This window comes from Tyto alba, unplaced genomic scaffold, assembly GCF_018691265.1.
Source record: "Tyto alba isolate M040663 unplaced genomic scaffold, T.alba_DEE_v4.0 Super-Scaffold_28, whole genome shotgun sequence".
Classification (NCBI taxonomy): domain Eukaryota; kingdom Metazoa; phylum Chordata; class Aves; order Strigiformes; family Tytonidae; genus Tyto; species Tyto alba.
In genome coordinates this window covers 724692-785639 of record NW_024881302.1, presented here as the reverse complement: position 1 = coordinate 785639, position 60948 = coordinate 724692, and the positions used below count along the sequence as shown (strand labels likewise).

The window sequence follows — 60948 nt, the reverse complement described above, 5'->3', positions numbered from 1 at the left end:
TGAGGCTGGGTCTCAAAACTGATCTTAGCAAGTATCTGCGCCTGGGAGAAGGCGTTTAGGCGTGCGAGCCAAACCGGCTCCCCCCGACGGAGCAACACCCCGCCGAGGCCGGCCGGGCCGTGAGCCGCCGCAGCCCCGAGGGCCCCCGCTGGCGATGCCGGGGGGGGGGGGTGGTCCTGCCCGGCCCCTGGCCGGCCCGGGCTCCCCTGGGCTCCTCTGGGCTGTTTTGCCACTACTGCGCCCCGGGTGGGTCTGGTGTCACGAGTGTCGTCGCTCCTGGGTGCTGTGCTGGGGGCGGGCGGCGGTTTGCTCCGAGCACCTCGGGGTGCTGGGGAGGGGGCTCCGGGGCAGAGCCCGCCCCGCTCCCTCGCCTCCCAAGAGCTGTCCGGGCGTGGAACCGCCTGGGGACCCCCGAGGTTCTGGGCTTTCGGTCGCTTTGCTGCCGAACGCCGCTTTCCGGGGCGTTTTCACCCTGCAGCCGCTCGCAGCCCGGCTCCCCCCCCCCGCCCCCCGGCCAGGTCCAGCAGCACAACCCCAGCTCAGCGCCCGCAGCCCCAGGGCAGGCACAGGCAAGTTCTAGAACCTCCTGGGGCGTCTGCAGGGAAGTACCTCGTGTATTGCTGATTGTTTTTTTTTTAAAAAAAAGGCAAAGCGGTTATTCAAAAATATATCTTTATTTTTTTTTCAGTTTATCAGCTATTTAAATAATTCAGTTAAAATATGTTTTATTGCACATTAAAGAACCTTTCTGGATTCTCACTGTCCTGTATAAAATAAATTTCTATAGAGAAAGGAAAATAGACTTTCTTACGTGCACACACACGCACGCACGCTCCAAACCACTCTTGCTCTCCCCAAACCCGAAGCAGCCACCCCGGTGCAGGCTCCGTTCACCCCCCACATCTACACAGCGTGCTCTAGGCGGCAAAGACGCGGCTACGGCAGGGAAAGCGGGTGCAGGATGGGGAGCAAGGGGCGGGGGGCGCGGGCGGGGGCCCTGGGGGTGTGTGTCCCCCCCCAGCCCTGTGTCTTGCAGGGTGTTTGTTGGCGCGGCACTGGGGAGCGGGGGTGGCAGCAAGGCGGGCGACGTACCGGCATCACCCCCCCGGGCAGCGGCTGCAGGAGGGAAGTTCTTGCCCCGGGCTGAGCAGGGGGAGGGCGACCAGCTCCCTTGGAAGCTTCTGGGAAATCGCGTGTGGCCAAAGCCACGTGCTGCTTAACGAGCTCCTCGGGGTTACGGTTAAGGGCCGGCATGAGCGATGGGAAATGCAACAAGCTTGCAGAGTATGCAGTTCTGGATTGTGATCCGAATTAGATTTGGTGCCCTTTTCAGAGGATTCTTTTGGGATGACTTGGGTTCTCCTGCTCAAGCTGTGTAATAACTTGCTCTACAAGCACAGCTATGGCCTATCCGAACCTTTCATCTCAGAATATTCTAAGAGCTCCTCAGGCCACCTTTGGAATCGGGTGCCTCATCAAAATTCAACTCGAGAGCTTTCCTTTCATCCATGTCGTGTTCTTCCCAAACCTCCGTCGTGCCCCTTCCTACAAATGTCATGCTGCATTCCTGGAAGCCCTGGGTTTTTTCCCACAAATCAAGCCACACAGCAGAGAGCAATTAGTGTCAATACTCAATGTGGCATCAGTCTTCTGCTGTGGAGTAATTCCTGCCCACATACGACGGGGTGTGTGCGGCCGGTTGCTAATGCATGCCTCTGTCTGGCAAGACACCCCAGCTCAGCGCCACATCCTGCTCCAGCCATCTCCTGCGATGATTAACTTGAGAATCGATGTTGCTTGAAGTCCCTAATGTCTCTGAGCCCTTGGCTTTTGTGTCTGAGCTTTGCTCAGAGAAGCTTCGACTGCAAGTTGGATCCCTGAATAAGGGTCTGACCCGACAGCCCTTCAGTGCTCGGCTGGATGCGTGCCCTTCACCCCGGGCACGTGGGTCCAGCACCCGCGGCCTCCTTCGGCGCCTGGGTGGGCGGGTGAAGGAGGGTCAGTGCTGCCCAACCTCCAGCGTATCGGGCAGCTGCTCCGTGAACGCGGTCTCCAGCCGCAAAGTGCTGTAATTGGGGGGGGGAGTCCTGGGCAAGGGGCTGTCCTGGGGCAGCGGCAGGCGGAGGGCGGTGTTGAAGGTGGGCAGGTCCTCGTCGGTGCAGACGGGGTTGGCGTGGCCCTGCGCCTCCAGGCTGCCGGCCTGGGGCGGCTTCCCCGGCCCGGCCCTTTCCCGGTCCTTCCACCATTTCTTCGCCTTCTGCCACTGGCGCCGCATCACGATGGAGAGCGAATCGATGAGGAAGACCTCGACGATCTCGATGACGCAAACGACCGAGCAGCTCATCCAAAGGCCCAGCTGGCCCCCGAAGTTGGAGAGAAGAATGACGAGCTGGAGTAGCAGAGAGCACGAGGGTTCTCAGCCCCTGCGGCGCCAGGCTGGGGCGCGCGGGGCTTGCTGAGCCCTTCCCCTGCTGCCCGCGAGGCCCTCCCCTGCTCGGCTCCAGCAGGAGCTCAGCAGGCGAAAAGCGGCCTGGGGTGAAGGAGCTGCGAAGCGCGGGACGGGGCAGCCCGGGGTGCGTCGTCCCGGGCCAGCTCCCTGCCCCTGCCTGCTCGGCCCAGCTCCCCGGCCCACTGAAAACTTCCAGCCCGCGTGGGAGGAAGCGCCGCGCCTCCCCGGGGCTGAGCAGGGAGCTGCCGCGCTCGCTTACCGTGTTGGCAGGGTTCTCCGAAATGAATCTCTCGTTCAGGTCTTTGTAAAACACCATGAGGTTTGCGAGGTCCGTCCTGAGAGGCAAAACAGGAGGCAGGCTGAGGGTTTAGTAAAACAATAACATGAAACGTACTGAAAAACTATGCAAATAACCAGTTGGACCAGTAGGGCTGGGCTGCTCTAAGGGAGCTTTTTCCCCAATTGCCATCATTAGGGCTGCTGAGATTATATCTGATCTTGAGGTGCAAGCTAGAAACGCAGACATGGAAACTTACTTGTTCAGCTTCTTGTTGAGTTTTTGCCCTTTGTCCCAAGAGAGAACTCGAAGCATCCAGTCCTGGAAAAAAAAAGACAGAAAATACTGCTGTAGCTGTGTGTGCTTGTGTAGAAACCCCCCGGAAAGGGAGCCCATGCTCCACACCACCTCGGACCAGCACGGGTGCCAGAACTGGATGTCTGTGACTGGTCAGCTGTCCCCAGGGGGATGTCCCACCCACGAGCTACATGTGAGTTTAATGGTTAACTCCTGGAGGGGCAGCCCTGACCTGGACACTACAGACTGAGCCTCTGGGAGGATCGTCATTGAAGTGCTAACGAATCCCCCAGGGACCCCCTGCTTCAGCGCTGAACCTCTGGGTTTGTTTAATGCCTCACGTCACCACCGTGCTGGTGTCACCGTGCTGGTGTCACCGTGCTGGTGTCACCGTGCTGTGCAATTAGGGACTGACCTCTGACACAGTGGATGGCCACTGGGCGATGCTGGTGGTGAGCGCCCACTCCTTGAAGCTGGAGAGAGAGGCAGGCTGTCAATTGTGAGCTTGAACTCCCACGCACACGCAGCACTTTACCTCTGGTCGTGGGCAGGACTTACCTGCAGGCGTCTTTGCAGATTTGCTGGCAGCCTAGCTGCTCCTTCACAAACTTCTCGTGCAGTCTGTAGTAGCAGTACACTGCAAGAAGGGAGCAGGATGTGTGTATAAAGCCAGAAAGAAACACAATGATCTTTTGCTACCTGTGCTGGAGTGGGGCTTCCGGAGTGTAGGTGGCCTTTGTGGCCATCACCTGCATGGTGGGAATAAAAAGGTTTACCCTATAAATGTTGCAAAATACTCTGAGAAGTGGCTGTCCCTTGCTATAGGCATGAACAATTGCCTCACCCAGTCAAGTCCTCCACTTGACACTTCTGTGGTGCGCTGGAATCACGAGTAATTAGGACAGCTGTGAGAAACAAGTCAATCTAAACGAGAGAGGCAGTTTTAGGCTCTGTGGTATGGGGTCTTACGTGGGCATTCGCCTCTTCCCAGCGTGGAGTGGCTGGGGGGTGCTGGGTGCAGGCAGGGCTGTGCTGCCTGCGGAGGGACGTGGCTGGCAGCGGGCGGCTGAGGCACGAGCAGGGCGGGAGGTGTTGGAGTACTTACTCCAGTTGGGGTTTTTCTTGTAGTTGCAGTACTCTGCCCCAGCTGGTAAGGGCTGCGCGTACTGGGCACAGCCACACGAGTCCACCATGGCCTTCTGAAAGCAGGAGTGCAGGCAAATCTGGGGGAGATAAACCAAGAGCTGGTGTTTAAGAAGCAGAGGCTGCTGCAGCTCTGCAGCGCCAAGGTCCAGGCTCGCATGCACCTGAAAACATCCTGTGTATGGCAGTAGCGGTAAGATGGGAACCCCCTGTTCCTGGGCCTTCAGGGTCTGCTGCTAGCGAGTACAAATATAGGCAGAAAGTGCCGTGGAGGGTTTAGGCTCTAGTGCAAGAAGTAAGAATATAATCCTCTCTGAGGGAGGGCTTCTGTGAATGCCCCACTTCCCCTGTAGCCATCAAAAGCTTCAGGGTTGCACTCGCTCTTCCCACAGCCAAGGAGAAGGTTTTCGGTCTGCCATGGCGCAAGGTCCACGAATCAACAACTCGGTGTGGGAATGACTCACTGGTGAAACTGTTCACAGCTTTGACCAAATTGTCGTGGTGCGTATTTGGAGACCTGAAGTCGTAAGCATTAGCAGGGCAGTAGAGTCACTGTTTTCTGCTAAAACACCTAATCAGTTGGAACGAGCAGGAACTCAACTTCTCTTTTTGAAATCCCGGTTGCCGAGCCTTTTGGTCCCAGACCCAGCCCTCCTAAGCACCGAGTTTCAGTGAGGTACTGTTATTAAAAACCTGAGATAATGTCTGCGTGATCCTACCTGGCAATACATCACAGCAGATTTCAGGTATAATGCCCCATAAAATAAAAATCCAGCCTAGGCACAGGCTTTGCAGTAGGCAGCAGCTGATATAATTACAAGTCTTCGAGTGGAGAGTGCCAGAACAACTGACACTCTCCAAGAGGACCCAATTACAGAAACCATGCAAAATTAGTGGAAACTTACTCTGTAAACAAACATCCTGCTATCTGGATACTGATTAGATGGTATCTGTTATTCCTGGAGTCCTAAAGGTCACAATTTCTGGCTTCAAGGGTTACTAAGCTGCAACATTTACTTGGCCAATATTTTCCAGTCTCACATTGCTTGAAAATTGCCTAATGAGCTAATGTTCTCTCTTTATCTAACAGGGTGCCTAAGGGAACTTCAAACATCAACCACTTAGGAATAAAAGTTGGATTTTAAAAAGTGCAGTAGGATTTTACATCAGTGGTTAAAAGCAGTGACCCTACCTGTGGACTGTTCACCATCTCAGGTCCTGAACTACGGAAAATTGTAAAGCTTTTTATGAAGGTAGTTTTCAAGTGACTGGTAAAACCAAATGTAACAGATTTACCTGGAGGGAGTAGCTCTTGTTATAGAGGTTTTCTACTGGTATGTCATCACCAGTCTCCGTACAGTCACTGTAGGGTTTGCTCAGCTTGCGAGACCGAGTCTGAGAACCAGAAAAGAACAAATCTCGTTATGTGGAGTTCACAGAGAAAACGAAGGATTTACTGGCAGTTCATAACAATTCTGAAACTGCAAGTGATGGGGCAGGTTTAAACAGCATGTTTACCTTTTGCCATCTCAAATGATTTGTCAATCACTTGTCAAAACAGGAGGTTTTTGTTTGTAATATCCATTTCCCAAAACACCGCTCTGGCTGGATTATCTGCTGTCTTGAAAACCTCGGCAGGAATGCCGAGATGGTATAATCATAACAGTGAAGAGTTTTCAAAGCAGAGTAATTCATACACATCTCATCGCAAAGTCCTAGAGGCTACGCATCGTTTATCCTGGATGTGTGTTTGTGTTTTGAGGGAAGAGGGTTTGTTGGTTGGTTAGGTTTTTTTTTTTTTTATTTTGTTTTCTGTGAAGACCCACACCTTACTGAGCTGTTGTTGCACTGACTGCTCCTGTTCTGTGGGTAGAACAGCACTTCAGGCTCTGCTAGTGTTCAACAGCACCTCTCTAAAATCCCTCTCAATCAAATGTTTGTATCTCCTTCAGGACTTGTTCCAGGCACTGCTCTGACCCTTCCTCTCTGATGAACGCTAATGCCTTTTCCTGTTCTGCAATCTCCGCTCAGAGCAAAGAGCTCTGAAATGCCAAGTGCTGTGCCTGCAAGGTCTGCTGGAATCAGGGCTGGGAGCCCGCAAATTCTCAAGACCTGCATCAGGCTAGGTTGTTTGCTTCCCGCCGACTGCCTTACCTCGCTCAGCCCTGAACTCCATCTTTCTGCAGTACTTACCCGCTTCAGAACACACAGAGTGGCCTGAAACCACACGAACTGCCGCCATTTAAGGATCCATTCACCTACCTTTCTCTACAGAGTTTAAAATTAGGTGCTGGCCTTACAAAAGATCAATTTACTAAGAAACTGAGAAACACCTGCTTGCCTTTAAAGCACTGACTCTAGATCTACAGGTTACTGAGGTCAAACCTGATAGTGAGTGTTAGCATTTTTGTCTGCAGCACTAGAAGGCTATGGGCATGTAGGCTGCAAGTCAGCTTTTTTCGAAAGATGCTCAAATCTCTCTTTGGAGGAACGCAGAGATATGTGATTTCAATATTAGGGATAGATAACTTCTGAAAACTGAATTAAATCAGCTTTTAACATGCTTTTATCTTCTGCAGACAATCTAATGCCAGGACACCTGCCTCAGTCTGCTGCTCTATCATTTAGCAGAGGATAGATCCTTTGTATAGAATTTTTTTGTTGCGGCTTGTACTCCTACAAAAGCTTACTTGTTCATTCAGGTACTGAAATAATTTCCAAACTAAATATTTAACTAAAGCACTGAACCTCCTACCAAGCAATGTCTTGTTTGCATTCCAAACATCTTGGAATATTTTCCGAGGGGGGGGGGGTGGGAGCCCTAGTACAGAGCAGAAATACATGAGCGATAACCTAGACACTGTCGTTTGCATCTGGAAAGGGGCGACTGCCAGGCGCGAGCCTGCAGCATCCCCCTCCGTGTACCTGGATGTGGGTACCAGGACTGATCCAGCACCTCGGTGGTGCAGCCCTGTCCTGACAACCGCGACTCCTGCAGTCTTCCTTCACTGGCAGTACGGTGCCAGCAGCCTTTGTTTTGAGTCCAGAAATTGTGTCCAGCTTCTATTTTGGCTGTTACATTAGGATGCGATCAGATCACTTCCTCATGCCGAATCTTTTAAGCATAGCCACATAGATATGTTCAATCTTGTTTTTTATAGTATATGCAACAGTCCAAATCTGCTGTGCCAGGAAAACGTTACCTTAAATATCAAGACTCTGCTTGCAGTGACTTTCTCCAGTACAGTGTAATAGTTATAAAGGAAAGAGACTTTGCCTCTTTTACACCATTCTGGTTCCAATACCTCCTATTCACTTTTTGCTTGGTAGGTAGCATTTATCCCCGCTGGTTAGACCAAGAAGTTGCTGCCAGTCTTCCAGACAGCTGGAAGATAGTTAACTATTTGCACCTTTTAAAAACATCGGCCTGTTTTTAATGTCCTTTCTAATGCGTGGACTATCTAGATCTGGCCCACCCAGCCAGGACAGATAAGCAGGCGGGCTGATGCATTTGACCCAGCCATCAGAGAAGAAAAGGCAGAACTAAAATGCTCACTTAACAGCCCATCCAGATGAAAGGGGAAAGTCTGGCTTGCCTGATGGCACTGCTTTCACTTCTCTACCCTGGAAAGAAGCCCCTTGGTTCAAACACCTCTTCTGCACTACACTAATTGGGGAAATTTGGAGCTGCAGCCCTCCCTGCCCTTGCTGACAGCACCACAAGACGCTTCACTAGGCTGGTAGAGTCACTGTGGGGTTTTTTTACAGCTGGGATAGCAAGAAACCCAACAAAACGAGATGCAAGATGCTTTGCTAAGTTGGCAAAGGCAGAGTCACTGCCCACGAGTATTTTTTTACAGCTGGGATAGCAAGAAACCCAAGAGAGCCAGCAGAACGAGACTTACACCCACGAAGCAGTTCAGTGCGTCGCACTGCAGTTGTCTCTACGGGCCTGACCCTAACGTGGGTTACCCACAACACGAGCTCGTTCTCTTCCGCCCCTGGAACCTGCGTGGGATGCAAACTCGTCTGCTTATTGCTAAAGCGAAACGAGGCACTTGACAACACACTTCTTTGGTTGTGGATTTTGCTGTGAAAACAAACAAAAAAAATCCCCTGGAAAGCCAAGGGGTCGGAGAAAAGGGAGAACAAACAAAGTCCCAGTAGCTGCTCGGTTTATAAAGACCTGATTTTCCAACAGCCCCTGCGCCAGGGAAAACTCTGTTCAGAAAAGTGCTATCACAGGATTTTCCTCGGGGCACTTCAGCTGCTCAAGGGTGGGGTGTTAGACGTGTTCCAGCTGCTGGCTACATTCAAACACCATATGGGTTCCTATTTACACCTGTTTCAAGGAAATGGTGCCCTGCACCTGGAAACAAGATCGCTGTCACTCACAAAGTGCATCCCTATGGAGGTGGCCGCTGCGGTCTCGATTTCTGTGCCGATGTCTTCAATGAAGGGATATTCGTTTTGGTCATGGACAATGATCTTGGCTCCGGTAGACGTCACCAGGAAGGGGTTGTAGTCTGCTTCATCAATATACAGCACAACCTGCAGTCCTGAAGAACAGAGACAAGGCAGGAGCAGTTATACCAGAAGCCAGAGCCATTTTTTCTGGTCAGGGAGGGCAGCACTGTTTATTTAATATTATCTGGCCTTAAGTAGAACCGTAACAACCAAGCAAAGCCTTTGCAGGACTCGACTGAGTCACTTGCAGCAAGCAACGTCCGTCCCTCCGCGGCCCCGGGTACAGCAAACAAATAATGTCTCTCTCTGTAGAACGCGGCTGAAACTTACTTTAAAAAGTGACAGAACTGGGAAGCAGTAATTTCAGATGGAAAACATTAGTGATGCAATGATATTATCTTTGTATTCTCTGGCAACAGTTTGCACTAGTTCAAACAAGCATTTCCCCAATCAGCTTGCACATCTAGAGCCAACACATCAATCACTCTCCAGTAGGATCCAGTTCGCTGAACCGCTCGTTATCTAATAGTCCCTCTGCAAACCCCGCGCCTTACCGTACTCGCTGCCGCCGGTGGAGGTGCTCAGGATCGTCCCGTTTTCTCCACTGTTGAAGGTATAGCAATTGCCATGCAGGGGGTGATGGAAACGAGTGAAGTGCCTGAAAGAAATCAAACACTGTTACGTTGCTCTCTGCAGTTTTAACTGTCTGTGGGAGAAAATCAGCAGATTTGGGCTTTTTGTTTTGACAGAGACCTAGCAGGATCTGATGTTTCTGGTTTGTTTGTTTGGGTTTTTTTTTGGCAAGCAATTTATTTTGCTGAAAAGCGTGGGTCGTCTTCTTAATATCCTGAAACTACATGGAAATATGATCTAGTTTAATAGCATCAGGAAATTAAAAGTTTAGGAGATTTTCACATGGGAATGGGGGCTGAGAGGTGGGGGAAGTGGATTTACAGAACTAGCAGGAAGGCGGCGGTGGAGGGGACAGACTCCTCTTTCGTTTGACAGCCAAGAGTCTAGAGGAACGCCAATCTTAATTTTTCAGCAAAGATGTCATAGCCACCGTCATGCAGGGGAGGCTGAGGACACACCCTCGTGATTCAAGCACATTCATGTCTTCCCTGTGAACATCCCCTCCCACTCAAGCAAATGTCTTCATTTCAAGAAAAGACATTACGTGTTTGCACGATTGCAGACACAAGCAGAACGCCTTCAGGAATGAGAGTTACAGCACAGCTTGCTCCGTGCATGGCAGTGGGGAAATGGCTAAACCCGGGTACAAGTGCAACCTCATCCCCACAGCTGGGCAGGGGAACTCTGCCGCTACCCCCAGCTCGGGGGGATGAGTCTCCCAGGACACGCAAGAATTGCCCCGCCACAGTCGTAAGCAGGTAGATTTGATTCTGCCCCAAAATGTGGGCTTATCTGAAATGCTGACAGCAGAACACTAAGACAATTAAAGAGCACAACTACGTTCATGAAGACGCAAATGTTCGCTTTCGTTTGAAAATGCAAATGGTTCCCGCTGGAATTTGGCAAATACCAAATATTCAATTCCTATGTATTATGTACTTGGAAATAAGCTGTTAAGCTGGCAGGTACTTTCTGTGCACTGACCTTTTGTCACAAGATAGGCCATCAAAGAAACATGTCAGTAGAAGGTCATCAGCAGAATAACTCAATTTTTCTTTAGTCTCCAGGGGAATTTGTGCCATGATGTTCATGTAATGCAGCTTGTACCATTCTTGGATAGCATTAACACCAGAACTGAATGTATAAAGTGCGCACTCACTGCTGTTGTTTGCATCACACTGATAATTACAAAGGAGAAAAAGCATTTCAGATGAAATGAAATTATGTATTCTACAGGGTATGCGTAATACTGTTTCTCTTCCACAGTAATAACCATGTAGGAAGTTATAGTAGCACAAAGGGGACAGAGAGTCATCAAAGACCCTTCGTTTGGGGCTGAGCGATACGATCAAATGTTTCGGGCCCAAAGGAAAGGGTCACAGAAGGCTCTAAGTCTCTCTGGGCAGACTTCAGGAAGGTATTTCTCTTCCAGAGAGCTGGAGGTGAACCTGCAGGCAGCCATGGGGGCACGGGCAAAAGTGCAGATGGAGTGTTATTCACTATAAAGCCACCTAAGCAGTCAACACAACTGGCCGGAGGGATACCAACCCAAAATGGCCCTTCATTGCCCCACAAGGAACTTGTGACACTCACCAGCTGAAAGCCAATGATATCATTCGAATCCCCAGAGTTCACTATGGACGAATCCTTGTGAAAGACACTGCCCTCTATTTTTCTCTTCTGGCCACTGCGAAGGTCAGTCGCTGTCTTAGTGAAGTCCTCAAACTTCAGCAGAGGGATCTGTTGGAAGAAGTCGCTCCCTGTGCTGTTCCACTCACCCACCGACCGGCGCACCTTGGACTTGCCCTCTGAAAATCCGTAGAAAGTCTCCAAAGCTTTTTTTGTCTCTTTGTCCAATTCAGATAAATAGTCTTTCATGGAACTGTACCTGCATTGGAGACAAGGTGACAGAAGTGACATCCCATCTCACCTCACCGCCCAGCTGCAGCGTTTTGCCCGCTGCACTGCAAATCTCATTGCTCAGGACAGAATTCTTTGTCACAGGCATCAGTCTCTCTTACTACCACATCAATTCACATTGGTGTGGGCAGACACAGCTGTGCCCTCAGAGAGATCTCAGAGCAAGGACCGCAAGGGGAGAAGCAGACTGAACTGCAGAGAAAGCCCTCACAGGCTCCCAAGCTCCCTGAAGGTTGTGTTAGCAAGCCTGAGGAGGCAGAGCGTGTGGAAATAAGATTTCTGCATCTGTGCCAAGAGACACGGGAGAGCTGGATCGCCTGCAGGGACCGGGGTGGATAGCTGGCAGCAGAACAGACATCAATGTAAAGTGTAATTTGGCAGCAGAAAAAGTATCGCTGATTGATAAAGTCAAAGCATCCTATAAGGAAAAAAAAAAAAAAAAAAAAGAGGCAACAGAGGGAGCGACAGATGGTCCCTTTCCACTCTTCAGGAGCCGGAGTTGTTTGTAATCCTGGAACTTTGGTCTTGGGAAGAAGGGAATTTGAAGAGGACCACGGAGCCGAGCAGGGCCTGTCCGGAGCAGAAAGCTAAAACCGACGGAGTCAAGCTCCGCGGGCGGCAAGTGAAGGGGGAGCTCGCAATCCGCAGATGTCTGAAGAGCATCGGCACAGGGGCGGCCACCGAAGCCGAAGCGCCGCGGGGGGAAGCCCGCGGGGGGAAAGCCGTGCCGGGGAGCCGGGCAAGGGGCGCGGTGCCGGGCCGGCGAGCTCGGCGGGAGCCCCGGCAGCCGGGGACCACGCTCTGCGCCCCGCGCCTTACTTGTAGGGGTTGATGTTGCAGATGGTGACGGCGGGGAAGGGCAGCTTCTGGAACTGGACGGTGACGGAGACCGAGGCGCTGTAGTAGTTCATGAGGAGCTCGGCGCACTGCCAGAGGATGAGCCCGACGGCGCTGAGGGTCAGCAGGATCCAGAGGAAGCGGCGCAGGCGGCCCCGGGACACCACGATGCGGCGGCAGCCGTGGGTGTTGGTGTTGAGGCAGTACCAGCGCATCAGCTCGCTCAGCGTCGGCGCCTGCGGGCCCTTCACCGGCAGCGTCCTCTTGATGCGGGCCGTGATCTTCCTCCCGGGGGCCGTGGCGGCACCTGCGGGGAGACGGGCGGCGGCGAGGTGAACCGGCGCATCCCCCCTCGCGCTCCCCACCACCACCACCACCACCACCACCATCCTCCTCCTCCTCATCCTCCTCCTCCTCATCATCATCCTCATCATCATCATCAAGCCGCGCGGCGGGTGTCTGAGCGAAAAACCACCCTTTTCCAGGGGAAGCGGCGCCCCGCCTCACCTCGGCCGCCCTCCGGGGCCATGCTGCGCTCCCGGCGCCGCCGCCGCTGCCGATGGCCCGGCGGAGCGGCCGCCCCGGTACCTACCCCCGCCGCCCCGCCCCGCCCCGCCCCGCGGCGGGGACACCCACGCCCCCGTTGTCCCCCGCGGGGGGCGGGGTCCCGGTGCCGGCCGCCCCTTTCCCGCCGCGCCAGTAACAAAGATGGCGGCGGCGGCGGCGGCAGCGCCCCGCCCCGCCCGGCGGGGAGGCGGGGCGGCGCCGGTCACGCGGCGGCGCGCCGCCCCGCCCCGCCCGCTGCGATGGCGGCGCCGCGCGGCGGCTGCGGCCCGGCGGGCGGGAGGCGGCGGCCGGCGGGTTGAGGGGGGTGGCGGCGGTGGGGGGGGGGGGGGATGCGCGCTGCGCCGCCATGTCGCGGGCGAGCGGCTCCGCGCCGGCCGGCTGCGCCAAGGAGAAGCGCTCCTTCAGCAAGCGGCTCTTCCGCGGGCGGGCGGCGGGCGGCGGCGCGGGGTCGGCCCCGGCTCCCCCCGCTCCCCCCGCCGCCGCCCCGGCCCCGGCCCCGGCCCCGGCCCCGGCCGGGCGGTCGCTCGGCGGGTTCATGAGCCGCGTGTTGAAGACCCTCTCCACCCTCTCGCACTACAGCAGCGAGCCCGAGCCCCGCGGCCCGCACGCCCCGCGCCTGCCCCCGCCGCAGGCGGCCGGCGGCCTGGGCAGCTGCTTCCCGCCGGGCCCGCCGCGCAGCCCCGAGCCCCCGCCGCGGCCCGCCGGCGGCCCCGAGGCCGTGCCCGGCGTGGCGGGGCTGCGCAACCACGGCAACACCTGCTTCATGAACGCCATCCTGCAGTGCCTCAGCAACACCGAGCTCTTCGCCGAGTTCCTGGCGCTGGAGCAGTTCCGCGGCGGGCAGCCCCCCGCCGCCGACCGCCCGCCGCCCGGCCCCGGCGAGGTCACCGAGCAGCTGGCGCAGCTGGTGCGGGCGCTCTGGACGCTGGAGTACACCCCGCAGCACAGCCGCGACTTCAAGGTGAGCGGGGCGGCGGGGGCGGCCGCCGCGGCTCCCCGGGGCGGGAAGGCCGAGGGAGCGGCCCGGAGCCGGCCCCCCCCCCCCCCCCCCCCCCCCCCCCCCGGTGCCTCTGCCCCCCGGCGAGGGCTCCGGGGGGTCGGCGGGACCGGCCTGCCCGGGCTGCGCCGGCGGTGACCCCAGGAAACGCGTGGCGTGCAAAAGAAAAGGTGTGACACCAGAGAGCGCGTGGTGTGCACCAGAAAAGGTGTGACACCAGAGAGCGCGTGGTGTGCACCAGAAAAGGCGTGACACCAGAGAGCGCGTGGTGTGCACCAGAAAAGGTGTGACACCAGAGAGCGCGTGGTGTGCACCAGAAAAGGTGTGACACCAGAAAGCATGTGGTGTGCACCAGAAAAGGCGTGACACCAGAAAGCATGTGGTGTGCACCAGAAAAGGTGTGACACCAGAGAGCGCGTGGCATGTCCCAGAAAAGGTGTGACACCAGAGAGCGTGTGGCATGTCCCAGAAAAGGTGTGACACCAGAGAGCGTGTGGTGTGCACCAGAAAAGGTGTGACACCAGAGAGCGTGTGGCGTGCACCAGAAAAGGTGTGACACCAGAAAGCATGTGGTGTGCACCAGAAAAGGTGTGACACCAGAGAGCGCGTGGCGTGCACCAGAAAAGGTGTGACACCAGAAAGCATGTGGTGTGCACCAGAAAAGGTGTGACACCAGAGAGCGCGTGGTGTGCACCAGAAAAGGTGTGACACCAGAGAGCGCGTGGTGTGCACCAGAAAAGGCGTGACACCAGAGAGCGCGTGGTGTGCACCAGAAAAGGTGTGACACCAGAGAGCGCGTGGTGTGCACCAGAAAAGGTGTGACACCAGAGAGCGCGTGGTGTGCACCAGAAAAGGCGTGACACCAGAGAGCGCGTGGCGTGCCCTAGAAAAGGTGTGACACCAGAGAGCGTGTGGTGTGCACCAGAAAAGGTGTGACACCAGAGAGCGCGTGGTGTGCACCAGAAAAGGTGTGACACCAGAGAGCGCGTGGTGTGCACCAGAAAAGGCGTGACACCAGAGAGCGCGTGGCGTGCCCTAGAAAAGGTGTGACACCAGCAAACGTGTGGCGTGCCCTAGAAAAGGTGTGACACCAGCAAACGTGTGGCACGGCCGGCGTGGCCTTGTCGCCCGCCCCAGCCCTCGCACGGTGTGGGCAGCTCTCCGGCCCCTCCAGTCGCTCCGGCTTCCCGGTGCCCCTCGGGAGGAGCAGACCCCCCCTGGCCCCGGGGTGAGCGCCCGCGGTCAAGGCGCTGCCGCTACGCTTGTCACCGATGGGCGTTGGAACAGAGGGCTCTGCTGCTTTTTACGGGTGAAAGCGCCCGTTTTGCTGTTTCATGCCTCCGCCGTGCTGCCGTTAGGAAAGTCGCGACGACTTGTTGCGGCGGAGCCGGGGTCCGTGAGCGTGCACGGGAGGAGGCCGCTGAGGAGCGTGCCTCGCAGTCTCCCCGAGCGCTTGGGAGTTGGGGCTGGTTTGGGGAGCGCGCTGCAGGTGTGCGAGACTGTAACCTCCTGCTCGTGCTAACTCGTGTTTCGTACCGTGGCATTCTCCCAGCTGAAGCCCTCGTGCTATGGTTCGATCTGACAGTGCCTGGTCCTCTGCCCCGCAGCGGGCAGCTCACCCCAGGAATCCCTGTAGCAGAGGGCATGGTCTTTGCACCTATGGCTTAAAAAAAGCCATGCAGTGCTTTTGGATGAAGTAAGACTCAACTGTTCTAAAAGCGCTCAGGGCCTGCCGTGCTTCTTGAAACAGTAAGAACACTGTGAAGTTTTACGGTAACAGCAGTTCACTGGCATGTAAACCTGTGCGGCCGTGTGAAAGAATCTTCCACACCGTTAAGGACCTTTGCTTTGGGGGACTCTCTCAGAGCGGGTTGGCGAAGGGGCGCACAGATGCGTGAAGGTACAGCGGGAACGCGGTTCACGCGTTCTCAGGCTCTCTGCCTTCCGTTCAGATGGGGTGCGGCAGCAGGCAGAGTCTGTGGGTACCCGTGTCCGCTCTCCCCCGGTGCCAGCGGGATGCCCGGGGGGCCCCTGAGGTGTCGGCAGCCTTTGGCACCCCGAGCGTGTCGGGCTGGCGCTCGGCCACCACCTCCTGCCTTTGCTATTCCCGCGCGCGTCCAGGTGGCTGCGTCCCCCCTCACCCGCAGCGCGTGGGGCATTCCCCGGGGAGCCCGGCGGTTTGCCTTTGGAGCAAAGGCACCTCTGGAGGGTGCCTGGTGCAGGTGGCCGCACGGGCGCTGGTGGGGACCGCCCGCCACTCCGGTGGTTTCAGAAGCGGCTGTTGATGGAGGAGCGCTTGGGAAGCCGATCCGCTCGGCTGCGGCTTTGGTGCATCCGCTCCCGGCAGCACCGTGGGGCACTCGCCTTCATCCCAATCTTTCACCGCTCTAGAGGCGTTCTGGCAGGAGAGCAAAATGTGGATTTCTCCTGAGTAATAGCAGGAATAAAAGGTTGTGAAAGCAGAATTATCTTTTGTCAGTGTAACTGATAAAAATCAAAGGGGAAAGCAGACCACTTTCTAGGCCAAGCCGTGCTGTTTATGCAGGCCTGTGGTAGCAGTGTTCAGATAAGAGTGACAGAAGGAGGAAGGGAAACAGGTCTGTAGATTAAATTAAGGCCATGATCCAAGGTTTTTGTTTTTTTTTTTTTTTTTTATAGTGGAACTTTCTTTGCTTATTTGCAGGCGTCACTGACGGTAAGCGAATGCTATTCTACTCGTTGTTGATGTAGCTGGAGCCCATCAATCTTCTGCCTACCAGGTCCCCTGGAGGTTTTTAAAAAGCATCTTGCTGTGGGGGATCTTGCCCCAGTAAGTCCTGTTCAGAGCTGCACAATGTCAACAGCCTGGGTCTTACTCGGAACAACTTTGTCATTATGTCAAGTACTCAGCTGTTTCCTTACAGGGGTCAATTACTTTTAATAGTAAATTAACGCCTCTCAGGTTAAGTAGTCTGAACCTGCTATTAAATTTAGTGTTCTTAATTGTTTTTTTTTCAGCAGGAGATCTGCACAGTTAATTTAAAGATGTAAACAACAGGCTTAGATTTGAGAAAGGTGAAGATTGGCATTTTTGTTCTGGAAATTGCTGCTTCTCCCCAGAATAAGAAAAACATCTCCCCAAGTTTGGTTTGGATAGAGGGTGGAACATTCCCTATCTTCATTGCTTTTTTATTTTTTTTTTTTTAAGGATGAAAAGCATTTTCAGGGGAGTTGCTTTCTGTTTTCACTCCAACAGTAATAGCCATTGACAGTAATACTTATTTGGTAGTCAAAGAGCTCTTTAGCCAGCGTGCTTAGACATCCATGTGTGTTGGGTTTCTTTGCTTTTTTTTCCTCTTTTGACACTAAATATAATTGGGTGAAGGCACTTCCTGATTCCTAAATCCTTACCTGCAGGTGCTAAGCGTATTTTAGGATAAAGGATAGCACTTGTTCATTCTTATATCTGTAGGCTTTTTTCTTGGGGCAGAAGAAACTTTTCTAGGAGTGTCTCTGAGTCTAGGTGGTCAGAGACCTTTGAGGGGGCAAGTTTTGAGATGCTCTTTAGCCTCCTTAGCTGCTTTTTCTTGGTAGTATTTTTTCCCTTTTTAGGTTGGTCTTCAAGAAGTAACCCATCCCACAGGTTCATGAATCATGTAGTCCTGCTGCTGAAAACAAGGAAAATGCGATTAAAACAATTGGATTGTATAAGGCGGTTTGTCTTGTAATTGCAGGGCCAAGAGAGAGCCTTGCGAGAGAGCTGATGCATGGCGAGGGGAGGTGAAGCGTTCACCCGGCCAGCAGCTAGCACAGTGTCTCTGGTCGGATCTCCTTGAAGCACAAGGATCTCTGCCAGTTCCTGCATTTTAAACCTGACGTTTCTCTCTGCCATGAGAGATTTTTTTTTTCTCTTTAATAATTCTTTCCTTCTAGCTCTGCAGCAGAGATCCGTGCGGAGCGTTCTCTAAAGCGTTTGCGGTGACGTATCCCTGGTGGAAGGGACGCCGGGGGAGGCTTGGGGAGCTCGCTCCCTGCGGCTGAGCTCGAAGTGCTGTGGAAGGGGTGTGCATCCTCAGCTGCTCCTGCTCCCGAGGGCTTGGCTGCCCCGGGCCTCGTGCCTCGCTTCCCGCGAGGGCAGCGGGGAGGCAGGTCCTCCCGAGTGCCGGGAAGCGGCTGGGCAGCAGGAAAAGGTCAGGGAGGGGGTGGAGGGACGTGGAAGCAGGGGGGTTTGGTTCCTGGGGTAGCAGCCCCGGGGCTGGGAGCAGAAGGGGGAGCCCGGACAGCCCTTCCCAGGGAGATGATACAGGAGCTCTGTGGCGGAGGTGATGGATGTTGGTTTTTTATCTCTGCTTTGGATGACTTCCCTGTTGCTCCTGTGCTCATTTGCAGTTTGTTTTAACAATCCTTTTCTTCCGATTGCTCAGTGGTTTTTATTTTCCTGCCTGAACAGAGCTGCTGCTTTCATAACAAGGGCCAATATTGCAGCTCGTGCTTCCTCTTTCCCCTTTGTGATGGTGTGACAATGGTGACAAACATCTATTGTATAAGCAGTAGCTGTGCTTCAGGCTTGTTTTTTTTTCTGGGGAGCTGTCCCATTCTGCCTGCAAAGTTCCTGGGAGTGTCAGATAGTGAGGACAGAGCGCCCTTTGTAATGGGGAATCCGTCTGTCATGCTCGGAGGTGATGATGGAGGTCTTGAGGGTTTTTATTTAAACTAATTGGGCCTGAAAAAATGTATAAACTTACCCAAATCCTCTACCTTTGCCTTCCTTGGAGTTCTGGTCTCCTGTGAATGATGAGGTAGTTTTCTGTTTTGAGGCTTTCTTCATAGCTAAGACAGTTACACACTGAAGCACGACAATGTTTAACAAGACTCTTTGTGTGCTAGAACTGTGTTCATTGCCTTTTTTTTGTCCTACAAGATGAAGACTGCCCTATTTTTCTGACCTGCAGTGTGTACAGCAGATACAGCCAAATCATAGTAACTTGATTGACTTGGATTATCAGAATTAGATCTGGACCCAGAATGAATCACTGTTAGTAGAGCAGGGATTATTGTGCCAGGTTAATTGTGCTGCTTCCATTTCTATTTACTTATTTTTAAACCTGTGTTTAGTGTAAGATTTCATAGTAGCTGTGAGTAACTTACAGTTTCAAGGTGCTGGTGGTTTGGAAATGCACTTGGCGTTAATATCGCACTTGGGACAAACAATCTGTCAACTGTGTTGGCCACTTCTTTGTGAATTAATAAATAACTCCTCTGAATTATGAAGGAACTCCTGCAAAGTATCGACATGCCTGGTATCTTTACCCTCTGTTGTAGATTAAATGACAGCTGTCCTCAGCGTGGGGCTGCTTGGTGCAGTTGGGGCGTTGGAAGCCTTCAGTCCTGCGCCTGGAGCCGTTAGCCATGAGCTCTTCCACTCGTTAGAGCCTTTGTGCTTTGCCAACCGGGCTAGTTATATGTGAAATGAGATCCCTTGGATAGTATTTAATTATCTTGCTCTCTGCCTAGCAGAGCGATCAGTTATTTTTTTTCTGGGCAATATCAATTCTGCTTATTCCTAAAATATTTCAGCGGAGAGCAGACCGTCCTCCTTTTACACAAAGAGATGGAAGAACGGGACATGAAAGAAGAAATGCAAGACTCTTCACCCTTCCCTCCTGGTCCCTCGTCCCTTGGTTCTTGGTGATTCAGTTCCTGTGTTCATCTAAAAGGTCTCTGAGTAGAGCCAGGTAACGGGGGATCTTGAAGTGCTTGTCCCATTTCAGTCCAGGAGCTCCCCGTGGTGGCATTGCGATGAGGAGACTTGACCTAGAGCTGCTCTGGGATTTGGCATTGGCACACTTTACTTGAAACAAAATGCAATTTACACGTTTTCTACATTATTATTGTGACACTTCTTGACATCATGGGAACATGTTTCTCTCTTTGCTGGGATCACCGAGGTCTTTGGCAGACTTTCCACATTAGACTTTTCTTTTTTTAGTGTTAATGATCAATAGGATGCAAGTCCATTATTGTGTGTGCGGGTTTTATTTTTTTTGCTTTACTTTTTTCTTTGTGCATATTTCCTTACAATTTCTTTATTATTTTTCCCTCCTTCACCTAAACTCCCTGAGAAGGGTTTCTTCCATCAAGATCCTGGTTGCCTTAAAGCAGCAGTCTGATCTACCTGTCAAATCCAAAGACTTTTCTGGGGATTTCTGGGTTATACTTCAGACTTTGAACTGAGTAAGCGCAGCAGGAGGCCAGGGGAGCAGAGAGCCAAGCCACAGAGTCCAGAGGTCGGCCGCTGGCTTGCGGAGGGGGTTCTGCTGGAGGGGGAAGCAGCAGTGGGGCGGCTGCTCGTCTCCAGAAGTCGGGGGGACGAGCAGAGGGAAGGGCGAGGGGGAGGCAGGGGAGGAGACCCCAATGCAGAGCAGCTCTGCGGCCCCGCTGTGGGGTGGCCCTGGGGGGCTGGCGGCTGGCTGGACCCTCGGTGGGGCTGGAAGGGTGATTGTGTGTGGTTGCCAAAACATGTTCTCTGTCTTCTGAGGTCTTTTATTTCCACACTGCCTTCACAGAGCTACAAGTGGTGAAAGTGTGAAAACCATGTCATGGCTGGCAACTTGCGGAAGGGGAGAGGGAATGCCTGTTCTTAGGCAGCTTAGTTGGATCCCTGCGTTGCTCTACGCCCTGCTTTGCATGCTGGCACTTATAAATGGCCACACTCGATTGCAAGTAAAACCATTCCATGCCTCCATCCGAAGGCGTGACTGCTGCAAAGCACCGCTTTAATGAACTGTTTTGCATATGATTGTATCAGAGAAATGAACTTTTGTTTTGCAGCATCCTTGAAGTGCATGGGGAGGCTGGTGTGAGCAGTAGTGATCAGATCCCCCCATCTCAGGGGTCTGTGCTCTAACTTGGGACCTGAGGCAAAGCCTGAGGAGAGCGGGAGAGGCACAGGGGTGCAGGTGGAGCACGAGCCCCGTGTGCCCGAGCCCAGCCCTCCAGTCCTCTACACCGGCACTTGACTCACCTTTACTGAGCTGCTTCACACTTGTGGCGCTCCCCCTACTCCTTAATCCCGTGCTCTTTCGAATCCCACTGATCGCTCTGCTGGTGCAGCAAGAAAGCAAGGTCTTTCTGAGAACAAAATCCGATTTCTGCTGTTCATAAGGACGAATTCTCCTGGCAGTCAGCAGTGACTCCCGGCAGTGCCTCCCAGCCGGTGTGGCTGCGCTCCTGCGAGGAGCCGGGGAAGGAGCGTGCCCGTTTGGGAACGCAGCACCGACAACCTGCCCTCGTGTCCGGGCCCCTTGCCGGTGTGGGAGCAGCAGCCGAGGGGCGCCGGCCCCGGCTGCGAGCCCTCTGCTCGCTCCCGCTGCGCCTGCGTGGAGGAGGGAGCCCTGCCTGCGTGCACAGCAGCCCTGGAAGGTGTCCTCTTGACACGCTTCACTCTCTCCTTACGTGTTGAAGAAGGGTGGTTAATCAGGATCAGCTAAGGCTTCAGCCTGGCAGGGTGAGAGCAGCTGCTAGTGCAGGAGGGGTGGCAGGCAGGGGCCGGTGGATGATGCTTCTTGTCCAGGCTTGTTAAATGCGGTGGAGAACCCGCTCTGGTCCTGGCATGCTGCACTTGGCCGTGCCCCTCCTGTTTTTAACTTTCGGAGCGGAATAATAAATGGCTGTGTTTCTTTCCCCCTCTGTGGCAGGCAAGGGCCCGGCTGCGCGGGGAGCCGTTCTGCGCTGGCCCTGAGGACGGCTGGCTGCCCGTGGAGCCACCGGGCTGTCCCGCGGGGCGCTGCCTGCGGAGCCCCAGCACCTCTGGGCTGCCCTGCGGGGCAAAGGAGGAGCGTGCCCGCCCTGGCTGCTTTGACAGACCCGCTGTCTTCAGAACTCCCTTCTTCTGCCTTTTGGAGAGTTGTGGTAAAGCTTGGCCAGCGGGGGATCTCATCTGTCCTGGAGCGGACCGGTGCCTCATCCTCGGTGCTGCGCAGGCAGGCGAGCCCCGGGGCCGGCACTGAGCTTGAGGGGCTGCGGGCCCAGTTGCCCCTCTGCGGGCCCAGTTGCCCCTCTGCGGGCCCAGTTGCCCCTCTGCGGTGGTGCTGTCCCCTGGGTGTGCAGGGAGGTGCTGCGGAGGCTTTCTGCCACCGAATCCCCAGCTCCTGGCAGGAAGGTTGGGTGCTGAGTGTGTGGCCAGGCCAGCGCTTTGCACGTTGCCGAGAGCCTCTGTGGAGGGGGGGGGGGGCTCATTGCACTGTCACCCTGGTTTTCTGTTTTCTTTTTCTGCTGCGTGCAGCCTGCTGCAGCTGAGCTGACATGTCCCAAGTGCTGCAAGCCGTGCAGGTCTGAGGGCAGCAGCCAGTGGCAGGGCCCTGGCCGGGAAAGAGCGTGGTGGTCCCTGCGGGCAGCGTCCCTGACGGCTCTTTCAGCTGGGCGAAGGGTCACTGCTGGCCTTGGCTTTGTCCCCGGGCCTGGGAAAGAACAGAAGGTCTGAACCACATTGTTTCCCAGGTATTGCTTTCCCCAGAAAAGAGTATTTCCGTTCAGAGAGGGGAAATTGCCCTTTTTGTGTGTGAGCAAAGAGAGTCATTTAGGTAAACACTCTTCATGAAGTATCTGCTGTAGAAGTTGTCCAAACACAGAACTCTGTGGATTTAGAAAAGAAAAAAAATATAAAAAAATCTGGTTGAGCATAACTTGATGGTGTTCAGTGGAAGATAAGGAATAGCCTTTCTTTCCTGTTCACGTGTGTCATTGTGTCAGGTCTCTAATGAGCTGGCTTCATCCGTTCATGTACAAAAACCTTTCCACAGCTGCTTCCTACCAGGGGCACACTGGAAAATAGCAGACTGACATTTTTCCTTTAGTTGTCTTTGTGATCTTGAACAATAACAGCAGCAACAGAGAGGCCAGTGGTTCAGCTATGTTTGGCTTTATTTATTGCATCTATTTAGAGCAATAGATGAATGATTATTAAACTTTCAGTGGACTGATAAAAATGATAATGCATCTTTGCTGTAAATCTGCTTTATAGATGGACAGGGACCTGTTTGGTTATAGGGTGCTTGCATTAGGGGGTTAGATAAGTGTATGTGATCGATATGAAATTATGATTTTCCCCCTCTTATCTTTTCTGATGGTGCTGCTTCCATTCAGGGTGCCTGTGTGCCGGTGCTTGCACATCTGGGGGAAGGGAAGATTTCATTCCTTCTGCCAAACTCTTAGGGGCTGAGCTGAGGAAAGGGGCTGGAGGAGCACGGCTGTACAGTGGTGGAAAGGTGTTGGGAAGGGAGCTTTGGAGACCGCTCCTGTGTCTCACAGCTGAAACGGCTGCACCAAAATCATTCCTGACCTGTTCTTAATACCCTCTGGTGATGGATGGAGTCTGTTCAGATATGCCACCTACACTTAAACAGAGCCAGATTAGTGGCAGAGGATTAAAGCCTATGGGGGGGTTGGTAAATATGGTGGTTTTAATGTGTTATTATGTGTTTTGGTTTTTTTTTTTTTAAACCAGTATCTTAACTCTGATCTGCAGCCAGTTGCAATTGCTGTCACTTTACTGCAGTGGGTTCAGCATAAGCAGGACCAGCAAAACAAGGTGTTGTCTTCTCTTACCTGGTGAGCGAAAGAGGAGAGAAAGTTTGAGGTTTTGACTTATCTGTCTGTATAAAGTAATCTTTCTGCAGGCTGGGTGGCTGAGCAGGCATCTTGGGGAGGGGGTGTTGCAGTTGTGGCCTTGTCTAAACCGAGGTCGCTGCCTGGGCTGCGCAGATGCACCGGGGTGGCACTGGTCCAGACTAAGGTGACCCCCAGCCCTGCGCCGGGAGGAGGCTGGGGCAGCTCGGGCAGGAGACCCCTGCCCCTGCCTGGCGGCCTTGCAGCCCGCAAGCTGGAAGAGGAGTCTCGGAAAATAAACACAAAGAAGTTCAGGGTGTGTGATGCTTAATGAGGAGCTACTGCTTGCTGGCTTCGCCCACTGAACGTTACTGGAGCTGTTCAGGAGTCGCCCGTCTGGCTTGGCAGGAGGTTGCAGCCCCCCCATCTATTGCCCAGGGCTGTGGGGCCCCCACCCAGCTGCCCCCCCCCCCCCCCCCCCCCCCCCCCCCCCCCCCCCCCCCCGGCCTGAGCGAGATGGGGAAGCGTCTGGGGCTGCCTGTGATTGTTGAGCCATCTAGTCAAGTGGAGGCTGTGCTTCAGGCGTTCCTGGTGTTTTTTCTCAAATTGTTAAATTGTTTATTGAGTCAGTGCCTTTATCTCTCACTTGAATTTAATAGTGTTCCTTAGTACCGAGTGTTCCGCACTGTGGGCTTGTTGCTCCTCCTTCACACCTTGTCTGTCTCAGATTGCTTTGCAGCCCCAGCACCTCAGAGGGCATTGGGAGGAAGGCACATAACATTTCTCAGAGCAGCAGATGCAGAGGTTTTAGTAATAACAAACCCACTTGTAGCAGAGATGGCAGGAAGTGTGAGTAACGCTGGGAACGCGCTGCTATTGCTGGAGTGTTTTTGTAGCGGAGCCTCTTGTGAGGGAATTGCATCTGATATTTTGTAGTGCTTCCTGAATCACTTCCAGCATCTTGTGATCTGTCTCCACAGGCAGCTCTTTATCCTCAGTCCACTCAGGCTGCGAGAGTGTCGAGGAAACCAGAATGGTTATCATGGAGATGCTGCTGAGATGAGGAATGACACAGATACGGCCCAAGGCACGTGGCTGTTGCAAATCTCTGGGGTTCGCTCTGCTGTGGGGTGTTATGGACTTGTGTGGCTTGCTGTAGGACAACACATCACTAGGAACACACGTCAGTAAAAGCCAGCAAGGGTCTAGACTGGAGTGATATGCTGGTGATGCTGGGAGAGAGGCAGTAAGAAAGGCTAGCCTGGATTTCTGAAGTCCTTACTTACGTGTGTTTCCATACAGAACCCCACCATGTCCCCCTTCTTACTTGAAATACCAGATTCACTTCTTCCTAACAATACTAAAGACCCTTTTATCCTCAGCTCTGTCTAGACGGGGACATGCAGGTCGGTGGTAGCTCCTGGTGGCTAACCTCACTAAACCAAACTAGACCAGCTAAGGCAGCGGGCTCGTAGTGTGCCGACTGAAGGGCGTTGATGCTGGCCTGATGGTGTCCCACCCTTTTACACCTTAGTGCAGGGAGGAGCCTGTGCTGCTGCGGGGGGAGTTGTGCGCTTCAGCACCTCTTTCTCTTGGCCCCCCTCGCTCGACTCGCTGCTGAGAAGTGAGCTTGGCCTTGCTGCGACCTGCGCTGCCTTTGGAGCCCTCCTCCCTCGGTGGTGGTGCTGGACACTGTCCCCTTGGCGTGCCGAGCGGGGTGCAGGAGGGCATGGGCGGGGTGCATAGGGACGTTAAAAGGCAAGTGTGTCACGGTGGAGGTGTGGATAGCAGTTGTAGAGAAAAGATGTAGTGAGAGAAGCACTTAAGGCCAGACTGAAATCTCTGCTTCACACTTCGGTGATGGATTTTCAGTTTGGAACTTGACACAGTAATTTAAGGGCTAAATTTAATTTACAGTGTAATTTTTTTGAACAAAGATAATGTTTGCAAAGGAAATCTCCACATGCATCTCTTAAATTCTTCCCTGTACCGTTGTCTGGGTGAATATAGCTAAACACAGCTGCTGTGAATATCAGCTTTCCTTGCTATGGGTGCTTTGGTCATTTTGGAGTACTTGTTTTTCCTAATTCTAGATAACCCGCTGAATCCTGTCGGCAACGGCTGGCTGTTAGCTGGGACCGTGGGCTGGAGTCATGGTGGCACAGGGCTATAAGGGTGAGGGGCTCCACCGCCCCTGCTCGAGGCAGCGCTCCTGGAGACGCGCTGCCCGGCCCTGCTGGCATCCAACAGCGAGGGGCTGCCCTGCGAGCGCCCAGAATAAGCGAATGCCCGGGGCTCTGCTCAAGAAACTAGTGTTCTGCAAATCTAACGGGAGGAGTAGAAGACCGGGAATTGTAATCAGGTTGGTGGGCCTGGGAGCCTGTGCAGTGGTGCGAAGGCGAGCTCTGGTTACGAGAGTGTCTGGGGCCTGGGCCAGTCCGTGTTGGCCGGTGGGCGACAAGCTTATGCCTCCAGGTGCGCCTCGGGGCTGGTGGGTTTCTAGCACAGTTAAATTGGGTGTCTCTAGGTTGTGCTTCAGATTTTTCTCCCCAGTAAATTGGCTTGTAGCAGTGTCTCAAGCTCACGTTACGTTGAGCACCGAGCAGGGCTTTGCTGGGCTCGCACCTATGTGGTGCAGAGGCGAGCATTTGCTGTGGGCTACTCACTTGTTTAAAACTGCGTTTATGCATTTTACGTGGGAGGGTGCTGGTCCCTGTGCAGGCAGTAAATCTGTTGTCAGAGGGCTTGCACATATGTAATGAGAGCAGATTATTTCTGTTTTCCCTTACTTTGCTGCCTTGAGGCAAGTGGACAGATTAGAGAGGATAGAGAGTGCGTGTGTTTATCAGTCCTTTCCTGTCTTTTTCATCACCCCCCTCTTCTGGTGACCCCATTTTCTAGAGGGATAAAGCAAGCAGCCCAACCTCATTTCTCAAATCTGTTGCAAAGTCTGATTGGAGAAATGGAGGAGCTCTGGTACGAGTCTGCTGCAGCGTCACTGCGTGGTTCTTGCCCTGCAGGTACAGTCTGGTCTGTGCTGATGCCGCAGCCCCTTTTTGGAGACGCTGCTCAAGCAGGTTTGAGTCCCGTGTAAACACTTTCCGTCTCTCTGCAGGTGAACTGAAGGATGTAGGTGCAGCGCTGCTGATGGGGCACATCCCAAACAGGATTGCTTTTCCTGGTATTATGCTGCACAGGAAGGTTGGGGAGTTGCTGTGTGACTGGTGTGAGCTTTGCTATGAGCTGATTTCTTACAAAGAAAAGCCTGGTATTGACTTTGTGGTGAAAACTGCGGGAGTGGGAGCATAGGGTGGCTGATAGGTGACCGCGTGTTGGATGAACATCCCGCCTGTTCCGTGAGGAGCAGGCTGGCTCTCCCGGCCGCAGCCTGGTGCATCCTTGAAGAAGCAGAACATGCTGGCTTTTCTACGGCAGTGGCAGCGGCTGGGGCTCGGGAGGGAGCCCTGGCTCAGCTGCTGGGGTCAGCCCACCGCGGCACGTTACTCCGGAGAGTATTCCTGCTGAGTGCAGGTGCTGCTCCTGGCTCCCGTCCTCCAGAGCTCGTGCCACGTCCCCCAGTGCCCAGCGATGAGTGCTGGCTGGCCATTTGGGTGTTGTGGAGGTAAAAGTGAGATCAGAGAGCTGCAGCAGAGGAGGCACTTCCTGATGGTGGTTGTTGGTGAGGAAAGTGCCCTAATAAACCCTGCTGTGGGCTCCCTTTGGCTCTCTGGGGAGGAGGAGGAGCCGTTGGCCTGAGGAAGGGGGGGGGTGTGTGGCCCAGCTGGAGGGCTCAGTGCAGACTTCAGTGTTATGAAAGGTGTCTCCAGAGCTGCAGGGCAAGGATAAATCTGCCCGGTGCAGATTTCTGTTGATGGTGAGCTTCAAGCCCTTCCCATTCGTGTCCAGAAGAAAACCAGATTTGCGCAGATCCCTTTGGGTGTGCTGGTATCTTTCTGAGACGGCTTTTCTGGAAATGCAAGAGTAAGTTGGACTCATTCCCCAGGCTCCTAGCGTGTATCCAAGGTAGTGCCGGTCGCCCGTTCCACCCCTGGGGCTGTCCCAGTCCTCCCGTGGCTGGAGTTCACGGGCCCAGCAGCACTGCCCCGGCGCCGGTCGCCCCGTGACGCTTGGGTTCCTTGTGCTTGCTGCCCCTGCCTGGCTGGGCAGGCGTGCGTGCCTGCGTGCAGCGCCAGCGCAAACCGCGCCTTTCCCCTCGCTCGGGTGTCTGTCCTCAGCACGTTTTCTGTTTCGAGTAGTGGCAACAGAAGATGGTATTGAGGATGAGCAAGTTGTGCGTAGTGAATACTTGATACCTAGTGGAGAACATTACATGGTGGCTGTACTGCGTATGTGCTTGAGAGGGTGTCTGATGCAAAGTGAGTTTGCTCTGCCTGCGCGTTACTGGGATGATGAGTTTGCAGAAGCATCTGCAGTTTTGATGTACTGATCTTGGCTGATTCCTGGAATTGTAGACCTACGTTAGCACTGAGCATCGGCATCTGGGTTTTGGGAGATCTATTACCTCACCAAGGCAGGAAGGAGCTAGGCAGCATGAGTGGACACTAGGAGTCTAAATACTTGTTTTACTTCAGCTTAAAGAGGAGACTTTAGGAGCTGAAGAGTTTCAGACCCTGAGGTACATGGATAGGTCTGATTAAAAACGGCCTCGGCTCTGTGTTAGTGTGGGAAGCGCAGCCCGTCGTTGCCAGCGGATTGAAGCGGGCTTGCCTCGCTCTTGCCTTGCGCGGCGGCACTGCGGGCTGACCGCTTTGCTGTTCGTCTCCTCTGGATTGAGCCCCAAGTTTGCTGCAAGCCCTCTGTTTAAGCGGTGGTGGGGTTCCCCCGCAGCCTCCAGCACAGCCCGGTGCTCTGCCCCGGGAGGCGGTGGCAGTTCCTCCGCCCAGCTCGGGCCGGGCGCGGGGCCGAGCGCGCGGTGCTGAGCGCGCGGTGCTGGGTGCTGGCCTGTCCCGGGTGGAGTGGGCGGGCGGGGCCCCGGCCCCGGCAGCCTCTGGTTTCGCGTGTGCCATCGGCTCTGCCTGCCTGACTGTGAGGGCTCGGGAAAGGGAAGAGCTCAACTCCTGGGCTTCCGCTGCACGCCGTCTCTGCCTCTCTGCAGAACATCGTGTCCAAGAACGCGATGCAGTACCGCGGGAACGCCCAGCACGATGCACAGGAGTTCCTGCTTTGGCTTCTGGACAGAGTCCACGAAGACCTGAACAACGTAGTGAATTACAGTGGCGTGCCCCCGCTCAAGGTAAGAGATTTTGCTGGGAGCCAACGCGGGAGAGTAGCTGTAACTTTGCAGGCAGCCTTTCTTTTTAAATTAGCTCTCCCTGTTGGCTTCTCAACTCCAGTAGTTCCGATGGAACAAAAGCTTGTGTTAAAATACTGCTTGTTTCTGGCCCTGTGAATGTAACTACCCATTTCACTAATCCCTGGCAAGTGCCCCCCAGTACAATCATTTGTGAAGGGTCACACATTGCAGGGGAGGGGCTGCCGGACACATCCTCTGGTGGGAGATCCCTGCCTTTCCGTGGGCTGCCCTAGCTACCTCGCATTCCTGCATAACCACCCCTGTGAGCAGAGCACACCTGTTATTTTAAAAACCTTGTGACCTTTTTCTGGTGTTTTTGGGCAAGGAGGGCACAAATTCAACAAGGAGTATTGGAACCATCTGCTGTGGTGCACCTCCACGCCTCGGTGTGCTTCTAGGGTTTATTCTTCTCTTTCAGCCACCGCTGGAGGATGATGTGCTGCTCGAGGGACCCGCCTTTCCAATCAGTAGTACTTTCGTGCAGGAACTCTTTCAAGCCCAGTACAGGTATATTTTGTAATTTTTGAGGCATTATTGCATGTATTGGTGACCCCAGTATAATTCTGCCCTGACTCTAGCTCCCAGTACACTTGAGACTGGTGTCATTGTGTTAACAGCTGGTTCTGAATTCCTGCTGGATGACATCTGAACTAAGATCTTGCTCCAGAGGAGAGAAAGAATTTCACTACCTCAAATTTGGTATATTCTGTGGAAATCTGCAGTATGTACCACCTCTTCACCTGCCCTGATGCATCCTGAGAGCAAGTCAGTGCTCAGGGGAGCAAAGTTTCAGGACATCTCAGTGCTGTGAGGCTCACCCTGGCTGTTCAGAGGCGAGAGCCTGCGGCAAGATCTGGAGGCGCCTGGGGAGTTAGGGATCCCAGGCGTCCTGCACGGTTCCTGCTACCTGCCACTTGGGAATTCTGAGCTGAATCTTTCACTGTCCCTTCAGGGCCTTCCCATGACTCTCCCATACTTCCTGGGAAGTGAGCATTTTAATTTCAGAACTAATGCAAAAAAACCAGCCTAATTTCTAGTGCTCCTCAATGGCTTGTATCTGTGCTGCTGTAAGAATTTTAATTGCCGGGCTTTCTCCCCAACATTTGCCACGGCTTCCTTTACAAAAGAGAAACCTTAAGCCTGGTATAAAACACAAAGCCACTGTAAGGTGCAGGGTAATTCTGAATGTGAGATGTGTTGTCTGGAGTTTTTCCCCTCTGAGTAAGAGGTCTGTGCACCTGCAGTGCTGACTGTCGCTGTCTTCCCTGCCACTTCATCTCTCTTCAAAGGCAAAACCCTTCCAGGCCTTCCATGTTGCAGCTACTGTCGGTGAATTATTAATTTTGCAGTAATGTTTATTAAAAGCTGAATTCAGTGACTAGAGTGAAGTCTTTTCCTGGCATGCCCTGTAATGAACTTTAATTACTTTAAAAAGATCTAGAAATCAGGAGTCCATCGTTTACAGCGGCTAGGTCTCTACAGCCTCTGTGCAGAGCTGCTCTGTGTGGCAAAAGAAGAGTAGGAAGGGGCAGCCAGGCTGACATGTGAAGGCTGTTACTGTGATTTGATGGTTTCTCCAGTCCTGGTGCAGTGAGGTATAACTGTCCTATTATTGATATTTGTACTAGGTCCTCTCTGACCTGCCCTCATTGCCAGAAGCAGAGTAACACCTTTGACCCTTTTCTCTGCATCTCTCTGCCGATTCCTTTGCCTCATACACGGTAGGTAACTGTCTTGAACTTCATGTTGGCTGTTTCCCATGCAGATAGTGTTGTTTAATTTGCTACAGAAGGGAGAGAGATGTCAGCAAAATCTTGACGGTAAGTCTTTAAAGAAGATAGATAGGACCATATGGGGCTTTAATTTTTTGCTTTGCAGGTAAATTGGAAAATCAAGCCTTTTACTTGTTTCAGAACAGCCCTCCACCCCCACCCTTAACTTCCTGTAGAATTAATTTTTGGGAGAAAAAATACGTTTGATTCAGGTAACCAAATTATTTTGCTTTTGACTTGATTTATAGCATTTTAAAATTAAAAAGGGAAAAAGGATGAAACACTCTTTACTTTCTTTAGAACAGGCTCACTGATCACTCCCATTTCAAAAAGTGAAGTTAAAAGCTTTCCTGCAAAATTCTTTGCTTTTTTGAAAGATAGCTGTTGCCAATAAAGAAAAAAGATCCCAGGGAGGAAAAAAAAACCCAGATAAAAAGTTCAGAGCGAAGATAGAGATGCACAGCAGAGCTGCCTGTTGTATAAATAAGCAGCTCCTTCACCTGCTGTTTGGGATGCAGAGAAGGTGTGTAGTTCAGGAAGCAATGAACGAAGTAATAGAAGGACTTCTTAAGCAGGACTAGGTCACCTTCGGTTCAGAGGTCCCTGCTCCAGCAGGGAGAGGAGGCTGGGGGGCTTGGCAGGGGAGGCAGCCCTGGCAGGCTAGCTGCCCCGCTCTGCTGGGAGCCAGCCTGGAGCAGCTCTGCCCGGCGGCAGCGCTCGCCGAGTGCTTTAGGGTGCTGCCTCCGACTGTCCTAAGCTGCCTCACAGCATCCTGGTTGGGAAATCACGATCGCCTTGTCAGAGAGAGGATTACTTTTAGCTTTGTGAGGCTTTTTTGAGAAGCCGCTCTGCTGCTGGGAGCAAGGAACACCAGTCCGTGCAGCAAGAAAGGAGTCTCTGGGGATCACACATACCAGTCTGGCTGCGGCCAAGCGTGACCCCAGTGCGAGGCCGATCCGGAGGGCCGGGCAGCTCCTGGGCAGCCTGGATGCCCCCAGGCTGGGCTGGCTGTTGGGGGGTGCTGCCCAGCCCCAGCAGTGCCTCCCGTGCTCTCTGCAGGCCGCTCTACGTCACCGTGGTGTACCAGGGGAAGTGCTCTCACTGCATGCGGATCGGGGTGGCGGTGCCCGTCTCCGGAACGGTGGCCAGGCTGCGGGAGGCTGTCTCCTCTGAAACCAAGATACCCACGGAGCAGGTAACGGGCTGGTCTCGCCCCCTGCGTGCCCTCCCTTCAGCGGGGGGGAGTGCGGGGGCTTGCATCCCACGCTGGGTATGTAGGAATTGAAATTCGCTGCCTGCGATTGAAGGGGGGAGGCAGGGTAGCAGTACCCTGGACCGTGCTTTCCCTGTGCGCTGGCGTTTTGAAACCTAGGGGCGTTGGGACGGCCGTGGGGGGAGCGTGCAGAGCTTGTGCCTGATGGGACGGTGCTTTGTGCATGCTGGCAGTGAGGGAACCGTCAGGCACCTGCAGGGGATTCCTCTGTAGGAGGAGCTTCAGGAAAGCTGTCAGATCCCACAAAGACCTTTCCGTGTGCTGCCTTTACCCCAGCTTCTCTTTGACGGCAGTCCTTTTCCCTGTCCCTCAGTCCTGACCGACGCCAGGATGTTTTGAGGAACACCATCCCTTAGCAGGAAAATCCCAGCTGAGGGATGGGGCAGCTCAGCCGGACCAGGCACGGATGGTTTAATGGGTTCTGGTTTGCTTCTGCTGACTGCAGATCGTGCTGACGGAGATGTACTATGATGGGTTTCATCGTTCCTTCTGTGATACTGATGACCTGGACACCATTCATGAAAGCGACTGCATTTTTGCCTTTGAGACCCCAGAGATATTTAGGCCCGAGGGTATACTCAGTCAGAGAGGTAAGTCGATAGCTCTGCTTAATGCCTGCCTCAGGTGACTCGGCGAGGGAGAATTGTTTTGGAAAAGGATATACTTGAGAATAAAAGTCCCACAAGTAGTTGATGCTCTGGTGCATTGATTTCAACTCTGACTTTGTCCAGACTCATTCCAGCAGACTTAATGGTGGTGCCAGCCGGGAGGCTATCAGGAAGAGATGTACACTCCTTTCTTCTTCTTCCCAGTGCTGATTCTGCAGGCCAGGCTGGCTTAATGTGAAATCTGTTGTCAGACTTAATTTAAAGACCTGTTAGGGACCAGATGAAGCTGCTGAAACTGTGTTATTTAAAATCAGATTGCCAGTGATGAATAAACAGTCTCAGGAATGAACAAACACTTTCTCTTTCAAAGCTCAAAAACCTCAGCCTCTCTGCATCTTCCTCTAAGTGAAAGGCAATAATTGCATCCTGGGTAGACAGAGTGTAATCAAAGGCAAATTTTATTATTGGAAGTAACAAGCAGGGTTTCTGTCACTTTAGCTTTTCTTGTGGGCAGACAAAGCTATGAGTGCTTGTACAAAGTGCTGTGAAAAATCAGTTAGGTGAGCACTTGCATATAATTTCTTTCTGTAAAGAAATAGTCACTATGAAAAGTAACTGCTCTTTGAAGCCTTCATACAAGTGATAAAAGTGGTCTTGATTCCATATTGACCTGTTCCTCTGCAGCCAAAGGCATGTTTCTTGAGGGGGTTATCAGGGCACTAAAGGCAAATGACATAACAAAATGTTTCCCTTCTCCTAATTTTTCAGGAATACATGTGAACAATAACCTGAATAACTTGAAATGTGGCACTGAGCACTCCCGAACAATATCTTACTCTCAAGGAACAGTGAAGTCTGGAAAACTGGAACAGTCCTCTACTAAAGCAGCAGCAAGCGACAAGATTGTCTTGCTGGTGTGTAACCGAGCGTGCACTGGGCAGCAGAGCAAAAGGTGACTGGCAGCTTCACCGTCAGAGTTACTCTTCTGGCCGCTTCCTTCACTGGCCTGGGTTTTACTCACTGTGTAGTGAAAGCAGAAGAAGGAGCGACAGCTTGCTTTAGGTGCTAAAGAACATGTTGATCAAAAAATATTAATGAATGCAGCAAAATACTCCTAATTGTGGTGAGCTTCAAATAGCCCAGTGTTAATGGGAAGTGGTGAGTGCAGACCGGCTGGAAGGAGGTACCAGCTCTCTTTAGAGCAGCAAACACACCTGACCAGATCCTGTGGTGTGTGGAAATTTTTAATTGCAGTGCAAACAGGGGAGTGGGGGGGGGATTGAGAAATGGCCATGGCAAAGGCATTTGTACCAACCGCAGACTGAGAATTCTCTCAGCTGCTGAAGTTTGTTTCACAAAAAGTTATCCCAGCCAGGTAATGGTTGCAAGGCTCTGCAGCCTGAGGCAGGGGGCATGAGCACAGGGCAGGGCTGCAGCCCTTTAACACGAGCCCTCTGTGTGGTCAGCCACAACAGCATTTCCTCAAAGTTAAGCACCTCTCCTCGGGGGACAATTTTTTAAATGCTTAGTGTCAGGGGAGTTTCATTCAAAGTGTGCCGAGTGAGGGGGAGAGTGGCACTGTCAGAGTCTGGGGATCCTGTTGCTGAACAGAATAATCTTTTAATTGCTCCCTTAAATGCTACTCCTTCCTGTAGGTTTGGCTTGCCTTTTGTGTTGCATTTGGAAAAAACAATTGCTTGGGATATTCTGCAGAAGGAAATTCTGGAGAAGATGCAGTATTTCCTGCGGCCTGCAGCCTGCATGCAGGTGAGGCAGATGATTTGTCTGGTTTGAGACGTCCAGCTCTGTGTGATGTGAACTAAAGGGGAAGCCAGTTACTTGGAGCGATAAACATGAACATACTGAGCTGATGGCTTCCCTATATTTCTTTGTGCAATAACGTCCAAGTCTGGTATTCCGCCTCTTTGGGGCTTTTGTCTATTTGCTGAAAGGTACAGGTAAGATCAGACTGATGGGGTGAAGAAATTGCATGCTTCGCTTCCCTTCCTCGGTGCCGAGAAGTACTTGAGAGATTAGTGCTGCTGTCTGCGCTGGTAATCCACTGGTTGGTGGTGTTTGCCTAAAAGAAAAGCTGAAACGTTTGCTTAGTGACTGTGTGTTTCTGATGAGAATCCCCTCTGAGAGCAGAGGGGTGTCTCCTCTGGCCACCACAGAGGAGTTGTTGGGTCCAAAGCCTCAATTGCTGTACCTCACCCCTCTGTTAGCTGCTTGGTGTGGGCATAGCTGAGACCTTGTGCATTTGCTTTATCATGTAAAACACATGTTCTAGGATAAAGTACATGTCAGCTGGTGCCGAGAGCAGGTTTGCCCGTCGGTGAGGGGGGTCGGAGCCACTGAGATGGCTTTTCTCTTTGCTACAGGTTTGCCCGTTCAGCTTGCGAGTGGTCAGTGTTGTGGGCATAACATACTTGCTACCTCAGGAGGAGCGACCCCTCTGCCATCCGACAGTGGAAAGGTGAGCTGGTCCCCGCTCCCAGGAGCGGAGAGAGGTGTGTCAGCTGGGAACTCGGTGCGTAGCTGTGCCGAAAGGGACGGTCTTGGTGTGGGTGTGCGGAACGGACTTCGCAGGGCTGAGGAGCAGGGAAGCGACGGAGTGTCCTCAGGAAGCTGTGTGAGGATTGCTCAGTTGTGTGTCATGCCATCTGGAGTCTGTCCTCCTCGGAAATGGAGAACAGAAATAAAGTATTACTCCCCCCATTTTTAATTTTTTTTTTTTAGTGACTAATTTTTTAGAAATTTTTGTAGATGCCCGTTCTCTAAATAAGTGTATGTTTATTTACAGAACTAATGTGCTTAAGTAAATGCAGTTTGCCAGCTTTGCCATGTTCTTTGCTGGATGAATTCCTTTTACTCCTTTGCAAACTTGTGCTGTGTGGGAGTGGAGGAAGGATGAAGGACTAGCAGGGAGAAATTATATGCATGTAAAAGATAACGCAGGCTTCAGATTGAAAGGTGATTTAACTTTTGTCTGCTCGTCTCCCCAGGGCATTGAAGTCATGTGGACAGGGGGGAACTGCTCATGTGAAATTAGTGGTGGAATGGGACAAAGAAACTAAAGATTAGTAAGTATGAAGTAGAAAGCCTTAAAGTGTGTTCACCCTGAGAGCAGTGCTTGTGGCTTGCTTGTGTGTATCGTGCACCCTTCAGCAAACACGAGCCCCCTCAGAAACTACCCTGTGCTCTGGCCACTGTCTGCAGGGACAGGCTGGGGCCGGGAGCCCTAGGCTTGCCCTGAGTTGGAGCCCTTTTCTCTGTAGCTGGTGTTTTACGCTATGGAGCAGGCGTCTCACCTGTGGCTCCTTCCCCCACAAATCATATTTGTGTGAGAAAGTTTGTGGGCAGTGGGTAGCTTTTTCTGTCTGAGAGAAACCGGAGTGGGTGCCCACTGGAGCAGTTTACCCCCGTGTTCAGTTGTGTTGCCCTGGCAGGATCTCTTGCCAGTCAGCTCTTGCTCATGCGTGATGGGACAAATCCAGGAAGCTGCTGCTGCTTGTACCCTCAGAACGGCTCCTCAGCAGCGTGGGGCGCGGGTGGATGTGCTGGTAAACATTGTCTCCCTGATGCAGCTTGTTTGTGAATACGGAAGAGGAGTATATTCCAGACTCCGAAAGCGTCCGCCAGCAGAGAGAGCTTCATCATCAACCTCAGACCTGCACTTTATCTCAGTGTTTCCAACTGTACACCAAAGAGGAACAGGTAGGGACAAGACTCTGTAGCAGCCAGGACGCGGGAGGTCCGGCTGGTCCACGTGCTGCGTGAACTCCCATACTCAGCAGAGCAGCTGTTTTCTGCAAACACTGATTTGTTGAGACAGAAGAATAAATTTGTAAGACAGCACCAGTTGCCAGTCCTGCTAACAGAGCATCTCTGCAGTGAGGAGAAAGTTGTGGGAGATACGGCTTTTGGGTCTTCTGCTCCCCAGGTGTTGATATGGGAACTTACTCCTCTGTTCTGCAGTTTCCTCCTTGTGAATTCGCTGGCGTAGACTGTAAAGAGTTAGGACAACGTGGCTTCTTCATGGGAATTTACTGCTCTGTTTTGGAGCAGTTGTATGTTTCCAAGCCTGAGGAGGGCTGGGGGGGGCTCAAGGCAACCCCCACCGAGTGGGACCCCCACACGGCAGCTCAGTGACCACAGAGCTCAGATCCCCGGGCGCGTGGCCGCGCTCCTCTAGCTCTGCTCGTGGTGTGAGGAGGTTGACGTGGCAGGAGTGATGGTGTGCCCCAGGGCAGGCTAGAGGTGGGTTTGATCTGCCCCTTGCCTGGAACACAGAAGAATTCTGCATTTCTTTGCCAGAGGTCTCTAATCTGCTGTAAAAGGGATGGTTCTAGAGGCGGACTGCAGACCCGTGGTTGAGCTTTAATAATTTTGGACCCTCTCTTGTCGCTTCTTTCAGAGGTGAGGGAAAAGTTGTTTGGCAGCTTAAAGCTCTCTGGCTTCTGAGTTTTCTAAGCACTCGGCTGTGGAGGGAAGTGCATATTGTGTTTGTGTCTCTGAAAAGACATATTCTCCTTGGTGGACAATGAAAATCTCTGCAGTTTGTAAGTCTGTGCCACGGGGACGTAGGGAGGAAGAGGGTTTCCAGAGGGCAGCGAGGTGTTGGAGATGAAATTCGAAGTACACCTGTCTTCTTTTTGTTCTGAGTTTCTTTGCTGCTGGTTTTCTTGTGAGAATACTTTTACTCAGGCTGCCAAGCCTGCCTGCTTTTTGCCTTTGCTTTTTCTTCTCCACCACTTCAAAGGTGTTGGTGTTTATAAGGTGGAAATAGCTCCTCTGTGCTGCAGCACTAGCTGGATTCTGTCTTGCAGCGGGAAGCACCTCCGATGTGAGGCGCACGTGTCTCCTTGCTTGTCACTATTTTGAAAAGCATTATTGGGAGCTCTGCATTTCCAAGGAGCTTAAATGCCAGAAGTAGATGGGATGCAGGGGTCAGTGTCTGGACGGGGCCTGGGGCAGCAGAGGAATGGTGGCAAAGTGAAAGCTGCCTTGGAATTTGAAAACTAATACCCACTCATGCCTCTTCCTTGTAGCTTGCCCCCGATGACGCGTGGCGGTGCCCACACTGCAAGCAGCTGCAGCAGGGAAGCATCACACTGAGCCTCTGGACCTTACCTGATGTTCTCATCATACATCTCAAAAGGTTTAGGCAGGTAAGGATGTCTGCAGTGACGCCGGAGGACCGCTGCTCAGCCGGGAGTGACCTGACTAGACCACCTCTTCAGAAGCGGCTCTTCCGCTCTGCGCGCTCCCCTCCTGGATTTTTGTTTTCCCCAGACACGGTGGCCTCGCTGCCACTGCAGCTCATGCTATTCTCTGCTTACACAGGAAGGAGACCGAAGGATGAAACTTCAGAACATGGTTAAATTCCCCCTGAGTGGCTTGGACATGACTCCTCATGTTGTTAAACGCAGTCAGAGCAGCTGGAGTCTGCCATCGCACTGGTCACCCTGGAGGAGACCTTACGGTCTCGGAAGGGATCCTGAGGACTATATCTATGACCTGTATGCTGTCTGCAATCATCATGGCACCATGCAAGGGGGACATTATACAGGCAAGTATCCTACAATATTATGTATGTTGGATCCTTTCAGAAAGAAAGCGGTTATATTTTCCTAATGAGTGACCTTAACTTCTTCATCTTTCCTGACAAAATGACCTAACCCGACTAACGGGGGCTGGCTATGTAATACCAGAGGGGTAACTTTTATGACTTTGAGGAATGGAATGATGTCTGTTGACCCTAAATGTCTTGCTGTACGTTTCTATTTCTTTTCTTGCCCTCACAGTAATGCAACTGGGTTTTCATGTCTCAAAAATGCTCTTGCCCGCTCAACACAGAGCTTCTGTAGTTGCAAGAGGTTGTTATATATGGGAAGTGTTTGCACATTGCCAATGTGCACAGACAGTTTATGAACCCCTCTTTGCTTGTTCCAGAGATAGACAAAGTTGCTTGGTGGTTCTTAGGATCTGTATGACTTCACACAGCAGCCCAGAAAATGTGTGTGCCCAGTTTTGCCCTCTGATATACGTCTCTGGGCTGGGTTGTCCTGGGGGGGCTCAGTCAGGAGGAGATCACTGATGGAGATGACTGACCCAGGGAACAGAACGTGAAGTGAATGAAGCCACCCAAACGGTGCTGTGTTCTGAGGAGTAATGTTGGACAAGGAAAATCCTGAAATGCGAGCTGTTTAGGAAAGAGTAGTAGGGGTGAGGAAAGTCTAATACTGATGTATTTTCTCTCAGCATATTGCAAAAACTCGGTTGATGGCCAGTGGTACTGCTTTGACGACAGTGATGTTCAGCAACTTTCTGAAACCGAAGTCTGCAAGCAGACAGCTTATATTCTTTTCTACCAGAGACGCACAGCAATCCCATCATGGTCTGCTAACAGCTCTGTGGCAGGTAAGCCCCACCAGCACTGTCAAGGAGGGGCTGTAGTTTGTATTTCATGGATAGCGTGTCCTTGTGAAGAATTCTGTGCCCACCTCTGCTTAAGGCCCCACTCTCTGTCCCAGAACTTGGCCAGGCTTGTCTGAGTCTGCTGCTGTGCATCAGAGGCCGTGGGAAGGTCCCACCTCTCCTGGTAAGCCTAGTTGTGGCAAAGAGGCTGTGGAGAGGGGGGACATCCCTCCACCCCCGTGGGTAATTCTGCTCAGAGCTGCCCTTGTCAAAACGGTGACAGAAAGATGCGAGTGGCTCCTTCCCTCCAGCAGCGCCGTCGCTCTTGGGTGGGCAGCCAGCAGCCGACTGTGTCGGGTGAGCGCGGGGTGAGCGGGGGGCAGGTGCAGGATTGGTGACTGGCCTTCGGAGAGGAAAGGCTTTGCACCGCCTTGTTGTGGCAGCTCAGGGGCTGCCCTCTCTCTGCCTGCATGCTGTGGTGCCGATTCTTTTGATTCACAGCACACTGGGGCAAGCGCAGTTCTGTCTTTCACACACGACCATAACTATTTCCTAAGAGCAGAGGCTCCCTGGATGCTGTGGCTGTGTGGCCAGACTCCGGGTGTCTGTCGAAGCCAGGGCAGCACGTACCTGGCTCGGTGGCCTCCCAAGGCTTCGCGTGTTCTGCGCCCGCGCACCTCTGGCCTGATGTCCGTGCCTGATTCCTCACAGGCTCCACAAGCTCCTCGCTCTGCGAGCACTGGGTCAGCCGTCTTCCTGGGAGCAAGCAGCCCAGCATCGCTTCGGCAGCGTCATCGCGGCGCACCTCGCTGGCCTCGCTCTCGGAATCGGTAGAGCTGACTGGGGAGAGGAGCGAAGACGATGGTGTGTATCAGCACTGCAGCGGGGGGGGGGGATACTGGGCCACTAATCCTTCTGTCACAAGATCCCTCCTAAAATAGCTGCAAATTACGTGGTTGCAAGGGGTTACTCGGGCAGCTGGGGGAGGCAGGCACTGTGTTGGGAGGAGCAGGTGGGTTCTGGCACAGGTGAGCTTTTCTCTGGCATGAAAGGATGGAGGAGAGCAGGGCAGGAACCTTAAGGAGCCTTTCAAAGAAAGGAAAGAGCATCAACAAAACCTCTCAGTCAAGAACTGCTCGTGCTTGTGGGTTTTTTTTTTCCTGGGTTTCACTGCAGCACCTCTGCAGGGAGGCTGACACTGGTACTGATTGTGTGCTGCTGCCGTGCTGGAAACTGCGCCCAGGGAGGTGAGAAGATACACAAATTCACTTGCGTGTGCAAATAACTGTTCCTGGCTTTGCCTGGCTCCTCCACGTAGTGCCTTATAACTTCTGAAAATGCGGAGCTTCACACGTCAGTCTGAGTATTTTGAGGCGGGTGTGGAGATGTCCCTGCAGCAGCGTTGTGATAAATGCCAGATCTAGCCGTGGTAGTTGCATTTCTAAAATGCTTAATGTTGACCTTTGTGTTTGTAAATACAAATACATTGCTTTAGATAAAGAGGTGGGAATCCTACTTTGCCTTTTACAGGTTGATAGGGGAAATATTCTTTAATACAGAAAAATGTATTTCTGGGAGCATAATCCTAGTTGGTGAACTCATTGCTAGTTTCAAGGACTTCCAGCGTGCAAAGCCCGTATTTGGTCTCCTGCTGCTCATGGATGAGAGGAAAATCTGGTTTTTCAGTTCTAGGCTTCAGAGAGTTACTTCGGGGTGACCGCTGGCAAACAACAGTTGTTGTGAATTCCTTATTCATCCTTCATGCAAGAAGCTGTGCCGGCAGCAGGCGCAGAGCCAGGCACGCAGTGTGGGCTGGGTGGGCTGTCTGACTCTCTGGGGGAAATCGCTGTGTCTGTGGGTGGTGGGATAAACCGACTGCAGGCTTGGCTTTCATACCGGGGGTGTTGCTTTCTTTCTCTGCAGGAGGATTTTCAACTCGGCCGTTTGTAAGAAGTGTCCAGCGTCAGAGCTTGTCATCCAGGTCCTCTGTCACCAGCCCCCTGGCAGTGAGTGAAAACGGTGTCAGGCCCTCGTGGTCACTCTCCGCAAAACTGCAGTTGCGCTCCAACTCTCCGTCACGCTTCTCCGGAGATTCCCCCGTACATACCTCGGCTTCCACCCTGGAGAAGATCGGGGAGGCTGCTGATGATAAAGTCTCCACCTCCTGCTTCGGCAGCCTGAGGAATCTCTCTAGCAGCTACTTGGAGCCCTGTGATGGCAGTCGGCGAGAGCACAGGACGGCTCGCAGAGCTCCTCTGGCTGTCATGGAAGGGGCATTCAGGGAGGAGTCTGTTATAAGGACATCCAGCTCAGATCTTTCAGACGGGTGTGGTAAAAGCTCTGTGCAGCCAGACGGGAATTACCCTGCTTTGGACCCTTTTGATAACAACAATCAAATCGCCTTTGTTGATCAGAGTGATTCTGTGGACAGCTCTCCAGTCAAGGAGGTGAAAGCCCTCAGTGGGACGGGGCTGGCTGCAGCGAAGTCAGATGGCACCCCTAAGAAGGTTCACAGCTCCAAGGGCGTTTCTGAGCCAGACAAAAGTTTGAGGAAGGGAAGGACAGTCTTACCTACCCAAGAGGCCAAAGTCTCTCACTCTTCTCCTCCTCCACTAAAGAGTTCCCAGAAAGCTTCCCGATCTAGAAGCAGGGCGGACTCCTCTAGAGCCAGTGGGCGACATGGGTCTCCTGCTCCCACTCAGGTGAGGAAGGACCACAGCACGAAGCCCCTTGAGGTGGCTGTCCCATCGGCTCAACAGAAGCAAAAGTCAGGTTCTTCTCCATCCTCCACAGCTGCCAAGAAGCCCCCATCAGGCTCATTGACTAAGGGGTCTTCTGCTGGGAAGGGCCGGGCTTCAGACCGCAGCCTCAGCAGGGAGGGCTCCAAGATAAGCCTGGGGTCAGACAAAACGAGCGTTACCAGCAGTTCAAGGACAAGCTCCCCACGGATAAGCCACTCCAGGAGTGACAGCAGGGCCGTAGACAGCAAGCACGTGCGGAGTTCCTCTATGGCCAACCTGCGGTCTCCAAATGTTGGCGTGCGTTCTGGTTTGAAGAGGGACAGCAAGTCAGAAGAGAAAGGCTTGTCTTTCTTTAAATCGGCCTTAAGGCAGAAGGAGACCCGGAGGTCAGCAGACCTGGGAAAAACAACGATGCTCTCAAAAAAGGCAGGGAGTGGCAGTTCCAAGTCGGGCAGTAAAAGTGTGCTGGAAGACAAATCGGAGAAAGGTGTTGTCCCACCAGCCTCTCAAACCAATGCCAATGTTACTGCAAAAGAAAAACTTGTCCCAAAAGATGCCACACCCAACAAACATTCTCTGCTATCCAGTCGCAAGTCCAAGTCTTCCCAGCTAGATCCCGGAGTCCAGCCTCCTCCTTCCAGTGGCAAGCAGGCTGCTGACAAGCCGCTGAAAAAATTACCTTCCAGCATGCAGGTGTCTGTACGGCCTTCTCTGGAACCTCAGTGAAATGCTGCAATCCAGGTGTCTTTTCTTCTGCTGAGAAGCTAATTTATTCTGAGCTCTTGTTTTTTTGTTCATGTGCCTAATGTATGTTTTGAGGAGAAGTTAACTGCAAGTTGTTAAAGCGCCTTTTGATTCTGCCATCAAACCAAATAGCCACAGGCAGCCAGCACTGATGCAAGTAGTCTAGCCGGAGTTGTTGTTGAACATGAATGCAGCCGTCCCATAGCACTTGTACAGGAGTCTCTTTATAGAAAATGCAACAACTTTCTTCAGATTCAAGGTCTGAAGTCTGAAACCCAGTTGTACTGACACCAGTGTGCTTTGTAGAGCTGTGAACTGATATTCCTTTGGTCTTGTTCTGGGCAGGCTGTGTCCGTGCTGGTGTATGGCCTTGTTCTGAGCTGTGGAGGACGCGAAGGAAACTGGAGAGCCTGCCGCTTCTTTCTGCTCTCAACCCTCTCTCCCTGTTCCTCTCCATTTTTCAAGCTTTCTAAAGGGCAATATTTCAACACTAATGTTTTTTCTCAGGTATATGCTCAGCCAGTATAAGAGGGACTAGCATTAGTGGATGGACAGAAAGGTACCTGTGTGTCTGTGTGTGTGTGCGTCTGTGTAATGGATTTAATTTTTGCATTCCAGGAGCAGAAAGTTGTTTGCTTGTTTTTTATTCCCTGAAATGTAACCTGCATTTTTTTGTTGCAATGTCTACAAAGAGTTTTACTCTGTCCGTACCTAAGGCGACCTCTACCCTGTCCTCTTAATTACGTTCTCTCTTCTGAAACACTGTACTAAGCACCAGAAGAACTCAGTAAGCAGCAGCTGGTTGCAGCTGGTACCTGTGGAAGTGCTGGGCGGGAGGTGGTGCAGAGCTGCAGGAGGGCTGTCCTCGTGCCCCTGCGCGGCAGCGATGCGGTTAGGACCCCTGCTCAAACTCCTGAGAAGCAGCATTTCCTAGTGTGCTCAGATGCTTAATCGTAGTGGTGTGAATATCGCATCCGTTATTTATAGGAGCAATGTTTAGATAAGCCAAGTTGTCGTCCTCTCTGCCTTCTCTGAGCATGCTTTGAACAAGCCTCTTTGTGCAGGGGCGGCACCAAAGTACCGCGGAGCATTCCCCACGTTCTCCAGAGCGCTGCTTGCTCCCCCCTTCGGCGTGCTTGTCCCCTCCCCGGCGGGTCTGGCTGCCACATGGCCCTTAGCAAGTCGATCCCCCTTCTTGTTTGGATGACGTCTCTGTCAGGGTTAAAACACTACATCTAGTCACGTCTTTGTTTACACGCCCTTCTTACAGGGGAGATTCCTCGAGTTCTTTAAGATTCCCCTGAAGAGGTGGATTCCTCAAGTCCTTTTATATTCACGTGCTGTAATATCTTCCTTTCTAATTCCGTGAGCTTTGATTAACGTGCTGCGTGCCCTTTGCGCACAGCAGCAGGCCGCCGTGTAGGTCGCACGTGGCAGCAGCGGGGCAGGGTGCCGGGCACGCTTGTCTTCTGAACGAGGTCTGTGCCTGTCCCACAGGCTTGCGTGGCAAAGCTGCTCCAGGCTCCTGGACAGACATACTTGTGCATCTGCTGGCAGCGTAGCAAACACCCCTCAGAGGGGCAGGGACTGAGCTAGTCTGTCCACCTCCTCTCGAGCTGATGACCCTGCGAGACGCCTTGCCCCCAGGTCTGCTGGGCACGTTGCTGCTCCATGGCCCCTCTGTGTACTCGGCTCGCCCCACATCTGCAGCAAGCCTTGGAGAGAAGCGTTTTGGGGGTAGCTGACACCTCGGCGAGGAGGCAGCGTGTGTGCGGGGCTGCGCTGAGCTGGGGGGGGCACAGAGCTCTGGGCAGAGCGTGACAGCGAGCCCGCCTGCAGTAGAGCCCCTGCTCTGCCCCCATGACGTTCTGCAGAACTTCCTCCATGCAGCCCAGAAGCAGTGCCAGTAGCCTGCAGATTTTTAGAATGTGCTGGACTCTGTGCCCTGGACTACGTTTTTTAAACCTGAACACGACCATATTCTTGATGCATTTCTTCTCCCAGGTATCGTTTCAGTCTCACTTATTGCAGCAACAAGAAGCAAAGATTGCACTGCTTGCTTCTTAAATATATGACTTGGATTATTCTAGGATTATTTTTTTGTTATATCCAGCAGAGCAGATAAGACCTGCTTCACACTGTAGTACTTAAATTACTCCCTGAAATGTTGATGTTGAAGTATTTGTTTAAGGTTTTATCTGTATTAAGGTCTTGCACTGTGTTGGCTCTTCTCTTGTAGCAACTCTTGTAGCAAGAATGTAATTCTGGTAGCTAGTGCTAACTTGGTTTGGTATCTTTTAATAGACAGAACCTAGTTTTCCGTGCGTTTTACCAGGGGACATTTGTGAAGGGTTATTTTTATCAAATGACATTTTCTTTTCATGCCATTGTTCACTGAAGAAGTTTAAACTGGAAGCTGGTGTATGGTTTTTGAGGTGGTTTTGCTCCTGTATTGCATGCCTGGACCGGAGGAAATTTGAAGCCGTGTCCAAATGGGTGTTTCAGCTGAGTGGCAGTGCAATGTGTTTGTGTGAGCATGGCCCTTGGAGCTCCCGCGTTGACGAAACGGCAACGGGAGGTCCTGGTGTTTCAGCAGCTGATGCTAAAAGCAGCCGAACCTCTGCACATCCCCGGATGTGCCATCTAGCTCTTTTCCCGTGTACTCCCCCTAATTCCTGATGGAGGTCGCTACCAGCTCCAGCCTGATCTCCTCCCCGCGTGCCGCCAGGCTGGGTTTTGTACCTGCCCCCGTGCCCAGGGCAGCTGGGGCGGGTAGCACGGTGCGCTCGCCTGCGAGCGGGGGAGACGCTGCTCCGTGCCTGGGCTGCCTCTGCCGCAGGGGGGCTTGACTTGCCTTCGGGCATCCTCACACTGACAGGTCAGTCTGGAGCTCGTGTTGGGTATCGGGCACACCGGGCGAAAGGGGCAAAGCCTGCCCGGGCAGCCCCTGCTCCGCGGCCGTGTCGGTTCCGCGACAGAGCAGCTTGGAGAGCGGCCGTCCGCCGCCGCCCGGCGTCTCTGCTGCTCGGCCTCAGATCTCCAGCGGTGTAGGAACGTCCTTGCCCAGGGCTGGGCTGAAGGGCGGCGGTCCAGGAAAGCGTTTGTTGTGAGTGTACACCCAAGCCTCCCTGCTGTTACAGGCCCTACTTAAAGTGATCTGCGGAACAGCGACATCAGCCTTCTCTTCTTGCTTTGAAGTCGATTTATTTCTTAGCCCTTTCATGCCTGGGAATTCCGGCCCGTGTGTGTCGCGTTGCCCAGATGCCAGGATGTGGCGTGGTACGAGGGAACGCTCCAGAGAGCTCTTCCGAGTCCTGGATGCCCACGGCACCTTGGCGGTGCGCGTGGATCCTTGGAGCAGGGAAGGCTTGGGGCACTCCGGGAGCGGCCGCTTGTGCGCCGTCCCCTCTTCTCCTAAAATTCACGTTCGGCTTCAGAAGCACGCGCGCCTGTGGAGGGAGGGGGTGGATTCTGCCATCTCCCGAGGGCCACTGCCCGCCAGGGACGTCCCCTGCCCCCTGGGTGGTGGCACGTGGGGCCTGGAGGGGTCGTGGCTGGGTGTCCTGAGTGGGACGGGGGCGGCTGGTGCGCGGGTCTGCCTCGCCGGGCTCGCAGAGCCCTGGGGGGCGGCGGTCCTGGCGTGGGGTGCGGGGCTCTGGGACCCCCGGGGCCGGTGCCCTGGAAGCGAAGGTTTGCGGGGCAGCCTCCCACCGGTGAGAAATGCCACGGAAGGGGGAAGGTCCAGTCCCGTCCCTGCGCCCCGCCAGCCGTGCCCGTGGGGGGGCAGCAGGCTCGGGGCCCTCGGAGGGGTGGGACGGGACGGAGCGTTTCCCATCGGCTTTGGGTTGAGCTCACCCGCATCCGCCCCGTGCGACTGGTGTTTCACCGCACACCCCCAGCCTGACGCTTGGCTCCTGCTCCTGGAACCAGCCCTCCGGGCGCAGGACAGCGGCGCCTTCATTCCAGTGCTGGATTCCTGCTGGAGTCACCTAAAGAAGTTTATTTTTACCCTTTTTGGGCTGCGTCTTTTGGATAGCGTTTAGTAGTATACGAATTATAAGCACATTTTCAATGACGTGTATTAAAGAGGCACCTTTTATTTGTATTAATCACATTTGATAGACAATTTGGTGCCTGCAGTTCTCTGTAACTTGTGTCTCACTTTGGGTGTATAAATTGTTAACCCGTTCAAACTTATCCAATATGGCTACATAAAAAAAAAAAAAAAAAAAAAAGATGCTTAGGGTAGAAAACTAGCAGCTTAATCACAGTACACTTATTCCACTGTAAGTGCCCTCGTCCGTCTCAGCTGCAGGGTTCTTTGCTTTCCGAAGCTGAAACTTGAGCATGACCAGCCGTTTTTTCTCGGGAGCAAAGGCAGTTGTGCATGGCATCCTCCCGCTCTCCCCCGTGCATGCCCTCACTAACTATGCAAGCGTCCGGGGCGAGCCGCGGGCCGTGCTCGGCGTGGGAGCTGCCGGCAGGCTCCGGGGCGCTGCCCTCAGCCGCCGCGTCGGGGCACGTCCCTGGGCTCCTGCTTTGTTTGCACATCTTTGATTCTTTCCTTTGCAGGATTCTGCATTACTGACAAGGCTGGAGTGTAGCGTAACGTCAGAGGGATCTGAAATGTTGAAATGAGAACAAACTGGTTTTCTGTATTGTATTGTTTTTTTTCTTTCTTTCAACAGGGAAAACCTGATCAGTGTTCTGTATGTAGCCTGGCATTTTCCATGTAACTTTAATGATGTGTTCTACGCGGTGAGAAGAGGCAGTCACCTGTAGCTGTACGAGCACTCAGAAAAAGAGGTTTTTGTTGAATTTCCGTGCTAAGGCAGCAGTTTCCAGTGGTCAGCGTGCCGCCCGTACCGGTAGCGGGGCTTCTGCCTGCCGTCCCGGGAGGAGCCGCGCTTCCCCTCCGGGCCGCAGGACCGCGGCGCGTGAGCCGAGCTCCCGTGGGGCAGGGCCGTGGGGCAGGGCCGTGGGGCCCATGGGGCAGGGCCGTGGGGCAGGGCCGTGGGGCAGGCCGGCCAGGTCTCGGTCTCGAGCAGCACGCTTGAGGTGCGGGACCCCCCTGTGCCCCCCGGCAGCAGCGGTGAGTGGCCGGGCGTCGGGCAGGTTCTGTGCCCGTCCCCCCATGGTCGGCCGGCACGGAGGGGTTTGGAAACTACATTCCAAATAATTTTACCTTTTTTTTGTTTCTATCTTTTGTCATTTGCCTACTAATCCAAAATAATTTGGCAGTATCTAATGTTATCTGAGGAGGGAACTGAAATTTAGTTTTAATCTGTGGTGAGATGAAAGTACTACACGGTTTTCTTAATAAAAGCACCATAAAGCATTTACTATTAGGAGCTTTATTTTGTAAAATAAAAGTACCTGAAGGCTTGTACGATATCTATATTAGGTCTACAGGTTTAGGGAGTCTTCTGTTTTTTTAAAGGCGATAGCACTCAATTTATCTGCAAATAGTGTTTTTTAAAAGACACAGATTAAAACTAAGTGTAAACACAAATTCTGTTTCACTCTAGGCCCTGCAGCACAAACGCGTTGCAAGAAAGTTAGCGTTAGGCTTGTGTGGCATTTGTGCAGTGCAATAAGAAACCATTTTTAGGTGCTACATTGCCTTGGGTAGGGTGACGCAAGGGAATACAGGCTACAAGTGGCTAGATTATTTTCTTGTGGCCTTCCAAGTATTAATTTGTACAGATTTGCTCACCAACTGTGCCTCACCATTGGTTAAAATTGAATTTTAAGTCCTGTTGCAAATGCAGTTTCTCTTCTGGACACAATGTCAGATTTTACACTGGAATATCTACAGTTCTAAAAACTGCATGTCACATCACTGTACACTGATACTGGGACGTGGGGCTTGCCCACACCTTTGATATTCTCTTCTGTATTTTAATGTTTTTGAACTGTACAGTAATCTGGAAGGCAGGCTGTCTTTACTTGGGATTGAACATTGTACCATAAATTTTAAATTATTTGAGGACAAGTGCATGAGACTGTGTCAATGCCTTTTATTATTTATTTGTATGTTTTATTATTCAAGGTGTATGCACTTTTAATATGCAGAATTTATATTTTTATGTTAAAAATCATTTTCTTTCAGAAAGAAGAGTTTGAATATGAGGAATTGGAATTAAGTGCAAAAAGGGGACTATGTAATAAAATACAATAAATTTATTACTAGGCCTCCTGCCTGAGTGAGCGTTTTTCCAGGCCCGCATCCTCGCCCCTGGCTCCCTCCAGCCCGCTGCTGGGCGCCCCGGGGGGCTCTCCGGGGGACCCCCCTCCCTTCCCCTGGGTTTGTCTCTGCCCGGGCAGCCGCGGGTGCTGCGTGCCCCAGGGGAGGGTCTCTCGGGGTGGGTGCCGGGGGGGCTCCAGGGCCGGCTCCAACCGCGCAGCCGCTCCCCCCGCGTCCGCTCCTCTCGGGAATCAGACGCCCCGCGGCCCCTGTTCGGGCCCAGACTGGGGAGGGGGGGACACAAGCTCCTACCTGCCCCCTCGGCGGCGCGGGGGGAGCCCCTGGACGGAGCCGTGGTGCCGCCGAGTTCGGTCCGTGAGCCCCAGGGGTGGGGGGGTGCGGTCTGGCCCCTCCTTGGGGGGATCCCCCGTCCCCCCCCTCCGGCCGTGCCTCTGGGCTCGGCCTCCCTGGTCCTGCCCTGCACAAAGCTCAGCCTTTTGCCGCTCCTTTCGGGCCGCGGGGCTCTGGTCAGGGCTCCCGTCCCCGTGTCCCCGGGGTGGGAGGCTCGGGGGGAGCGTCCCCGTGTCCCCGCTGGCGCTGCCCCGGCTCCCGCCTGCTGCTCAGCCCCCGGCCGCCCCGGGGTGCAGCGCTCGGCTCCTGCCTGAGGGTTGGCCCGACATCGGCCTCTGTCAATGGTCCTTCGTTGCACTAAGGCTTAAAGTGTGCAGGGGTGGTAGTAACGGAGTGTGTAATTGTGTGCCCCTACGGCTCTGTCCTAATTAAACACTGTTTTCATTTCGCAGGGGCTGCAGCAGCGGCTCCCCGGCGGTGGCGATGCGGCTGGGCCGCTCCTGCTGCCTCCTCGCCTGGGCGCAGCGAGGAGGATGAGGATGGAGCGAGGCGGGAGGAGGACGGGCGGCTGCTGCCGAGGGGAGGAACCACGGGGGACACGGGGGGCTGGGTGAGCTGCTCCAGCGTGGCTGCGGGGGGCTGGGCGGCCCCCCCCCCCGGGCTGCTGGGCTGCCGGCGCGGCGCGCCGTGGGGCCAGTGGGCTGCCGAACGCCTCAGCAGGCCAGCGTGTGCCCTCGTGTGCCCTCTCGGCCGGGGGGCAGGAAGGAAAAACGGGAGGTGACCGGGGGCATTTCCACTGGGGGCTCTGATCCTCCTGCTTGAGCGAGCCGTCGGGTCGGCGTAGCCGGGGCTGGTGCTCGTGCTGCGCAAACTTGCCTTTAAATGCAATTTGTGAGTCCTGAGGGTTTTTTCTTCTCCCTCTCCTTTCTCCTCCTCCCTCCTGCGTGCATGTTTTTGTCTTCCCGCTCTTGGAGACGCAGCATCATCTACGTGCCCGAATACACCCGAGGCAAGGCAGCGCGCTCCCGTCCCCGGCCGTGGGGCTCTCGCGTGGGCTTCCAGAGAGGGGATTTGCGCTGTGGGCTCTTGTCGTGGGGTCGTGGCTGGCTGCTGGTATTTAGTGGTCACCTCGGCTCTATTGCTACAGCAGTTTTGTTCAGCTGTGCAGGGCGCGGGGTGGGAAGGCCGGGCATTTCCCCCTCACTGGATTTGTTCGCAAGCTGCTGCTGGCGGGGCTGAGCCGCTGCGGGAGTCAGCAAGGCCAGAGCGGGTGGGGGTAAGGTGGAGGAGCTTCTGCTTTCTTCTGGCCGGTTCTGGGGCGAGGCGGTTCTGCCATACACTCCTGGCGGGAAGAAGAGCCTCGGCCCAGCCTCCTCGTGCCTGCAATAGCTGCTTTTTCCTGCTGCCTTCCTGTCCCAGGGCTGTAGCCTGCTGTCACCCCCCCAGCCCTGGCACGGCTGCACCGCGGTGCGCTGGTGGCACCCGGCTCAGCGGGGCCGGGCGGAGCTGCCGCCCTCGCGAACGGAGCCGGCGGGACCGTGGCCCCGGGCTCGTCCCTGCCCGGCTGAGCCGGGAGCCCAGCAGCCGCCCTGATCGCGGGGCTCCAGCTGAAGCCAAAATGCCGCGGATGAGGGCCCCCCCGGCCCCCCCCCCCCGAGCCTGCTGCTTAAACCACCGCGCTGGCGGCTGTGCTTGCCGCCGTCTGCCAGCAGCCAGTGCTAGAGGCACGGCCCAGCGCCCGGAGCCGCGGCCCGGGGGGGGCCCCGGCGGCACGTCCCGGGCTGTGGGGGCTCTGCCGGGGCGGGGGGGGGGCAGGCAGCGCCTGGAGGGAGGGGAGCTGGGGGCCGCGGTTCTGGGGTTCCTGGGGGGCTGTTGCAGCTGGCTCCGCTCCCCGCGGCAGCCTCCGCTCCCCCGGCTGGTGCGTCTCCCTCCCGGGACGGGGGGCACACGCCGCTCCCCCCCACCCGCTGGGGCCCGCTGCCCAGCCCGAGCCCGGTGACCCCAGCAGAGAGCACATCAGCTCTTCCCGGGGCAGGACCGGTCCCCGTTTGCCAGCCCTCCGGGGCCGTGGGGCCGGGGGCTGTGGCCGGGCTCCGGGCTCCACATCAGCTCTTCCCGGGGCAGGACCGGTCCCCGTTTGCCAGCCCTCCGGGGCCGTGGGGCCGGGGGCTGTGGCTGGGCTCCGGGCTCCACATCAGCTCTTCCCGGGGCAGGACCGGTCCCCGTTTGCCAGCCCTCCGGGGCCGTGGGGCCGGGGGCTGTGGCCGGGCTCCGGGCTCCGTCTCGCCGGTCCAGCGGCCGGAGGGCAGGGCGGCGTGGGCAGGCTGCCGCCGGCGCGGCGCTGGGGGGCTGGGGCAGCGCTCAGCTTTGCGGTGACGGGCTGGGTGTCAGCGTGTGACACGCAGCTCCACAGCGGGGGCACCCCCGCGCCCGCGGGGCTCGCCCCTGAGCCCCGCCTTGGTCCCCAGATCACGCGTGTGTGCGGCCGGCTCTCGCTGGTCGCCCGCCGCCCAGCTGCAGTCGCCAAATGCTGAGGTTGGCTTGTTTGCCAAACGCCGTGCCGTTTGCCCCTCGCCCCAGCGTGTCCCTGCCCCTCGAGGGGACGCGGGGGCACCGCCAGCCCGGCTTTGGGCCGCGGCTGTGTCCGTCCCGCAGGGAGCGGGGAGCCGGGGCCGAGCCCCCAGCACCCACGGGTGTTGGGTGGAGGAGCTGGCGGCTCCGCCGGGCGGTCACGGCATACGATTCCCATCCCTTTATTGCACAACTGAGAGAGTAATTACTTCACGTCTTGTATGGAAATGGGGATGACAGATGTCATATTAAATCATAGGGTCATCACTTATTTATAGGTGATTACATTAAAGAGATATTAATATAGCCAAAGGCTTCACAGAATTAGAGTTAATATATTTTTGTTTATTATATTTGCCAATATTTCTCCAATCCAGCCGCGTTTTTATGGCCACTTATTAAATAGAGAGCCCGCCGCAGTTCCCTTAACCTAGCTGGGAGGGTGGTGAGAGGACAATTGGAAAACACTTGGGAACTTTGATCTTCGAGTGATTAAATTTTATTGCCTCCCTGTTTACGAGGGTCCGAGGGCAGGTGCTTCGTGCGCTGTGAAATGAAGCGAGGGCAGGTTCGGACTCGAGCGGTTATTAAATCTGGGTCAGCAGGGGAGGCTGTCTGGGCACAGGGCTGGGGCTCGCAGATGTTGGGGCCCTCGGCTGGGATTACCGCCGTGCTAAACCAGGATTAGATTACGAGGCGCAGGGTTGTGACACCCCGGGGAGCGCTGAGGGGGGGGACAGGCTTCCCGCCTTGTCCCCGCGCCCCGGGAGCCTGGTATGGGGCTGGCCAGGTACCCGTCCCGCGGGGCTGCAGCTCGCCTGCCCCTGGCTTGGGGGGCACCAGTGGGACCCCCAGCCGATGGGCGACCCGGAGCAGCTCAGCAAGCTGCGTGTGCGGCTGGAGGCGCCATCCCACGGTGTCCCCATCCCACGGTGTCCCCATCCCAGTGTCCCCCATCCCAGTGTCCCCATCCCACGGTGTCCCCATCCCACGGTGTCCCCATCCCAGTGTCCCCATCCCAGTGTCCCCATCCCACAGTGTCCCCATCCCACTGTGTCCCCATCCCAGTGTCCCCATCCCACAGTGTCCCCATCCCATGGTGTCCCCATCCCAGTGTCCCCATCCCACGGTGTCCCCATCCCAGTGTCCCCCATCCCAGTGTCCCCATCCCACAGTGTCCCCATCCCGGTGTCCCCATCCCACGGTGTCCCTATCCCACGGTGTCCCCATCCCAGTGTCCCCATCCCACAGTGTCCCCATCCCACGGTGTCCCCATCCCAGTGTCCCCATCCCGGTGTCCCCATCCCACAGTGTCCCCATCCCACGGTGTCCCCATCCCATGGTGTCCCCATCCCAGTGTCCCCATCCCACGGTGTCCCCATCCCATGGTGTCCCCATCCCAGTGTCCCCATCCCACGGTGTCCCCATCCCACAGTGTCCCCATCCCACGGTGTCCCCATCCCACAGTGTCCCCATCCCACAGTGTCCCCATCCCACGGTGTCCCCATCCCATGGTGTCCCCATCCCACGGTGGCCCCATCCCAGTGTCCCCATCCCACAGTGTCCCCATCCCACGGTGTCCCCATCCCAGTGTCCCCATCCCGGTGTCCCCATCCCACAGTGTCCCCATCCCACGGTGTCCCCATCCCACAGTGTCCCCATCCCACGGTGTCCCCATCCCATGGTGTCCCCATCCCACGGTGTCCCCATCCCAGTGTCCCCATCCCGGTGTCCCCATCCCATGGTGTCCCCATCCCAGTGTCCCCATCCCACAGTGTCCCCATCCCACGGTGGCCCCAGGGTTTGGGGGGTCGGTGTGTGAGGAGCTGCCCACTCCCTGCCCGCAGGCAGCTGGTCTCTGCGCGGATATTTATTAGCACTGGGCTGCCTCCGAGAGCCAGAACAAAACCCAATCTTTGGAGGCTGTCAATAAATTATAACATATTAGGCACTGTCATCTGTACCCCTGGACTCTTAAATTTTGTTCTAATTAGAGTATCGCTTTTCCTTCCTCAGCACTTTTTCCCCTCTGCTGGGTATCGATCCTTTCTCTGTGGGGATCTGACCAACTGTTGACAATTTATGGTAACATAAAACTAGTACCTCTTACAGCAAAACCCAGCTTTTAATAAAAAACGCTGACACCAGCCTCTCACTGGCAGCCTAACCTGATTACCAAATGGATTTAGCAGTTAAGGCCGTGCTGATGCCCTGGTCCTTTTGCACACAGGGACTTTTACTGTAACACTTAACGGGCTTTCAATTGTCATAATATTTCATAAATACACATGTACCTCATTGAAAGCTCTGAGGCCAAGAGGAAGTCCTGAAAGCGCTCCCGCAACCTCTCCTGGCTGGTGGACACTCGCAGCTCTTACGGGATGGTTGAGCGGGGCGGCCGTAGGGCTGTAGGGTCGGGTCGCTGATGAAATCGGGGGGGGAACTTAAGTGCGGGTTTTTGTCACAGGCAGAGAAGAGCCTGGCGATACCGGGCGATACCGGGCGATGCCTCCCCTTGACACCCGTGTGCAGTGGGGTGCGGATGAGACGCGCCGTGCCGGCCCTCAGGCGCTTGCCGTGCCTCCGCGGAGGCAGCAGCTGGGTTTTTGCACCCACAGAGCCTCAGCCTCGGATTGCAACGGCTGCTGTGCCCCCGGTGTGGGGCTCTCCCCCCGCGGAGCGCTGGTGGGAGCTGGGAGCTGCTGGTGCTTCACTGGGCTGGGGACGGGAGGGCTGCGGGTCCCTGCGGGGGGACACTGGCTGCCCGGGTGGGGGGCTTGTTCCCCGCGCACTCCGGGGCTGCTCGCACCGGCCCTGCCCCGTGCTGCCGCGGAGCTTTGCTGGCCCGGCCCTGCCGCCTCTTTCCAGGAGACGTTTGAACTGGGGGAACGAGCACATCGCTGGCTGCTGGAGCAATTTATCATGGCACCGCATGGCCCTTTTTCCACATTAGTTTCATCCAGTGAAAAAATAATAAGAAACTGCATGTCTAACATAATGACCTGAATTTCTTAATACATGAACGCAGGGTGGATGGCTGTATGTTTCCACTCGGTCTGAGCCAAACTGTGATAAATTGATCCTTCCTGAAGGTATTGAGTATTTCTCAAACTATTCATCAGCCTCACGACAAATTCCTCTGTCGGCCCCAGCTGACATCTGATTTTAAACACTTCTTCCAGGCCCGGTGCAGAGGAGTGGCTGTTTGGGAAGCAGGGACCTTATCATTTTTTAATGCACTGCAGTTCCTGGGTTTATGGAATATTTATAACAAAGTCGTTATTTACCAAACAAGCCAGAGTGTTCGCAGGGGGGGGATAACCCGGGCACCTCCCGCACCCCTTCCCGTGGTGGCCGAGTGTCCGGCTGGGGTGTCCTGGCCCCAGATGCCACAGGACCTGGATCCCTAACGTGCCTCTGGCTGCGCGCTCCGGCCCAGGGCTTGGCCTCGCTGCTGTGGATGGTGAGGAGCTGGTGGCCAGTGGGCAGGGACGGGGATGGGGACAGGGATGGGGATGGGGAGGGGGACGGGGAGGGGGATGGGGATGGGGACGGGGAGGGGGACAGGGATGGGGAGAGGGATGGGGACGGGGATGGGGAGAGGGATGGGGACGGGGATGGGGAGAGGGATGGGGACAGGGAGGGGGATGGGGAGGGGGAGAGGGATGGGGACGGGGAGGGGGACGGGGAGGGGGACAGGGAGGGGGACGGGGATGGGGACAGGGAGGGGGACAGGGATGAGGACGGGGAGGGGGATGGGGAGGGGGACGGGGAGGGGGATGGGGATGGGGACAGGGATGGGGACGGGAATGGGGAGAGGGATGGGGACAGGGAGGGGGACGGGGATAGGGACAAGGAGGGGGACGGGAATGGGGAGAGGGATGGGGACGGGGAGGGGGACGGGGAGGGGGACGGGGAGGGGGATGGGGAGGGGTAGAGGGATGGGGACGGGGAGGGGGATGGGGAGGGGGAGAGGTATGGGGACGGGGAGGGGGACGGGGAGGGGGACAGGGATGGGTACGGGAATGGGGAGAGGGATGGGGATGGGGAGGGGGATGGGGACAGGGAGGGGGACGGGGATGGGGAGAGGGATGGGGATGGGGAGGGGGACAGGGAGGGGGATGGGGAGGGGACGGGGTGCTGCTGTGAGCAGACGGCTTTGGTGCTGGGCCGCCTCCGAGCCCTTTCACTTGTCCTTGCTCCAGCCCCCGGGCCCTTTGCCGCTCTCCTCTGCCCACGAGCGCTGGTGGCTTTGCAGGTCGGGGCTGGTGGTGGGTGCCCAGACCCGTGGGCCGTCGTCCCGCTGGCGCGTCCCCGCAGGTCCTGGGAGCGGGTGTCTCGGTGGCACCCAGTGCTGGCAGCCCAGCCCCCGCTCCCCGGGCACCCAGTTCCTCCCAGCCCGCAGCCCGGGACGCAGCGCTGTCGGCTTGTTCTGCGGGGTGTCACCAGCGCTGTGACATCTGCTCTCCCTGCTATTTGCTTCCGTCTAATTCTTTTTTATTGAAATGAGTTTAAATTGTCTGAGAATATATTAGATTACTCTTTCCCTGCGGTTAGCACTCTTGTATAGATGTGAATAAACTGCACAGCAGCTCTCGCACGCGCTCTTGCTCCCTTTTTTAATCTAAAAGAAGCCGGCTCCCTGGAGAACTGGTGCGTTTCCTAACGACCTTAATGAGTTTCCATAGCTGGGGTCAGATTATCTAGAGAGGCGGTAATGGCGGGCCCGGGAGGTGGCCCTGCCTCCACCGCTGCGCCTCTCCGATAGCTTTGTACTCCAGACTGTAAATAAAGCAGAGTTTGATAGCTCTGCCTGGCTCCGCGATGAATACATTTTCTCCTTTAATAGGCAGAAGTGTGTGTGTTGCAAAGCAATTCATGAAGCCCGTATGACAGTCTTTAAGCATTTTAATATTTTGCAAATGATTTATCATTGGTAACGAGCAGATGATATACTCCACTTCAAGGGTATGGATTATCTATTAAAGTCCGTGTGTAAAAGGCATCTGCAGATGACATACTGCTGCAGAAAACGGAAAGTACAACTTATCTTTTGTTTTACAGGAGGGGTCAACAGCTTCTGCCACAGCTCAGGAGGTAACGGGCGTCCCCGCTCGCTGCTCTAACGATGTAAATACCTGCCGCGGGGGGGTCCTGTGCCGCGCCGGCACCGATCCTGCCCCCGCGCTGCCTTCGGAGGCTTCGGCCCATCGGACTGGAGCCGGTGTCGTGTCAGGGTAAGGGCGGAGGGGGTGCTGATTCACCCCGGCCGCTGGATGGGTTTAGGGGCTGTGATATCGCCTCCCTGCTCCAAGGAGCGCGGGACACGTCCGCGTTATTTATTTGTGGAGCAATTGGTGGGGAGGGGCTGGTCGCGCCGTGCGCCACCGAGGCGGGTGTCGGGGCTGGCACGCACGGCGCGGGGGTGCTGCCGGGTGGGTGCTGCGGGGGGGGGCAGCCCTGGGGGGCCGAGGAGCTCCGTCCCTGCCCGGGGGGGGCGGCGGAGGGGCTGCCCCCTGCGTGCCGCCCGCACAGCGCGCTGCGGGGATTGTGCGTGCGGGTGTGCACATGCACGGCGCGTTGCTGGTGGGAGGTGTCGGTGGCTCCGTGCTGCCTGCGCTGCCTGCGCTGCCCGTGCTGCCCGTGCTGCCCATGCTGCCTGCACTGCCCGTGCTGCCTGCACTGACTGCACTGCCTGCGCTGCCTGCACTGCCTGCACTGCCTGCACTGCCCGTGCTGCCCATGCTGCCTGCGCTGCCTGCGCTGCCTGCGCTGCCTGCACTGCCTGCGCTGCCTGCACTGCCCGTGCTGCCTGCACTGCCCGTGCTGCCCATGCTGCCTGCACTGCCTGCACTGCCTGCGCTGCCTGCACTGCCCGTGCTGCCTGCACTGCCTGTGCTGCCTGCACTGCCTGCACTGCCTGTGCTGCCTGCACTGCCCATGCTGCCCGTGCTTCCTGCACTGCCTGCACTGCCTGCACTGCCCATGCTGCCTGCACTGCCTGCACTGCCCGTGCTGCCCGTGCTGCCTGCACTGCCCGTGCTGCCTGCACTGCCTGCACTGCCCATGCTGCCTGCACTGCCTGCACTGCCTGTGCTGCCTGCACTGCCCATGCTGCCCATGCTTCCTGCACTGCCTGCACTGCCTGTGCTGCCCGTGCTGCCTGTGCTGCATCTCTCAGGGATGTGCAGTGGGGCTGAGCAGCTCACCTGGGCCTGGGTACCCTCAGCGGGTCTGCCCTGGGCTGGCAAAGCCACAGCTGGGACTGGTGGCAGCCTGGGGACACACTGGTGGCAGCCTGGGGACACACTGGTGGCAGCCTGGGGACACACTGGTGGCAGGCTGCTGGAACAGGCCTTGCTCTGCCCTTGCCCAGGGGCCCTGGGTGGTGCGGGGCTCCCATGGGATGCGCGGGGAGGGAGAGATGCCACCCCCACCCCATTTGGAAGAGGCCCAGCTGGGCCCCGGAGCCGCGAGCGTGGGTGAGCCGCGCTGTGATGGTGTCGTGGTGTGATGCTGTCACGGTGTGACGCCGTTGCAGCCTGATGCCATCACGGGGTGACACTGTCGCGGCGTGACACGTGCCGTGATGCTGCACCCAGCCCCGCGCCCCGGCTGCTCCCCTCTGCACGGCACCCGCAGCGCTCTGGTCCCCCAGGGGTGTGCGGGGTGCCCCCCGTTCCCCCCCCGAAGCCAGAGCAGCCGAGGGGCCGTGCCGCCGGGCTTTGCCACCACCTGCTGCCCCCTCCCTGCACACCCCGGGGGCTCAGCAGCCCCGAGGGGGTCCTGCCCACGGGACACGCGGCTCTTCGCACCCCTTGGCTCTGGCCTCGACCCTCTTGCTGCGCTCAGGGGCCAAGCGGGGCCTCCTGGGCTCAGGGGGACGGGGACGGGGATGGGGACCCGTCCCGTGGGGCGTGGGGAGGGCGCGGGTGCTGCCCCATGGCTATGCCGGCTTCCTTACGGCGAGATTAATGGTGGTTGTTGGGTTGGGAGTTTTATCACCTGGATGTTTCCTCTTAGCTCCTGAAACCAACTTCAGCCCAGATTTATTACGTGGCAAATAAATAAAAGTGAAGGTTTATTTTGCCTCATTGTTCATCAGAAAGGAATGAAAATGTAAGCAAAATATTAAAAATAAAATAGACTCGCTTTTACTTTAATTGACCTTTGATTTTTAACTTAATACCTTCCCCATGTTGCTGCTTCAACCTTTAATTTCTCTTGGTGAAGTGGCTGTGTTCAATGATTCATTCTGTCCTGAGGCAAAGCACACACTGTAATTGGTTTTTAACTTCCTGGAATGTCAAAGCCAGGATTGAAATTTTACGTATCACACCACCAATTCAATACTGGCTTTAATAATAATGTTGCAGAAAGGAAGGCAGATTTACAGCTGTAGAAAAATGTAATCAAATTTTGAGCCAGAACGCAATAAGTCCAAATGCTAGTTTTCATTTGGAAGCTTGTTAGATAAATGTGGTATCACCGGAGCCGTTCCCAGACCGTTTCTGCCGCTCCCGGCCACAGCAAGCGTCGCCGGCGGCCGCGGGGGCTGCGGGAGCTGCTGCCTGCGGTGCTGCCCCGGGCGGGGGGCTGCGGGGGTGCGGGGGGCTCTGGGGGTTCAGGGGTGTGGGGGGCTGTGGGGGTGCGGGGGGCTATGGGGCTGCGGGGGGCTGTGGGGGGCTGTGGGGGGCTGTGGGGATGTGGGGGTCTGCGGGGGGCTGTGGGGCTGCGGGGGGCTGCGGGGACTGTGGGGGTGTGGGGGGCTGCAGGGGGCTGTGGGGGTGCGGGGGGGCCCTCACCCGGCCCCACTCCCACAGCCCTGGAGGAGCTGTGGTGGCCACCGCTGCCACCCTGCCACTCTGCTTCTGGGGGGGAACACCCCTAATTCACTGCAGATGCCAAAGGAGTAATCGATTCTGGCCAATTAATGTCTGATAAAAACTAATAACCCTTCTTCTCTCCCTTTCTTATTACCGAATGACCTCCAGCAATCCATTAGTTTAACAAACGAGATGCGAGTGTTCGGCATGGCTAATGACTCTGGATTAAGCGCGGTGACACCGAATTCCTCAGCCGCCCGGCTCTCCTCCCTCACCGCCGGGCTCTCGCACCGCGGCTCGCCGTGCTGCCTCCCCTCGCTGCCCGCTCTGCCCCTGGGGGGGCTGGGGCCCCGGGAGGAGCTGTCTCGGGGTTCAGGGCGCGGCGGTACCACGTACCCGTTGGCCCCGGGCTCCGCGCATCTCCCTGCGCCACCGCCCGCAGCTCTGCTGTCCCTGCTCTCTGCTTAGGCTGGCCTAAAAAGCTAACTGAGCTGAAATTATTTTCTTTCCTTGGAAGAGCCTTTAAATAATGTATCGCCCTCGCTTGCTGTTACTGCATGTTTTAAAAATCCAGGGGAATTTTCCTTCTCGCTGGCGTATTTGCATCTGTTTGTTGGGGGGGGGCACGTTACCATTGGAAATTCCCTTTGGAGGCCGCCGCCCCGGCGTGCCGTGGCGCGGTGCTGGGCGCAGGACCGAGCCGTGGTGGCTTTGGGGACACCCCGCTGTGCCCCCCCCGAGGCGTCTCACTGCCGCGCTCGCAGCCCCCCGGAGCCGCTGCCCTCCGGCTCAGCTTGGCCCTGGTGCATCTCCACACAGAGCGCAGCGCCCGGCCTGCGCCGGCGGGACGGTTAGCGGGGTTAGCGAGGGTTAGCAATGGTTAGCAGGGTTAGCAGGGTCAGTTAGTGAGGGTAGCGGGGTTAGTCTTGGCTAGTTAGTTGGTCCTGGCTGCCCATGCAGCTCCCCGTCCTGCATTCAGATGACAGCAAATGGCAATTAAATTCAAATCACGGAAATCAGAGCCCCTAAAAACATCCTCCAGAGGATCTTACCTCCTGAGACATGGTGATAAGAAGTTGCTGAAGGAAGAATAGTTAAACTAGGGGAACTATGGGCAAAGCAAATGTGACCTGTCCAGAGCGGCGAGGGAAATGTTCTCCTTTCTGTGCTGCTGTCAGGTAGAGTCTCACGTACTCTGTGAGGTTTAAATATCATAATCAAAGTTTAGCTGGCATTTATCAGGCTGCCAGGGCTCCAGTACTCACGTCCCGGTGTGCGACACTGCTGTGGGCTGGTGCTCCTGGTCAGTTGGAGGGAGATCATTTATTTGAGCCGCTTTCCTGGCTGACCTGAGCAGCCAAACTCATTTGCAACCCGAATTTCACAGGAAGTTAAGCTCTCCCAAAAGGGCTAAAGAAGATATGAAACTGGGTAAATGTTAAACCTGTTAGAAGCTCTTCCCATAAAGTTCTTTCCAGATACATTACCCTTTTCCCTGAAGCGGCAGTATTTTTGAGTCATGTCTCCATAAAGCATGAGTGGTCCCAGGGGAGGCCGCCAGCACGGCACGGCACGGCATGGCGCGGCACAGCACAGCACGGCACGGCGCGGCACGGCACGGCATGGCAGGGCACGGCACGGCACGGTGTGGCACGGCACGGCACGGCACGGCACGGCACAGCATGGCACAGCATGGCACGGCACGGCATGGCACGGCACGGCACGGCACGGCACGGTGTGGCACGGCACGGCACGGCTCGGCATGGCACGGCACGGCACGGCACGGCACGGTGTGGCACGGCATGGCACGGCACGGCTTGGCATGGCACGGCACGGCACGGCACGGCACGGCACGGCACGGCGTGGTGCGGTGCAGCCAGCCCCAGCCCCGGCAGCGGGGTCCCAGGGAGCCGGAGCTGCCGCTCGGGCCGGTTCCCCCTGGGCAGGGGCAGGAGCCGGCAGCGTTCTG

The 60948-nt window shown here is 55.1% G+C and overlaps 2 protein-coding genes across 4 annotated transcripts; one reads left to right on the top strand and one right to left on the bottom strand.

Annotated features, from left to right (window-relative positions):
* Window positions 1-690: 690 nt before the first annotated feature.
* On the bottom strand, window positions 691-12614 carry SCNN1G (sodium channel epithelial 1 subunit gamma). Of its 2 annotated transcripts, none has more exons than XM_042798770.1 (13): window positions 12531-12614; window positions 12006-12330; window positions 10860-11154; window positions 10251-10444; window positions 9188-9291; window positions 8562-8725; window positions 5463-5561; window positions 4129-4246; window positions 3582-3660; window positions 3439-3496; window positions 2986-3047; window positions 2709-2784; window positions 691-2389 (listed from the first exon to the last, which is right to left on the bottom strand). In XM_042798770.1, the coding sequence occupies exons 1-13, from the start codon at window positions 12550-12552 to the stop codon at window positions 2000-2002; spliced, it is 1986 nt and encodes a 661-aa protein (XP_042654704.1). In that variant the 5' UTR covers window positions 12553-12614; the 3' UTR covers window positions 691-1999. The 2 variants fall into 2 exon arrangements, with proteins under 2 accessions (XP_042654704.1, XP_042654705.1); XM_042798771.1 differs by having other exon boundaries at window positions 691-2356.
* A 305-nt stretch (window positions 12615-12919) lies between these two features.
* USP31 (ubiquitin specific peptidase 31) lies at window positions 12920-56240 on the top strand. Of its 2 annotated transcripts, none has more exons than XM_042798510.1 (17): window positions 12920-13551; window positions 28289-28426; window positions 28905-28993; window positions 30115-30207; window positions 31318-31453; window positions 31977-32121; window positions 32908-33091; window positions 33795-33906; window positions 34521-34615; window positions 35145-35222; window positions 35727-35856; window positions 37191-37310; window positions 37486-37711; window positions 38404-38562; window positions 39271-39423; window positions 40483-42041; window positions 56218-56240. In XM_042798510.1, exons 1-16 carry the CDS (start codon window positions 12937-12939, stop codon window positions 42024-42026), a joined length of 4017 nt encoding a protein of 1338 aa, XP_042654444.1. In that variant the 5' UTR covers window positions 12920-12936; the 3' UTR covers window positions 42027-42041; window positions 56218-56240. The 2 variants fall into 2 exon arrangements, with proteins under 2 accessions (XP_042654444.1, XP_042654443.1); XM_042798509.1 differs by lacking the exon at window positions 56218-56240 and adding an exon at window positions 46733-48239.
* The last annotated feature ends 4708 nt before the right edge of the window (window positions 56241-60948 follow it).

Bases quoted from the DNA above. Each gene is read 5' to 3' on its own strand.
- SCNN1G (XM_042798770.1), bottom strand. From the start codon at position 12,552: ATGGCCCCGGAGGGCGGCCGAG. The intron at 11,155-12,005 runs GTAAGGCGCGGG...TCTCCAATGCAG, and splicing joins TGCAACATCAACCCCTACAA to GTACAGTTCCATGAAAGACT. The intron at 2,785-2,985 runs GTAAGTTTCCAT...TTTGCCTCTCAG, and splicing joins CTCAACAAGAAGCTGAACAA to GACGGACCTCGCAAACCTCA.
- USP31 (XM_042798510.1), top strand. From the start codon at position 12,937: ATGTCGCGGGCGAGCGGCTCCGCGCCGGCCGGCTGCGCCAAGGAGAAG. The intron at 33,907-34,520 runs GTGAGGCAGATG...TCTTTGCTACAG, and splicing joins GGCCTGCAGCCTGCATGCAG to GTTTGCCCGTTCAGCTTGCG. The intron at 37,311-37,485 runs GTAAGGATGTCT...CTGCTTACACAG, and splicing joins ATCTCAAAAGGTTTAGGCAG to GAAGGAGACCGAAGGATGAA.